The 72,089-nt window shown below is 36.5% G+C and overlaps 4 protein-coding genes across 6 annotated transcripts; 3 read left to right on the top strand and 1 right to left on the bottom strand.

Moving 5' to 3' along the window:
* Positions 1-20,535: 20,535 nt before the first annotated feature.
* LOC145111404 (CDPK-related kinase 7-like) lies at positions 20,536-25,606 on the top strand. Its single transcript, XM_079047686.1, has 12 exons — positions 20,536-20,796; positions 20,903-21,573; positions 22,255-22,385; positions 22,662-22,703; positions 22,833-22,941; positions 23,540-23,618; positions 23,711-24,007; positions 24,097-24,209; positions 24,304-24,411; positions 24,489-24,551; positions 24,659-24,826; positions 25,102-25,606. Exons 2-12 carry the CDS (start codon positions 21,079-21,081, stop codon positions 25,237-25,239), a joined length of 1,743 nt encoding a protein of 580 aa, XP_078903812.1. The 5' UTR covers positions 20,536-20,796; positions 20,903-21,078; the 3' UTR covers positions 25,240-25,606.
* Positions 25,607-36,134: 10,528 nt separating this feature from the next.
* Positions 36,135-38,380, top strand: LOC145111402 (uncharacterized). Its single transcript, XM_079047682.1, has 7 exons — positions 36,135-36,289; positions 36,537-37,036; positions 37,128-37,180; positions 37,298-37,362; positions 37,452-37,530; positions 37,626-37,952; positions 38,041-38,380. The coding sequence occupies exons 2-7, from the start codon at positions 36,603-36,605 to the stop codon at positions 38,193-38,195; spliced, it is 1,113 nt and encodes a 370-aa protein (XP_078903808.1). The 5' UTR covers positions 36,135-36,289; positions 36,537-36,602; the 3' UTR covers positions 38,196-38,380.
* A 1,384-nt stretch (positions 38,381-39,764) lies between these two features.
* On the top strand, positions 39,765-43,955 carry LOC145111403 (Haloacid dehalogenase-like hydrolase (HAD) superfamily protein). Of its 3 annotated transcripts, none has more exons than XM_079047683.1 (8): positions 39,765-39,856; positions 40,088-40,175; positions 40,297-40,362; positions 40,462-40,559; positions 40,734-40,859; positions 42,871-43,113; positions 43,244-43,309; positions 43,526-43,955. In XM_079047683.1, the coding sequence occupies exons 2-8, from the start codon at positions 40,124-40,126 to the stop codon at positions 43,682-43,684; spliced, it is 810 nt and encodes a 269-aa protein (XP_078903809.1). In that variant the 5' UTR covers positions 39,765-39,856; positions 40,088-40,123; the 3' UTR covers positions 43,685-43,955. The 3 variants fall into 3 exon arrangements, with proteins under 3 accessions (XP_078903809.1, XP_078903811.1, XP_078903810.1); XM_079047684.1 differs by having other exon boundaries at positions 39,831-39,895; XM_079047685.1 differs by lacking the exon at positions 40,734-40,859.
* Positions 43,956-68,885: 24,930 nt separating this feature from the next.
* On the bottom strand, positions 68,886-72,039 carry LOC145111397 (F-box protein At2g26850-like). The gene is made up of 5 exons (XM_079047678.1): positions 71,230-72,039; positions 70,854-70,933; positions 70,509-70,681; positions 70,233-70,307; positions 68,886-69,363 (listed from the first exon to the last, which is right to left on the bottom strand). Exons 1-5 carry the CDS (start codon positions 71,866-71,868, stop codon positions 69,176-69,178), a joined length of 1,155 nt encoding a protein of 384 aa, XP_078903804.1. The 5' UTR covers positions 71,869-72,039; the 3' UTR covers positions 68,886-69,175.
* Between the last annotated feature and the right edge of the window lie 50 nt (positions 72,040-72,089).

Here is a 72,089-nt window from a genome sequence, read left to right as displayed (position 1 = left end):
TTGTATATTGGGCTGATTGAAGACGTATGCTAGGCGTAAGCTTGGCGTGGTGAAGGCATTGGTTGTGGGGGGTTGATGCGCGTACGCGCAGCATACCAAGGAGTACGCGCAGCGTGCGCGGGCAGACTCAAAACCCTAATTTTTAGGGTTTAAGCCATATAAATACCACTTTATGTCCCAAACCTTAGCCTCCTTACCAGCCACCTTGACTCAAAAAACCCTAGAACCCTAACCTCCTTCATCTTTGTGTGATTTTGATCTTGTGAAGCTCATTTTGGTTGTTTGAAGCTTGGAAGAAGAAAGAGGAAGTTGGTGAAGAAGAACTTGAGTAACTTGAGCTCAAGGATCTAAGATATCATCAACATTTAGCACTCATTTGAGGTAAAAAGCTCACAACTTGCCTCATGTATGCTTAGATCTATGATAATGGTGTTTTGGACCTTTTTGGTCCCAAGAATGGATTTTTATGGTCCAAATCTGTTTCTAGGCTTAGGTTTGCCACCCTTAGTGCTATATGAGTCCCAAGAACAGAAAAGTTTCCATCTTGAAGGTCTTATTGTGGCCATGCATGAGTTTTAGTCATTTTCATGGAAGTTAGTTGCCATATTTCAAGTTTGGGTCCATTTGGTGGGTTCCAAGCCACCAAGTAATCGACTTTACGGGTTAAGACACTTTATTGGACTCAGATCTGTGTTTGGAGCTTAAGGTCTTAAAGGATTAATCCTTTTTGGAGATTTTAATGTTGGGTATTTATAGGTTTTACAATAAAACTATTTTCAACAAAAAAAAATTGAGTTTTAACTGGTAACCGGTAACCGGTAAAACGTTTTTATAAATATCCATTTATAAACATCTTATGTTATCTTTTAAATATTTTTACTCAAACTCCAAGTGATATTATCTTATGAAAAAATGTTAATTGACATGGAAAAACTATTTTCATACATAAAACATAACATACATTTAACATAAAATAAACATCACAAGCATGCATTATAATGTGTATAAACCAAGCCATGTCTAGTAATAATTTTTTGTGAGCCATCACAAGAATTATTAAGTCTTTCCTAAAGGACTTAAGGGACACTTCAAAAGGTCTTTCCTTCATCTTGTTACATTTAAAAGGAATACAACTAATCTAACTAATTTATTACAACAAATCAACAAGTGAAAAATTACCAATTTATCTATTACATCTTATGAATAAATAAATATCAACCAAACACAACACAAAGGTCCGAATGGCTTGTTTATACACAACAACATATCAAATATTATAATAAACAACTCTTTGTTTTTTCTAAGGCAACTTTTATATAACCAAAATGCATGAAAAATGGTTATATATAAAAATAAACAATTTTAACCAAGAAGTTGCCAAAGAAAACAAATATAGATTTTTCTTAACCATAAGAAATACATGCTTGTTTTCCAAAAACCAAAGATTATCAAACATAAAAAATCATTCTAACATATAAAAGATGGCTCTGATACCACTGTTGGGTTTTGATACGAAATAAAAGTTTGTTTTTCACAAAAACCGGCAACGAAAGACTTTAAAAATACCGAGTTTATTTTTAGTTCATAACAAAACCGAACCATCATGGATCCATTTATAGAGGTTAGGATGAAATAAAACCAACCATAGGATGTTTTAGAGATAACCTTTGAAGCCTTTGAACCCACTTGGTTTTGGGGTATTGATGAAGATAACAAAAGATCAAAGTGTATGATCTTCTCTACAAGTATCCACCATCAAGAGTAAGGCACTTGGAATGCTAGTTCCTTCTTGTATTCTTGAGTGTCTAAAACCTTTAAGTGCTTAACTTAAATAATCACTAAAGGGAACAACTCAAGAGGTCTTCTAAACACCAAAGCAAAGCACCAAACTTCAAAAGAAAAGAGCTTCTTCATGCTCACGGATTTAGAGAGAAAGAAGGGAAGAAAGAAGAGCGTAACTCTTTCTAAAATGCAAGCCTCATGCATCTCTTATATAGCCTATGAAAAGTAAGGCCTACCATTAAAATAATTTAAAGTAATGGTAGCCTTTAGAAGCATGGGAGACAAAAAGTGGAAGGTTGAAAAAGCAACCTCCTACACCATCATTATGCCTTTTAAAAAGTAAGATTCTTTATTTTTATAAACTTAAAGTTTATAAAATATAAACTTTGTCTTTAGGTAAAAGACAAATGAATCGAACTAGTCCAAAATATTGTGCATTACTTATTAATTCATACCATATGAAATAACAACTATTTATATTCTCTTATAATTATTATTTTCATAAAACAATAATTATTCCCTAACTAAAATACAAGAATCGATATTATTTATTAATAATCATATTAATAATAAATATACAAAATGTGCCAACTTGATAAAGGTGTGACCCTATAGGATCATATATTATTAGCAATATCACTCCATAATGATTCTTGGGCATATAGATCCAACAGCTGATGACAGAGAGTGGGTTGGAGATTACCCTAGGGCAAGCCTAAGATGAGATTAGCGTGAAGACCAGTAGTAGTAGAAGGGACTTGGTGGAGTCAAGGAAACTCTTGAGGAAAGTACGGATAGACGTGGAAGGTAGTATGGGCCCGTACTAATGAAAGCAGAGGATTCGTACTCGAATCAAGGAGGGTTGAGATGAATCCAAGGAATTTGTAGTGTGTGTGATCCCTCAAGTTATGATGAGTATTCTGATGTTTGTTATGGCGAATTTTCAGTATGGTGATGCTACGCACTAGACCAGTTGGTAGTTCAGGTGCCAGTGAGGGATCAGGCTCAAGCTCTGGAGCCGGGCAGCTCGATGAGCAGATGAGAGAGTTCATTTCATCTGAGGTCACACGCAGTATATTGGACCAGACTCCTGTGATCTTTGGTACGGTCAAGGAGGGCATCTTGTAGATTATTGACGGGAGGTTGGGAGCATTCCGCACCGAGATGTCGACCATGCTAAGGGCACGCACGATGACATTCAGGGAGTTCTAAGCTTGTGGAGCTCCAGACTATCATGGGGCTCGGGACCCCATTGCTAGCAGCAGATGGTTGGCCGATGTTGCCAACGCCTTCCGTACTAGCCGATGTCCCGAGGGGGACAAGGTCCGACTTGCTTCCTGTCTCCTGAAGGATAGAGAACGTGACTGGTGCGAGGAGGTCAGACATGCTATTGGAGATGATGCCGCTCTTGATGCGATGACCTGGAGTGATTTCTTGGCCAGGTTCAGAGCCGAGTTTGCACCTGTGATTGAGGTGCAACAGCTTGCGAGGGAGTTCCAGGATCTCCAGTAGACTACTGAGACGGTGACTGAGATCACCGCCATGTTCAAGAAAAGGGCCCTCTTGTTCCGCAGTATGTGGCGGACGAGGAGATGAAAAAGGTTCGATACCTTGAGATGCTGTGGAGTGATATCTGCCAATTTGTGATCCGGTCCAGCTGCAAGACACTGAAAGATATGATTGCGAGCACTCGAGATTGGGAGTTGGATTTAGAAATGGAGAGGAAGAGGAAACCAGAGGGGGTTCAGACAGGGAGCTCGGGTAAAAAGCCCAATGTAACAGATCACAGACCGAGGAGCCAGCAGGGCCGCAACCGTTGTGGCAAGTGCAGCAAGTTGCACGATGAAACGTGCATGACGGGTAGTTCGGGCTGCTTTAAGTGCGGCCGATCTGGTCATGTCAGCAGGGATTGTACTGCTACCACAACCACCACGACAGTTCTGATCTGATTTGCTTTCAGTGCAATCAGAGGGGCCACAAGAGGTCCCAGTGCCCGAGTTTAGCAGCAGCAGGACTGGTGGCGGCACCCGCTCCTGCTACGTTGAGGATTACCGACGACCGCCAGGGCCGGACAGAGGCGCCTGCGGCGAAGAGCAGAGCCTTCCAGCTGACAGCAGAGGAGGCACGTGCAGCTCCCGATATTGTGACGGGTATGTATCTTCTCCTTATCTCTTTATTTATATTGATTTATTGCTTATGTTTATGTGTTTCATTATAAGATCGTTCCTTGTGAACGGTATATCTGCTCTGGTATTATTTGATTCGGGGGCTACCCAATCTTTTTTATCGCTCGCGCTCAGCAAGCGATTTGTGGGAGCTCCAGGAGAGCTGGACTGTCCACTTGATGTAAAGATAGAAGATGATAGGACCGTTCGAGTTGCGAGGGTTCATCGGGGATGTACACTATAGTTATTTGATGAGCAGTTTTATGTGGATTTAGTCCCCATTCCCCTGCGAGGGAATAAGGTTATTGTGGGTATGGACTGGTTGAGCCCAACGGGGCAGTGATTGACTGCGAGCAGCAGCTGGTACGAGTTAGGACCCCAAGTGGGGGAGGGTTGGTGATTTAGGGCGAGAGGCCGCAGTATGGACCGACTTTGTGTTCAGCAGCGAGAGCTAGCCGCTACCTTCAGCAGGGTTGCGCAGGTTTTGTCGCCTATGTTATGGATACTTGGGATAAGGGTAAGGCAACCGTGGATGATGTACCGATCGTACGGGAGTACCCGGATGTGTTCCCAGATGATTTTCCTGGGGTACCTCCGGAGAGGCAGGTAGAGTTCAGGATTGACCTATTTCCTGGTGCGGTTCCGATAGCCAAGGCACCATATCGGTTGGCTCCTCCCGAGATGCAGGAGTTGTCTACACAGCTGTAGGAGCTGTTAGACAAGGGATTTATCAGGCCGAGCAGTTTGCCATGGGGAGCCCCGATCCTGTTTGTGAAGAAGAAGGACGGGTCACATCGGATGTGTATGGATTACTGGGATCTGAATAAGGTAACGATGAAGAATCGTTATCCCCTCCCGAGGATTGACGATTTATTTGACCAGCTTCAGGGTGGATCTTGGCTCTCAAAGATTGATCTGCGATCGGGTTATCACCAGATGCGAGTTAGAGACGATGACGTGTCGAAGACAGCCTTTAGGACTTGATATGGTTACTATAAGTTCGTGGTGATGCCATTTGGGCTCACCAATGCTCCTGCCGCGTTCATGGATCTCATGAACTGCGTGTGCAGACCGATGCTGGACCGGTCTGTGATAGTCTTTATCGATGATATCTTGATTTATTCCAAGACTCAGGAGCAGCATGAGGAGAACCTGAGGGAGGTGCTGGAGACACTGAGGAGGGAGAGAATTTTCGCAAAGTTCTCCAAGTGTGAGTTCTAGTTGCGTGAGGTGTAGTTTCTGGGGCACCTTGTCAACCAGAAGGGTATTCTGGTCGATCCGGCTAAGATATAGGCCGTGATGCAATGGGAGGTTCTGAGGTCTCCATCTGAGATTCGAAGTTTTCTTGGTCTGGCGGATTATTATCGGAGATTCATCCAGGATTTCTCCAAGATTGTTGTTCCTTTGACCAGACTAACCAAGAAGTCGGTGACATTCCGCTAGGGGCCTGAGCAGCAGGCAGCCTTCGAGACCCTCAGACAGCGGTTGTGCGAGGCACTGATTCTGACTTAGCCGGAGGGCATCGACGATTTCGTGATTCTGACTTTGTCACCCATAACCAGTCAGTCGTGCTTTAGCTAACAACCAGGGTGCGGGGTCATCAATCCCGTATAGATCTATACACAAGTATCACGCTCTCCAGAAGGAGACTCGGGTTATAAAACAGGACTTGCTGGTATACCTTGGTAGGTACGGCGAAAACATTGACTCGCAAATTTCCAATGAGTTTACGTGTTTTTGACCTGTAAGTGCTAGTGTGTGTAATTGTTACCCTTTTTGTTGTGTTTATAAAATATAAAATAATTGTATTTTTATATAATCGTTTCTTTGCCCTGAAAGGGTAAAATGATGTGAATGTTTCCCAAACTATACCTACTATAGTTTAAAATATATGTTTAGTCGAGAAAGAAAAACTGTTGTGTCTTAACATAGTTTGCATGTAAATATTTATAAAGTTGGTAATAACGTTGTTTCTCATATTTAATAATATTATGTAACATGCTTATAAAGATAAGAAAGCATAGATAATTGTTTGTATATTTTCACAAGTTTCTTTGTGTTTTACTTGTATCCCCCCCTTAAAACATAGAAAAAAGTTATCAAAAGTGTAGGGGTATGAACTCACCTCGAGTGTAATAACGGGGTTGATAACGGAATAGGGAACGATGAACTTTGATTTAGAACACGTAACGATAGCTGTATCCTAATGTTTAAACACATATTAATGTGTGATTAAGATGGTGATAATCATAAAATGGTTTTGAAAACACTAGGATTTTGTATGAACTTACCAAAGATTATTATCACTTGAAGCAAAGTCCACTGGAATTGTTTGAATGAATTTGATAATTTGAGAGAGAATCAGGAAGTGTTTTCATATGCTGGAAGTGTAAATGAATAAATAATCTAATACTCCTCTTATATATGAAGGAAACTTAATGAAGAGGTTGAGTTGACGTTTGCATTGATAAATGGCATTATGACCTAGGGAAAATGAATTAGGATAAGCTAAATAGGATATTTTAGGGATGTTAACTGCCAAGTTGTAAGGGTTTACGCCCCAAAAGAGGGTTTACGCCCCACCATGAAGTGTTCACGGCCAAGAGGATGTATTTTCACCCATCCATGAAGTGTTCACGACCAAGAGGAGGTGTTTTCACCCATCCATGAAGTGTTCACGACCAGGTTCTTCTAGAAAGGAGGGTTCACGGTCAAGGGATCTTCTAGAAGGGGTGTTTTCGTACCTAGTCTTTCAACTTATGTTCATTTATAACACCCTAATTGAGCTTAAGTTTCAATCCATCCTTCTTTGTTAGCTCTATTCACAAGCCCTAAGGCTATAGATGATACAATGCAACAAGGATTGCAATGTAGTATCACTTGTGTTTGGTTAGGGTTTAGGCTTCACTAGGTCTAAAATTTCAAGTTGTGACATCATCCCCCCGTTAGAGGGAATTTCGTCCCGAAATTCGAACTTTAAATGGGACTTCGAGTGTTGGGGAAAAGACGTGGGTATTTCTGTTTTATCTGATCTTCTTGTTCTCTTGTGAACTCAGGTCCTCGTTTGGCATTCCATTGGATTATCACTGTTGATGTGTGGCTTTGTTTCGCTCTCTTGATTCTCATCGTCTATGTTCTCTTACTGGTTCTTTTATGAAGTGTAGACTCCTATTTACCTCAACTTTATCGAATGAAATTTCTAGAGACTCGTTGGCTGGATATTGTTTCAGCTTAGGCGTGGAAGATGGGGTGTATGTTTCTGAGTTCTTATGGTGGTTGCGGTTTGTGTGTTCTTACAATCTCCTTGTGATGCGTTCTTATATGCCTTCTACTCCATCTGTTACTTTGATCGGTAGGAAATGTGTGGATGTGGTTTATCTGTCTAGGATTGCTCGAACGGTAGTGTGTCTATTAGTAGTCCTGGGCAGCTACGTCCTGAAGTTCATGGTAAGACTCATACTTGGTCCATCTATCATCACCTCGTGCATACAAGTCGCATATAATTAAGATTGACTATACGGTCGGATGGGTGACTCTGCCCCAAGTCCACAACCAGACAAGGAACATGAGATAGGGCGGAAACACACAACCTATGTCCGTAGAATCTTAATTATATACCACTCTCGCGTATACACTTAGTAGTGATAGGTTTACCGTATTTTCCCTTAGTCTCTATTCTTGAACTTGACTTGTCATACGAGTGGCATTTCCGAAAGGTTTGCTGGGGATGCTTCGAAAAGGTTACGGAAGGTATGGTACTCCTCGTATGAGTATTTAAGAGTTTTGAAGCGAGAGACGATTCGAAGGTTTGTGTCGGGTTTGTCGTTATAGATTGAAAGAGTTTTGTTAGTCGGCTGCTAAGGCGAAGGGTTTTTTCATATCACATGAAATTGGTATGGTGAGGACCAAGCGAATCCACGTCAAATGACGACGTCAGAACTTCTTATGGTAATAGGTGTTAAGTCGGTTTGGGAAGAGTGTTTGTTAGAATGATAATGCATTTTATGTGTATGTTTTCAGTGCTTTCAGATTTATCCTTGTTATTACTACTGCGAAAATTTTGTACCGCATTTAGCGAGTACTAGCAGTACGAGTTTTCTGATAATTGAAAATGATGAAATTTCATGATATATTCCTACCAGGTCCTTCTATAATCACTTGGTGTATACAAGTCATGTATAATTAAGATTGGAAAGACAGTCGACTGAGTGACTTCGCCCTAAATCCACAACCAGACAAGGAACAGGAATTAAGGCGAAATCACACACTCTAAGCCTACAAATCTTAATTATAAATGACCCTAATGTATACACTAAGCCATCATAGTTCACCTGCAAGGGTCCTTAGTTTTTATATGAATGATGTGTTTTATTTGGATGAGAGAACAATTTATGATTTTTAATTGGTGAAATTTTAGTGAAAATGTGATGCTTAATTATCGTTGTTAGGAGACGTACCAAAAATCATAGTAAGTTTCCTCGTTGCTTCTTTAGGTCTTGTTGTTAAACTCCTGCCTCTCCTCCACCATTCCTCTCCGTTGGACAATCTCTCTTGAAATGTCCCATTTCACCATAGGCATGGCATACTTGACTTATACCGATATTGGTGGTTGAAGTGATGTATTGGGTTGGAGTCCTACAGTGGTCGTCGGTGTGCCCCTTCTTCTTGCACCTATTGCAATACATCTCCCGACAGGCTCCGTAATGGTGGTAGTTGCACTTGCTGCAGTTTGGGAGGTTTCCTAAATATGGTGTTGTCTGTGTTGAGGTAGTAGGGTCAGTAGGGGTAGGGACTGTTATAGCTTGATGCCTTTTGGCGGGTCCTTTAGTCGAGCTGCCCCTTCTCTTGTTCCAGGGCCTTCGCTTCGTGTTCTTATGGGTGTTCTTGCAGATATTCATTCGTGGATGCCTTTGATTGTTACTACGATTAGGATTTTCGACCCTCTTTCCTTATCTGTTTGTGTCGCTAGTGTTGAATTGTGCCATGACGGCTGTTACGGCGGCTATGACTGCGGCTTGAAAAGTGGCGGAATCTATCTGTAGAATTGGTGTTTCGCCAGCTGGCTGGTTATTTCCATGTGAAGGCATGATTCTGTTACAAGGTGTTAAATAAGTTCGTAAGTAACGATGGTCGTTTCTAGTTGTAACACATCTATTTATATGCACGTATAAATTTCGTGTTCTTCTGTATGGTTCTTAATGTTTCGACCAACATCCCTATGATGTTTTTATGGTATAGAGTAGATAATAGGTATTGTACAAATGTTTAAGTTTATCAAAATGGAATGTAGGTGTCAAAACCCTAAGCTGGCTCAGGTTTTACAGGTTTTGAAATGGCGTATCTCACTTGATTTTACTGTTTACTAGATGCGATGAAAGAGGCGATAATCCTAACACATCGTGTGAGTAGTGTAATCACTAACTCGCTGTGTTATATTAGTTTATTAAATATTAGTGTGACACATAAGGTGCTCTGTCACCTTGCACTTCTCGCGAGTGATTTCCTCTATTCTCTGTTCTGCTGTGATTGCCTTAGTTTCAGCTGTAAAGATTTGTTGTCGAATAGTGGCTATCTCTTTCTCTAAAAGGTGTAGGTGATTCGTATTGTTTTCCTGATCTATTTGTAGGCATGGTATCCATATGGTGTTCTTATTTTCCGTATGTATACTGCATCTTCTTTCCATCATGCTTCGGGTGTTAACACTGATTTTCATTACTTCGTGATGGAGAGTCTGAACTTGAATGTTTTTGCGAGGCTCCCTTGTCTGTTCCTGGGAATGTTCATTAAATGAACTTCTCAGTTCCTTTCTCTTCGTATGATTCCTTGCCGGAATCCTCTACATGAACCTCTCCTGGTTTTTCTTCGACTCTCCCGTTGATTGTTACAATGAGGTTGTGGTGTCTGGGTATGTAATTTTTACGAGAATAGGGGTATCTAAAGAATATTAAAAGTTTTTATGGTGATCCTTACCGGGTTCTCCTATAATCACGCAGTGTATGCAAGTCGTATATAATCAAGATCAAATAGACCTTCGAATAAGTGATCCTACTCTAAAACCACAACCAAACAAGGAACATGTAGTAGAGCAAAATCACACATTCTAAGTCTATAAAATCTCAATTATATATAACCTTAACGTACACACTCAATAATTATAGACCTACTAGTAAAGGTCTTTTAGTTTTCACATAAGTTAGTTATAGTACCTAAATTACTCCTATAGTATTTTAATTGCATGTCTGATTCTAGAGTTTCCTCGTATACGAGGTTGATAAGTTTTTAGACTTGTTATTGTATAGAATCATAAAATACTCCTATAGTATTTTAAACTTTATGTTTTGTTCTAGAGATCCTTTGTATACGGAGTTGGTAAGTTTTAGACTTGATTCAACACTACTATCACTCCCAAACACATGCTGGTCGTATCTCAAATAAATATAGTTGACCAGGCTATATTTATCCCAGATATGATTACATAGCTGTCTAGGTTTGACTGCAGTGTTCAACATCTAAATACTTCTGTTTTGTTCTTCTTGTGATACTTGTTCTAGTAGGTATGCATGTTCGTATACTTCTCATAAAAATACTTATAAAAAGTATACTTTTAGTCAGAGCACTTCTACCCCATTGTATTTATAGTTGTATATCTTTTATGGGTTGATATACTTAGTAATGTACGGCGGAAACGTTCAGGGGCGGAGGACGTCATGTACAGTATCACAACAATTGTATAATAGTAATCAAAGCAACGACAACCATTGTATTAATAATAAAGTGTTTACATTGTATTCAAATCACAACTTGATTGACTCCAAAAGTAAATATCAAAACAAAAACTTGAAGCTACTATGCTCTGACTTCACAAAACCTGCGCGTGTACCGGGCTACTGTTTTCCTGAGAATACAAGTGATTTTGAAAGTGTATCAACATTAAAGTTGGTGAGTTCATAAGCATTTTTGTTGTAGAAAGTATATCCTTTGTTCTTTGGAAAATGTTATTGTGTTCCTCCAGAAAATCCTATATTTTCTTATTAGTTGAATGGAATGTAGTCTTAGTACCTAAAGACAAAAATTGTACAACTTTCTTACACTTAAAGAATGATGCTTTGAAATTATATAAGTAAATGTATTTGTTTCCAGAAAATCCTATGTTTTCTTTAGAGATGAGTTGTGGTCTTTAATGTTCCAAGACCGAAAGATGTAAGTATAAATGCCATACTTAGTTTAATAACATGTAGTTTTATTATTAAGTAAAACTAGTTGAAGACGTGTTTTCCCTGTAAAATAATGATGTTTATCCTGGAAAATCCTATATTTTCCATGAGTTGAGTTGTAGTCTAATATGATCCAAGACCGAAAAGTACAATTATTTTCAATACTTAAAATAGTTATATCTAGTTTTATTTATATATAAAACTATTTGAAGAGATGTGTTTTCACGTAAAAATCCACGTATAGTCGTTTATCATGTGAGTTTTCATAACTGTGCTAACGAATGATTGGCATGCCGCGACGTTCTTCAAGCGTCGTTATGTTTGATATTTGTCACCCATAACCAGTCAGTCGTGCTTTAGCTAACAACCAGGGTGCGGGGTCATCAATCCCGTATAGATCTATACACAAGTATCACGCTCTCCAGAAGGAGACTCGGGTTATAAAACAGGACTTGCTGGTATACCTTGGTAGGTACGGCGAAAACATTGACTCGCAAATTTCCAATGAGTTTACGTGTTTTTGACCTGTAAGTGCTAGTGTGTGTAATTGTTACCCTTTTTGTTGTGTTTATAAAATATAAAATAATTGTATTTTTATATAATCGTTTCTTTGCCCTGAAAGGGTAAAATGATGTGAATGTTTCCCAAACTATACCTACTATAGTTTAAAATATATGTTTAGTCGAGAAAGAAAAACTGTTGTGTCTTAACATAGTTTGCATGTAAATATTTATAAAGTTGGTAATAACGTTGTTTCTCATATTTAATAATATTACGTAACATGCTTATAAAGATAAGAAAGCATAGATAATTGTTTGTATATTTTCACAAGTTTCTTTGTGTTTTACTTGTATCCCCCCCCCCCCCTTAAAACATAGAAAAAAGTTATAAAAAGTTTAGGGGTATGAACTCACCTCGAGTGTAATAACGGGGTTGATAACAGAATAGGGAACGATGAACTTTGATTTAGAACACGTAACGATAGCTGTATCCTAATGTTTAAACACATATTAATGTGTGATTAAGATGGTGATAATCATAAAATGGTTTTGAAAACACTAGGATTTTGTATGAACTTACCAAAGATTATTATCACTTGAAGCAAAGTCCACTGGAATTGTTTGAATGAATTTGATAATTTGAGAGAGAATCAGGAAGTGTTTTCATATGCTGGAAGTGTAAATGAATAAATAATCTAATACTCCTCTTATATATGAAGGAAACTTAATGAAGAGGTTGAGTTGACGTTTGCATTGATAAATGACATTATGACCTAGGGAAAATGAATTAGGATAAGCTAAATAGGATATTTTAGGGATGTTAACTGCCAAGTTGTAAGGGTTTACGCCCCAAAAGAGGGTTTACGCCCCACCATGAAGTGTTCACGGCCAAGAGGAGGTGTTTTCACCCATCCATGAAGTGTTCACGGCCAAGCGGAGGTGTTTTCACCCATCCATGAAGTGTTCACGACCAAGAGGAGGTGTTTTCACCCATCCATGAAGTGTACACGGCCAAGTTCTTCTAGAAAGGAGGGTTCACGGTCAAGGGAATGGGGTTCACGGTCAAGGGATCTTCTAGAAGGGGTGTTTTCGTACCTAGGTTAATTCATGGAGGGGTTTTTGGTTCTATGCAAACCGTGAACATCCTTTTGGTGTCATTTACAATCCGTAAACCTCTATGCATTGTTTATATTGAGCGAAAAATCTTATATGTGGTTTATTTATGTTTTAAACCCTTAGTCTTTCAACTTATGTTCATTTATAACACCCTAATTGAGCTTAAGTTTCAATCCATCCTTCTTTGTTAGCTCTATTCACAAGCCCTAAGGCTATAGATGATACAATGCAACAAGGATTGCAATGTAGTATCACTTGTGTTTGGTTAAGGTTTAGGCTTCAATGGGTCTAAAATTTCAAGTTGTGACAATATCGGCTGAGAAGCTAGCCGAGATCTACGTACGCAAGGTAGTGGCACGTCATGGAGTGCCAATATCAGTTGTGTCAGACCGAGACGTTTGTTTCACTTCAGATTTTGGGAGCGGTTTCATGACGAGATGGGTACTCGTCTCCACTTCAGTACCGCTTTTCACCCTCAGACGGACGGGCATAGTGAGAGGACGATTCAGACTCTAGAGGACATGTTGTGTGCGTGCGTATTAGATTTTGGCGGCAGTTGGGATACGTATCTTCCGTTAGCAGAATATTCGTATAACAATAGCTACCACACTAGCATAGATCGGCCTCCCTTCGAGATGCTCTACGGGAGGAAAATTTAGGACCCCAATCTGTTGGGGCAAGGTCAGTCAGAGAGTCATGAGGAGTACCGAGGTGGTACTTAAGACCACTGAGAAGATTCAGCAGGTCCGGAGCAAGCTTCAGACTGCTCAGAGTCGGCAGAAAAGCTATGCCGACAAGCGACGGTCAGACTTGGAGTTTCAGGTGGGCGACATGGTTCTCCTGAAGGCGTCACCTTGGAAAGGTGTTATCCGGTTCAGGAAGCAGGGTAAGCTGGGCCCCAGGTATATCGGTCCGTTTAGGGTTTTGGCTCGGGTGGGTCGGGTTGCTTATCGTTTGGATCTTCCAGCAGAGCTCAGCCAGATCCACAACACTTTTCATGTCTCCCAGCTGCGGAAGTGTTTAGTGGATGACTTCGCAGTTGTGCCTTTAGAGGATATTCAGGTGGATGACAGCCTGAACTACATCGAGAGACCAGTAGCAATTCTCGACAGGAAGACGAAGGAGCTGAGGAACAAGAGGATGGAGCTGGTAAAGGTGCAATGGCTGCATCGAAAGGGGTCCGAGTGGACTTGGGAGCCCGAGGAGGATAAGAGGGAGCACTATCCAGAGTTGTTCAAGGCAACGGACTTCAAGGACAAAGTCTGATTCAAGTGGGGGAGAATTGTAACACTCGTGACTTGAGGTAATGATAATTATTTAATTTCTTATAATTAATTGTTGGACTATGAGATTGAAATTGGATTGTTGAGTTGGGCCTTGGTGAGTGGGTCGTTGTATATTGGGCTGACTGAAGACGTACACTGGGTGTAATCTTGGAGTACGCGGGGGGTAGTGAAGGCATTGGATGCGGGGGGTTGATGTGCGTACGCGAGTAGACTCAAAACCCTAATTTTTAGGGTTTAAGCCATATAAATACCACTTTCTTGACTCACAAACCCTAGAACCCTAACTTCCTTCATCTTTGTGTGATTTTGATCTTGTGAAGCTCATTTTGGTGGTTTGAAGCTTGGAAGAAGAAATATGAAGTTGGTGAAGAAGAACTTGAGTAGCTTGAGCTCAAGGATCTGATATATCATCACCATTTAGCACTCATTTGAGGTAGAAAGCTCACAACTTGCCTCATGTATGCTTAGATCTATGATAATGGTGTTTTGGACCTTTTTGGTCCCAAGAATGGATTTCATGGTCCAAATCCGTCTCTAGGCTTAGGGTTGCCACCCTTAGTGCTATATGAGTCACAAGAACAGAAAAGTTTCCATCTTGAAGGTCTTATTGTGGCCATGCATGAGTTTTAGTCATTTCCATGGAAGTTAGTTGCCATATTTCAAGTTTGGGTCCATTTGGTGGGTTGCAAGCCACCAAGTAATCGACTTTATGGGTTAAGACACTTTATTGGACTCAGATATGTGTTTTGGAGCTTAAGGTCTTAAGGGATTAAACCTTTTTGGAGATTTTGGCTTAACAGGGTTGTACGCTGCACATACAAGCCCAAACGCGCAGCGTACAAGCCATGCAAGCTGTACGCTTATCGTACAGAGGAGTACGCCCTGCGTACTCACTGGATTAGGCTTTCATCATTTGGGCCTCGGTTTGGGCCGATCTTTGGAATTCTTAGCTATTGGGCCTTAGTGGGCCATCTGAAGTTAGTTATTGGGCTAAGGACATGTTTGGGCCTAAGGGAAGGCCCATTTGAGAAGTTGGGCCCAATTTAGAAACTTGGGCCATAAGTGGGCTTGGAAAGGCTATATAGAATTGGACCAGGGATGTTATGGAATTGGGCCTAGGTTATCGTCTAAATTAGATCAGGGGTAAAATGGTTATTTTACCCTAAGAAGGAGTATTGGATTCTGACTAAGTGTTATTTTGGTAATGTTAGCTCGAGGAGTCGTCGGTGTAGCCGTTAGAGATTCCTTACCGTGAGATTCTGCATTCAGCTTTGCGAGGTGAGTTTTCTCCTGTAGGAACGGGTCGAAGGCACCAATGCCGGCCCGTTTATGTATGCTAGTATGTCCGGACTAAGGTCCGATGTCGGGCAATGCCCGATGTAGGTTTATATGATTCCAGATTCTGATCCGATGTTGGGCGGTGCCCGAGGAATGTTTGTATGCTTGATGTCTTCGTGATTCTTGCATGTGTCTGTATTGTATGTTTCCGGATTACGGTCTGATGTCGGGCAATGCCCGAGGAATGTTTGTATGCTTCCGGATTTCGGTCCGATGTCGAGCGGGGCCTGAGGAATGTTTATATGTTTATGTTATGTGATTGTTTATATGTATTTGTTGATATGTTTATATGTATACCGAGCTTTGCTCGATGCCAGATTTCGGTCCGATGCCGGGCGAGGCCCGATGTCGTACATTGTCCGATGTCGGGCGGGGCCCATGATATGTTATTATGTGATTATGTGATTATTTGTATGGTATATGGTAGTTTAGGGAGACTCACTAAGCTTCGTGCCTACAATTTTCAATTTTGGTTTTAGGTACTTTCGGTAGCAAGGGGAAGAGATCGGGATGACTGCAGTGTACACACCATAATTTTGGCCTAGGATGTTTTACTCTGATATATTTGACAAATGTTTATGATGTTTTGAGATACAATGACTTATGATTTTTATGTGATGATTTGATAACTATGGTTTTTATTAATAATTAAAAACGAAATTTTTGGATCGTATTTTTGGGATGTTTCATGCGGGTTCTACAACGACGTAAATGTTCTTGATCAATCACCAATATTTCAGGACCTTTTTTCAGGAAAGGCACCGAATGCTTCTTTCACAGTGAATGGAAATGAATATAAGTTTGGGTATTACCTCACATATGGAATATATCCACCATATTCCACGTTTATGAAGACGTTTTGACACCCGATAGAACCAAGAGACACATTTTTCAAGAGAAGACAAGTAGGAGCACGTAAGGACGTGGAACGTGCTTTCGAAGTTCTAAAAACAAATGACACATAGTTGAACATGCGACACGACCATATCACTTGGACACTCTACGAGATATTATCATAATGCATAACATGGTGATTGAAGATAAAGGACAAAACATTGCAGAGTATTCTCCTACGGAACCTAGACACATTCAATTTCAACCAGGGACAACAAAATACTTACATAGAGTCGTTGATATTCTAGACCAATGAAAACTGTAACGTCCTGAAAATCCAAGGTAAAATTTTCATTTTTAAAACAATAAATCATAGAAACGAGTTGTTCCAAAACCGATCAAAGTGAATATATTATTTAAACATCAGAGTAATATCATTAATTGCCAATGCGGAAAACTCTAGGGGATGCTGTGTAGTCACACCGGACCCTTCCCTTTCGAACTGAAAGTACCTGAAACCATAAATATGAAATCGTAAGCACAAAGCTTAGTGAGTTCCCCAAAATAAGACATACAAAAACATACAAGTGTCATGGGCTACCCCCATGGTCTTTCCTTGCAATGCCGAGGGCCAAATCCCGGTCTTACATACAAGTGCCACGGGCCAGATCTTGGTCTTTCATACAACTGCCAGGGTCCAGATCCTGGTCTTTCATTCAATTGCCAAGGGCTAGATCCTAGTCTTTCATGCAAACATCACATAGACAACTAGCATTCCACATAACAAGTAAGGGGCCGACATTGGTGCCTTCGACCAATGGATATAGTGAGAAAACTCACCTCACAGTCTGAAAAAATAGTTGTACCGACCACTGCTCTAAAAGCTATCTCTACCGGTCACCTATACAATTAACAGGAACCCAAATCTCAAACTATAAATCAGATTACCCAAAATGCCCTTAGGTCAACCTTGGTAAAAAACCTGGTCAAAGTCAAATGTTAATCGAGTCGACCGGGTCAACTCAGTTGAGTACGTTGGGCGTACTACGCCTTGACCAAAAGTCGAGGGGATAACCACGTACACGCAGCGTACCCTTTGGTATGCCCAACGTACGCGACTGCCATCCTCCCAATCCATTAAGAGCTTAATCCTTTAAGCTCTTTCGTCCAAAATCCAGATCTAACCCTCAAATGATATCCTTAACCACAAAGTTTCCAACTTTATTGTCTTGCATGACTATTAAATAGAGTTGCACACAAAAACCGGATCCTCAAAATGAAACCGATCCGATCCGAAAACCGGTTTCGGTCAAAACCGGTTTTGACCAAACCGGTGACTGGATTCAAACCGGTTTGACTTTTCGGACTCGAAATCGGATTTACCCCCGGATCACAAACCGGATTCTACAAAAAACGGTTCTTAAACCGTCGAAAAATCTGGTAAAACCTAAAAAAATCCGGATCAAACCGGTTTCAAATCGGATTCGGATTGTTGACTAGATTCGAACCGGATTTTGAAAGGATCCGGATCGGATTTGGCCGGATCGGATTGTTGACCGGATCGGATTTGGCCGGACCGGATCGGATCGGATCCTGGGTTTGTGCATCTCTACTATTAAATCTTCAACATCTAAAAACCCTAACTTCTTAACCCATTAAGACATCAAGACCATGCGTGGAGGAAAACTAGGGACCAAGGTCACATTTTTATGGTTCCTAATGACTCCATAATGGATAAAGTTTTCAACTTTATCTATTAGAATGGTCCTAACAAATGAGATCTAGTATTTAAGTCTCAAAGGTACCAAAAGTGCATCTTTTTCAACTTAATCCATTAAGTCCAAGTCTCCAACCTTCATATCTATATCAATATGATGTTTAAATGGATAAGTTTCCAACTTTATCCATAACAATGTCACAAACTTTCAAGATCTAAACTTTATGCACTTAAAGTGACCAAAAGCTCATAACACCTAAAACTAGCTAGATCTAACAATTTCATCATCAAGATTCAAACTTTATACTTCAAGAAGAAAGATCAAGGTGAACAATGTCTGGATCTACAAGCTCCAATGCAACCAACGCTTCTTCAATGACTTTATTTTTCTCTAAGGTGCACCAAGAACACTCCAAAGCACTTAAAAACACCTTCTTTTTGCTCACAAAGCTCAAACTAGGGTTAGGGTTTCAAGAGAGGGTGTTGCAGAGGTGGAGGCTGAGAATGAAATGGTTTTGGGGAAGTTAAGGAGCTTAAATAAGGCTCAAACCACGAACATAGGGTTTGGGTACTGATCGCGTACGCCTAACGTACTCATGGTACACCCAGCGTACTAGGGATGCCCTAGTACGCCCAACGTACTCCCCGTACGCGGCTAACCCAAACATCGTCCCAACTTCAAACGGTCATAACTTCTTCGTTTCAACTCCGATTTCGACGATCTTTATATCAACAGAAAGGTATTGAAGAGCTCTACAACCCTATATAATTACTTTTGACTTCAAACACATCGAACTAAATTCCATAATTCATAAAGAAGTCTGAAACACTACTTTTCCTATTTTACTCTTTGACTCCAAAGCACAAACCAAACTCTTGGATCATATAATCTACATTACCCACATCCAAATGGGTCTAAACATCTTTTTTCAAAAGCCCGAAGCCTTATGATACTTGATCTTCGGGTCTATGACCCGAATTATGAAACCATCATCTTTTATTGTTTTTTTAAGTTTTTAAATGTTTTTGTCCTTTGTTGTAAATTTTTTTTGTTATTTTTAATTTAGTATTTATTAAAATTTTATTTTTAATTTATGATTTAATTTATATTGATAATTTTAAATATTATAACATAAATAAGAAAAACAAATGGGAAAAATAGAAATTAAAAACATTAAAATAAAAATAGAAAATAAAAGGTGTTATCATATGTTATCTAGTGTTGCCCATTTCCATATTGGGTGTTATAACACCAAAGTATGAGTATGATGATGACGTGACACCTTTTGGGTGTGATAACATCTACTCTAATAAATAAAAATCTTTTTGCCACATGTCACATTTTTATTTATTTTGCCACATGTAATTTTATGGTTATTTTAAATTAATTTTTATTCCACATGTCATTTTATGATTTTTCTATTTTATTAAATTCCATATATTATTTAAATCTAATAAATTAGTGGACTTTCCTTCTATTTCAAAATTACTAAATTAAAGTTTCATTAATTTCCTTTATTTATTTATCTAAATCATTTGTTTAAATTTAACAGAGAAAAAAAAACACTTTAATTTTTATAATTCAATATTTTTTTTCTTATTTTTTCTTATAAATTCAAACTTCTCAAATATTTTGAATTTTATATTTAAATTTTATTTTAAATAAACTCATGTAATACATGAGTCTCACACCCTAGTGTAATAATATATTTTCTACATCTAAATAGCCTAAGAAACATAATTTTACGTAGATTATCACTTATTTATGTTATTACCAACACAATTATTTCAGTTTGATAGAAATTGCGATAAGTTTTGATGGTATTTGTTGATTTTTTGGAAACCGAAACATGATTAGTACAAATTGAATAATAATAAAAAATTCTTAAAAGTAGATTTAAATTTGGGAAAAGCAAAAACCATTGGTCAAAGCTCAAAGACTAAAATTGTTGGTTAGCAAAATGTTTATAAAAGAGTTTGTCCCTCCCGCTAATAAGGACAGCCTGGAAGCATCCAAAGAACCAACCCCACTCACCACCATTACACTCGAAATAAATACACCCCATAAATAATAGGGTCATCTAATCATCTCCCAACAGTACATCCATTTCTCAATTTTATATTTTTATTAAAATTTTAGCATATTCTTGATAAAAGTTAGACATTAAATCATGTATTTGTATGTATATTATAAACGACTAAAAGAAAAACATAATTTTTTTTGGATTGGGGACTTTTGAGTTTTCGGACTAGATTTGGCATACCGATTAATCATAGCTGCAAACATAAGGTCATGTCTTATGCCTAAAGTCACTGTATGCGAACCTATATAACCACAAAAGATGAGTAGTGTCTGGATTTAAATATAAATCAAATTAATTATAACATCTTCCACATATATTATCCGGTCACCACAATACAAATAGCGAAGAAAAACAAAAGCTAAACCGTTAAAGACTATTCATTTTAAATGTTTATTTAAGTTATATGGTAGATTAAACAATATATATTACAAAAGATAACTAGTAGTATTAAATTTGATGGAAGAGGGTTCAAATGGTTGCTCTTTTTGTTAATTTAAATGAAAAAGGAAGAAAACCAAGCTTGAAAAAGCAAGGCAAAGAAAGAAGGAATGGTTGGTTTCCATTGCGCCTTTCTTTTTCTTGTTTCTCTCTGCTAAGCATCTTTTCTTTCCTTCACTTTTTTGGGTTCTTTTCTTAGTCTCCCAATCTCTCAAACACTTGCCACTTTACCTTGTTGTAAAAAATAAAATCTCTGGGTTCTATACCTCCACCATTTCTTTATAATCTTCAGGTGGAAACACTTGTTCAATTCTGAATTTTAGTAAGTTTTTCTCTTTCTGACATTATTATCCTTATTTTTTTTTTGTATGATCAGAAAGTTTATTTGCTTTTCAAGTCTTGAGCTTTTCATCCCCTCTCTTTTGCAGGAATTCGGTTTTCGAGAAATTTCAAGAAATTGGACCTCCAATTTCCTTGAATTGTGGAAAGATTGCATTTTGTTCAATTATTAAGCTTTTGTTCTTGAGTTTCTTGAAACTCAATACCATAAAGCCTTATTTTTTTAATCTCTTTCTTGTTCTTTCTTTTTTGGTTTTGTGAATCCATGGGACTTTGTCATGGAAAACCCAATCAAACCCTCGAAACCCAACTCGAAAACTCCAATTTCCCGAATGAAATCGAACCAACAACACAAAATTCCCAAACAGGGAAATCATCATTCCCTTACTACAGTCCAAGTCCCTTCCATAACAGTAACGCCTTCAAGAATTCACCTGCAAATTCGAATTCAAGTGTGAGTTCGACACCTCTTCGCATATTCAAACGCCCTTTCCCACCTCCATCACCTGCAAAGCATATTCGATCGTTGCTTGCAAGGCGACATGGGTCTGTTAAGCCTAACGAGGCCTCGATTCCTGAAGGGAATGAATTCGAAGTTGGACTGGATAAAAATTTCGGGTATTCTAAGCAGTTATTAAGCCATTATGAGCTTGGAGAAGAAGTGGGTAGGGGGCATTTTGGGTATACCTGTACTGCTAAAGGAAAGAAAGGGAGTATGAAGGGCCATGATGTTGCCGTTAAAGTTATCCCCAAATCCAAGGTTTGATTTTCATCCACCATTGTTTATACTTTATATATAAAACCTTCATCATCTTCATCACCTAGTTTCCTTATGTCAACATATACCATGATAAAATAGTTGAATTGCTAAAATTACGTGGATGTGGTAAAAGCTTTGAAGGGTCATATCACATATGCAAGAAATAGCAACCTACTTTCTTTTCATTTGTTTATAATAACATTGTCATTCAAATACTAAACAATTTTCATTGCTTTAATTGATCTAATTGGGTAGATTTTTCAAAGTAAATGTCTTAATACATTTTTTTATAGAAAAAGATGAAAGTAAGATGCTATTTCTTGTGTTTAAGTCAATTTTAAACACTTTTGAGTTTTGAGCTCCTCACTAATTTCCGTGGACCCTTCACTACCTTTGAGCTCCTCACTAATCTCTATTTCTAAAAGCACATAGTGTAGTTGACTTATGAGGTCAAAATGATTATGTTTTGACTTTGTAGTTGATTTAAATACTTTAATTGTGGGACAATCACCTTTAACTTTATGAAAAAGCTACTAAAACAATCTTTGGTGTTTAATATGTCAAGAAATTAGGGTTAAAGCATTCAATCTAAAGGTACTAGATTCCAAATAGTGAAAATTTGTGTGTGTGTGTGTTTATTTATTTATTTTTATTCTTATTGAATGATTGATGTTTATGCAGATGACTACAGTAATTGCTATTGAAGATGCAAGGAGAGAAGTGAAAATATTAAAGGCTCTAACAGGGCATGACAATCTAGTTCAATTTTATGATGCTTATGAGGATGAAGACAATGTCTATATAGTTATGGAGTAAGTGTCTATTCTCCCTATTTTATATAAAGCTTTCATTGCATAAATAGTTTTATAAATATCTTCTTCTTCTATTATATATTTGCAAAGAGATTTGAACACACAAAGATGCTTTTGGTGCTCATGATTTCCCGATTTTGTCATTATTAGAGGGTATTTGAGACATTTGATCAATAACAATCACTTCTATTAAAATAAAGATGCATTACATGAATGATGTTTGTTTTGAAGGAGTTATGCTTACTATTATATAAAATGTTTTTCTGTTTTTTGTAGGTTATGTAAAGGAGGTGAACTATTAGACAGGATACTTGCAAGGTATTCATAAAATTCAATCTTATAAACAAGCACAATTTTGGAGAGTTTTTTTTTTTGAAAGAGCTGATTATTTGTAAGCTGATTATTTTGGAGAGTTTGTAAGCTGATTATTTGTAATTGTTTTTTTAGGGGTGGAAAATATTCAGAAGAAGATGCAAAGGCTGTTATGGTCCAGATTTTAAGAGTCACAGCCTATTGTCATCTTCAAGGTGTTGTTCATCGTGACCTCAAGCCTGAGGTAAAAAAAAAAAAAAAAAAAAAATTCATAATCTTTCATTCTTTTGTATGTGTTAACTTTTATAGTCATTTATTTCAATATTTAGCTTCTATTATATTACAATTAATATATACTAAATGATCTTTTTATTTGACTTTTGCGTGTTCAATAAAGTATTCTTTTGCCTTTAAAAAAAGGCAGAACTTTCTAGTTTAGATTGTAATATTTTTTGGAAAGTGTCCAATCCAACTTTACCAAATTGACCTTTAGCAACCATTACAAGATACTTGTGAAGTTGATTATGTTACAAAGGTTTTTACTTAATTTTGTCTTGTCAAAGGCTATTTTAAGTATTTGATTATTAGTCAAAAGACCTTAATTTGACTATGTGTCATATGCATTATATCAATGCAGAATAACACAACATACTTTCACCATTATATCAATTTAGCCACTGAACTATTATTTTTTTACGATTAATTCAACAACAATTTAGTAGCTAAATCGATAAAAGTTAATAGTTCATGAGCTAAATCGATAAAATGGAGAAAGTAAATTCCACTTTTTTTGTACTTTGAATTTATAATTTGTTACTTATATTTCTTTTGTGTCACTTCAGAATTTTCTATTTACATCAAAGGACGAACATTCCCTCCTTAAAGCCATTGACTTTGGACTCTCTGACTACGTAAAGCCAGGTATATTTTCATTATCATTATTATTATCATTATCATTATCATTACATGATTATTATTATTATTATCATATAATAATAATTATTTATGTGCAGATGAGAGGTTGAATGATATTGTTGGAAGTGCATACTATGTAGCACCTGAAGTTCTCCATAGATCATATGGGACTGAAGCTGATATGTGGAGTATTGGTGTTATTGCATATATTCTTCTATGTGGAAGTCGACCCTTCTGGGCCCGCACAGAGTCCGGAATCTTCCGGGCTGTTCTTAAGGCGGACCCCAACTTTGAGGAAGCCCCATGGCCGTCTTTATCATCTGATGCAGTTGACTTTGTCAAAAGGCTTTTAAACAAAGATTATCGCAAGAGACTTACAGCTTCACAAGCCCTAAGTAAGCTTTCACTAAATAAATAAATATATATCTCTCAAATACCCTTTTACTACAACATATATATATAATAAAATGAATCTTGTGATTAGGTCATCCATGGCTTGCGAGTTATCATGATGTGAGAATACCTTTAGACATGATAATCTTCAAGACTGTAAAATCGTATATATGTTCGTCTCCTCTAAGAAGAGCTGCTTTAGGGGTATGTAATATCTTTTCCTTTTTCTTTTTCTTTTTTTAATTAAGTGTTTTCTGGATAAATAATGTTTAAAAATATTTATTATGCCACCTGGCAGGCTGTTGCAAAGATACTGACAATTACCGAGCTAGGTTATCTTCGTGACCAATTTATGTCACTAGGGCCAAACAAAAATGGATTCATATCCATGCAGAATTTCAAATCGGTTAGTTTTTTTTTTTTTTTTGGCAAATGAAAGTTTATATTTTGTGGTGTCGTACTAAACTTTATAACATTCTGAAGGCTTTGATGAAGAATTGCACGGATGCTGTAAAGGACTCTCGTGTGCTAGATTTTGTCCATATGGTACTTTCCTCAAATACCCTTTTAGTGGTTGAGATAAATAATCAAGTAGAAAGAATCCTGATAAAAAGAGCTAAATAGAAATATTATCTTTTGTTTTACTTTTACAGGTGAGTTCTCTTCAATATAAAAAATTTGATTTTGAAGAATTTGGAGCAGCAGCCATTAGCATTCATCAGCTAGAAGCAATGGAAAATTGGGAGCAACTTGCTCGCCGTGCCTATGACCTTTTTGAGAAAGATGGCAACCGCCCTATCATGATTGAAGAACTTGCCTCGGTACGCACCCTACCCCCTACCCCTACCCCACCCTACCTACCCTACTTTTTGCTATTCAAGATTCTGTAAAAAAGTTATTCTTTTAGCAACCCCTGAGCAGATCAGCAGATCAGGTATACATACAGTGGTCTGCTAGGTGGCTGACATAAAAGCGAAGGGCCCACAAGGCGCCCAATCCACTTTTTGTGGGATATATTATATATTATATATTATATATTATATATTAAAGATTAAAGATTATAACATATACATATATTGTTGATATAAAAATGCAGGAACTTGGGCTTAGCCCATCGATACCGGTTCATGTGGTTCTTCAGGATTGGATAAGACATGCGGATGGAAAGCTTAGTTTCTTGGGGTTCATAAGGCTTCTACATGGAGCCTCATCTCGTGCGTTCCAAAAGGCGTGAGTTAATGTCAAAATAACAATACATCATATTATGCCATTACAAAAATGGCTCGAGGATATAAAAGTCTTTCAAGAAATAGAAACAAGGAAACACGTACGTATGTTAAGTTATGCCAAACAAAGTCGCGTATTGTTTGTCAAAATCTAGAGAATTGTACAGAGGTAGGAGGTCTCACTTCTCAGTGTGTTTAGTGTAGAAAACCGTGTAATGGTTGAGTGAGTTTTGTGCCGATTTTATGTCAACTTTTTTTTTTCTTTCTTTTTTCGTTAGGTTGCTTGTGTTTAAGATGGCTTCTTGTTGTGTACTTCTAAACACTTTTATATATGTTATCTTAATAATGGTCGAAATGACTTTGTTTGGTGTATAAGACATCTTCGGGCATGTTTGTTTCCTTGTACATATTTGTTATATGGAGCATGATTGGACAAGCTTTTTATCTTTGGGCATTTACGTCTTTTGCATATACGATAATCAATAGTAATTTTATTCTATTTTTTTGGTTCAATGAAAATTTACATTTTGTCTTATTGATATCAGTTTATATACAAGTTTTTTTTGAAAGAGCAGTTTATATACAAGTTCAATGTATGTTAAATACAGTATTATTACTTGTACTCTCTTGCATAGCAACCATATCTAAGTGATCATGATTTAAGTACAAGCTATTTGGATGTTCTTTTATTTCTTAGTTTAAGTACATATAAATAGACTTGATTGATATTTTCTTAAGTCATTATTGCATAAATATTTCCATTGTTTCTCAGCCCATTCTTTTCGTTTGTAAGGTGAAAAACACTATTACTCTTTACTCGAATCCATACCTGGTCCCACAACATCTCGAGTTGTAGTTTTCAACTCTTTCTTTCTACACATGGGTATGTTATATGCACCCACTCAATAATTATAGAACACTAACTCAACTAAAACATGGGTAAGGACCCCACAAGAAGGTATAATGCAAAGAATTCATTAGGCTTTAGTTGGCAAAAAGAATTAATTTGATTCTAAAAAGTGAACCCCACGTGTCCCCATCATAAGAAAGAACAAATGCCTTCTTATTTTATGATGGAAATATTACTAATTTGATGGTTGCTTAATTAATAAAACTATCCAATTATTGATTAAATGTTCAATAAGAACAAAATACAAATACTAACGGACCAAAAATCACGATTCTGAATTGATTTCGGGTCGGTTGCTAACAAACAAAAAATAAAGAAAAATCATGTATATTATATATTAAAACAAAGAACAAAATACAAATTCAGTTTACTATTTATGCTAAACTTGGTATTCAACTCCAATTAACTATTTTCTTTTCTCAATATATAGTTTAGGTATCTCTGGTACCATGTTTGCAACTTTATTGATGGGATCAATGTTTTAATGAAGAGATATAGGATCAAAAGTGCTAATTATTCGATTATGTTGCCAACCACTTTATAGGAATGGAAGTGAATATCAAAGTCTTGATATTGATGGAAGATAGTATAATCTTGGCCATTTGATTTTGTATTTTATATTTTTTTCAAAATTAACTATATTCTTATTGAGCGGTTTCAACACATTTGACGAATTCCTTTTTAGAAAGACTAACTCAACACATCACATATTATACTCTTAAATCAATACATTTTGTTTCCGATAAGACTAACTTGAATCTTTAACCTTTGACTGATGGACATAGATCCAAACAACACCAGACTTAAACGGTCATCCTTTGACTAGAGACATTGTTTCAACAATACATGGTATTGTTAAGTCAAAATTATTTTTGGTAAGTTGATGTATTACCTGTCGGGAAAAAAATAAGTATGCCACCTAACAACCGATTGATATGAACCAAATAACATCATATAACAAACAACAACAAGAATATATCTACAAGAGCAACAAATATGTTAATAGAAACAACACATCAAATCGAAAACAAAAGAAGATAAGCATATAACGCGGTTTCATTATGGATGGAGTAGTAACAAATGAAGATAAGCATATAACATGGCTTCATTATTGATGTGGTAGTAACACCCACAAGAAGAAATAAATGCCGATATTATTGGTACAAACAAAAATTACAAAGTGTTAGCTTATAACCGATGCTTCAACTCATAAAAATTTATTGAGATAAAACGACTAAATGTACAGAGGAAAACAATTAATAAACTTGATCAAGATGTTGTTTGTTTTTTCACATAAAAAAGATATGCAGGCTGCGGACCATATCTACATACATCTGCAGTAGAAGAGATAGATCAAATATCTACAGTCTGCAAAAGAAGACTGTTTGCTTTTTAAAGATTGCATTATGCTAAAATAAACAAAATGATAAAGTATATATTTTATCTTTGGTCAATATTTTTTCAATAGCGGGTCTAGAACTAAACACCACATGGTTCACTATTTAAGTGAAACCGTTAGAAAATGAAAAAAAAAATATTAGTTGCGGGTCCAGGTCGGATCATATTAACATGATAGAAAATGTAAAAAACAAAAAATGAAAAAGTATTACTTTTGTATGCTCTTTTAATTGCAATCTCTCTAATTCACATGATAAAATTTTATACTTGGTCGTTATGTCAACAAGTAGTGAACATAAACCAACTCTTATATGTTAATGTTGATCATTATCTTCTTCTACTTTTATGTATCATTCATTTAAAAAAAACTTGGAAGTTGAAATGTGAATCAAAGGCTTGAAAATTGGAAGTGAATTCAAATAAAGTTTTAAACAAAGACCAAAAAGATGAAAAATGAATTTTGAAATTGTCAAATACATTAAGAAAATACCCCCTTAAATCAAATAATAAAGCTCTTGGAAGTTGGAACTTGGAAAACAATAAACAATTGTCATTTATCAAATACATTAACAAAATCGTCAACCTCGTTGAATCGGTAAAAAATTCAAATAACAATGAACATTGGAAATGATTAATTGAACGTAATTAAACAAAGTTACAAAGACCTTAAATCAAAGACAAAAGTAATACAATTTTGAAGTGAGAATCGTACAAACATGTTGGAATGTGAGTCTGGTCGGTCGGTGGTGTCGTAGTAAGAAGGCGGGCAGGCGGGCGACGAGAGTCGGCTGGTTGAGGGCACAGAGAGTGTTGAGGGCATCGATCACATTCACAACGACCTTTACAATTGTTTTAATTTCTCATGACTTTTTTTACTTTTCTGTTTAATTACAAATTTTTAATGAGTCATTGTTTTTTTGGCTTACTACACACAGATTGGGTATTTGATTGCGTATTGAAATATAAACTTTAGGCTTCTAAATTTTTTTTGTTCCTTCTAAATACTACCAGATAGTTCACTCAAAATTTGTAAAGTGGGTCATACTTTTTTTGTTATATAAATCTCTATATTATGTAAAAAATTAGGTGGGTCAGGACCCACCTTCATCAAACATAAACTCGTCATGGTATTTTCTATAATAAAATTATTTTTTGAACTTAGAACTTTTATGATTTTATTATAATCGGTTAACAAAACTAAAATGGCTAAAATGACATATTTGGACAATAATAAAACAATTACAATCTTCATAAAAATTACTACCAAACATGTTCTTGGAAATCAAATTATGATTTACAATTTATTAAGGTGACAATATTAAAAGATATATTTAAAAAAACTAAAACAATCGCTTTAAGCTAGGTTTATTTGAAAGACAAATTTATGTTTTAAGTTTGCGTAATCATATACTACTTTGTTTATTGGTAGTTAATGTAATGTTTTTGATTACTACTTTGTTTATTGGTAGTTAATGTAATGTTTTTCCACTTTGTTGGCCAGATTAAAGAAGCATACTAAATAAATTAACGTAGCTATTTGTCAGGGGTGCTTTTTAGGCTAGAAGACTCTGGTCCATATTTGCGTCAATAAGAGGATGTGCAGACATTTTAAGGTCTGCGGTATTCTTAAAGATAAGCAAACTGCAAAGTCTAATGTGTGCGCGTGGTCTACACGACGCAGAGAAAAAAGATCAAGAAGATCTACAGGCAAAAAACAAACGTCACCTAAATCCATTTATGCAATCTTGTTAATGTATGATACTTGTACAAGTCATCCGATCAATCTCTAAATAAATCCAAGTATGTTACTTAGAAGTTGCATACTTGTATGCTACAACTTTTCGTATACATACGTGATATTTGATATATTGGGGCTTCAAGCCCATATTAGACAATTTGTTGTACAAAACTTTGAAGTCGTATAAATATACGTCACATGCTATGTTACTTATTGAGTTTAACCTCTCTAGATTTCCTTATAGACAAACACAAGTAGATATTTATTTTAACATATGATGTGTAATGGATAGTCTATAAAATATACTTGAAAATCATTCTATTTAATAATGGTGCCAAAAGCTTTGATAAGGGCATCGGGTATATACTTGAAATACAAATTTAGTTTTACATTTACAATTCCTAACAAACCAAACTGACTATCTACACCAGTGGACCTGATCAGCAATAACATAACTTAGATAAGTAAGGGCGTCGAACACATAGAGAAAAAAAGTCTACTAATATATTAATATAATCATATTATTCAATCTCAAAAGAAAACATATAATGGGAATTAAATAGTGTCACTAGCATAATCATATAAATTATTAAACAAACAAAACAACCACGTCTAACTATATAGATAACATAATCTGAAGGTACTCATACTTGTATTTAATCCATCTTAGTTCAATTAATTAATATTATTTAAATGATATTGGTAAGTTATCCATTGATTCTTAAATTGATTTGATCAGATGGTCAAGTCACTAATCTTATGATTCTAAGTTGTCTATCAGCAAAGATAACTCCATAGACTCAATCTATTCAATCATATTATGTAATGACTCAATATGTATGATTAGTCCCAGGGTTAGTGGCAACTTATCAGATCTGTTTACGCCTCAACTGATCAAGTTTTGATCTCCCAGTTGTTATAACTAAATAGTTGATTCAAGATACATAATTTGAACCTAATCTTTAGATCTTGCACTCAGTTACATAAACATAACAAAATCAACATTAATACACATGGTTTTTTAATTGAGCATTAACATAATAAATTAAATAACTCTTAATACCAAGTATCAATTAATCATTAAAACTAGGGTTTCACAAAGAGTAAATAATCATAAAGGGTTTAGGGCGTGTTTGACAAAAGTAGCTGTTAGTTGGAAGCGGTTAGCGGGTAGCTGGTAGCGGGTAGCATGTAGCGGGTAGCTGGTAGCGGGAAGCTGTAGCTTTTATTTGTTATATGAGTGTTTGGCAAAAGTAGCTGGAAGCTTTTGAAATATATAAAATTACATAAAAGGACAGTTGATTAAAAATAAATAAATATATAAATATATTTTTAAGGGTAATTATGGCAATTGATTTCAAAAGCTAAGTAGCGTTTTGTTAAACGCTACATAAAGTAGCTTTTAGATTTGAAGCGTTTTGTTTAAACTAAAAGCTAAACGCTCGTACTGCCAAACGAAGCTTTTTGTTTAAATTAGAGCGTTTTGTCAAAAGCTAAAAGCTAGAAGCTCCCAAAAGCTCCGTGCCAAACACACCCTTAATCTGAAATCTTAAAAATAACATGCAAGCAATCAATAAGCTAACTAATAATAGATAGAAAAGTAAACAAACTAATAACCTTATGATTCTTCCTTCGATCTTCAGATTTTTGCTTCCATATCATCCACTCGACTGTTATAGCCCTTAGACCCTAAAAATGGCCTTCTCTGGACGTTTCCTTCAGAATTCTTCTTATTTTATGACGTGTTTATGCTTTGGACGAATTTGAGACTATATTTATAGTTTCTTAGAATCGACTTAAATCGCGGCGAGAAATAATAAATTCGAAAAATATATTCAGAATCTTCTGAATTCCTTCCATGCTTAACTCCAACTGACTTCCTTGTTCAATACTTAACAAAATTATGTCCAAAATGACCATTTTCAGCTACTAAATCACCAACATGTCATTTTCAGCTACAAAATATAAATATAAAACAATTAAACGCCTTATGTTCGTAAAAATACCAAAAATGACAATTTTCAGCTACTAAATCACCAACATCAAAATATCTCACACTTGGATTTTGTTTGTCCTTAAGCAAACTATATATAACTCAAGTCAAATTTAAAACTTTCATTACATAAGATAACCCTATTCTAAACCCACCAATTTTATTAAGTTTCAATGCGCATATTTGTGTCTAAATCTTAATAACTTTTCCAACTTTAAATTCTCACAATCTTCATAAATGTTCCCCACTTAGTACGAATAATACGGACTTTTGCATCCCTTCAAATATACCCTTATTAAAAACTACTTAACCTCAAGGTATTTTTTTTTCAAGTTCCCATATTTTAGATATTATCTCGTAGTAATGTTTCTATATAGGATACCACTTTCCACATTTCTTTGATACATAACTCTCTCCTTGATATAACTTTATTGCATATAGTACCAAATTTACTAACTTTAGCTTGTGACTTCCTATGAGAGATTTTTGGGTACATGTTATTGCTCCTCCCAAAAGGCACTAAAAGAAGTTCATGACTTTCGATACAATCCATGTAATGATAATTTTACCCGATGGTCCTTTACCAAATGGCTCATGGTCACTAGACATTAAATTTCCTTAAGGGTTTACTATCTCAAATTGTAAAGGCCACAGACTAACATCTCCCTTTGAGCTCAACTAGAAAACTTGACATCAACCTTTATTGGTTAAAATATATATTTGAATTGTAAAGGCCACATATTTCATATTTGGAACTTTATTTCCTTCATTTTTATCCTAATTGTGAAACTTGACATCAACCTTTATTGGTTAAAATATATTTTTAGGTAGGGGTATATTTCAGCAAACAATGCACAAATATAGTACCCTCATACAACACAAGTTCACATTTTTGTTTCATGATTTCACTAAATCTATAAAGTCACATATATACTATAACATATCCATTAAAAGATACATGTGAGTGCCCTCAATGTTTAAAAAAAAGGTTCTCTAATGCCCTTAATGAAGATAAATCATGACGCCACTACATACCACCACTACAACATGAAATTTGTTTGAATTTGAGTCATAAACGTTATGTATGCTTGTCACATATTGAGTATTCCATACATATCTCATGCCTCTGTGATGTCCCTAGGAACCCTACATAACCCTTATACCAACCTTCCCACATATACATGCTAATTGGTTTCATCATGCCATAGGCTCATCATGGAAGAAAAAATAGTTTCAGATTAATTGTATCGAGCTTGTAGTTACCTTCATTATCAAGCCATATGTAACGTACCATTTTCACAACAAAAAATTATCATTTTTATTTAAGTAAACCTTCCCAATTATAAATCCGTTATGGAGAAAACCATTTATTTCAAATACAATTATAAAAATCAGGATAATATTAAAGCGTGAAATCTTCATTGTTATTGATGAATGTGTACAGTCACGCCTTCGCCTTCCCATGACGACTGATGATACCTGAAACAATAAGCAACTGGGTAAGCACAAAGCTTAGTGAGTTTCCCCCAAAATACCCCATACGATAAACATACAAGCATGCATAACTGCTGCTCTTCGGCCTTCGGGCTGTCTGGACCGCCTCGCAGGCCTTCAGTCTATCTGGGTCGGAATATCAAGGTTTTTTGGCCTACCGCCTCAACCTAACCGCTCCTCCCGACCCTCCGTGCATTCTGCTTACAGCCAGCCTGCACCGAGTATCTTGGCCTACAACACAAAGCATGACCGCCTCAACGCACTACCACCATATGTCAACATGTAAACAATCAGGATCAAGTAGGCACATAATTCAGGCAAACATCAATCCTACAGCTCACTACTGCCTACTATACCTCTCACAACATCCTGTCCCTCTACCAACTAACCTCCATGAAATGTGTAAATCAATGATCCTACTCTAGAGCCGCAACCAAACAAGGAACAGGCAAGAAAGCCTAAATCAATAGTTCTTAGGCTATCCTACATGACAACATACAATCCGTAGGGCACTCCACTAGATAATAACCAACAAGTACAAATAACATACAGATCCAACAATGCATTCTAGCATAGCAACATCCTATATACCATGATACCGATCTAACATATCACTACAACATAACAACATCCTATATAACAGGATACCAATCTAACAGATCACTATAACATAGTAACATACTAACTATCAAAAATCCAAAGAATGCATGACCGTATATATTCAGAGGTGAGATAGCCACCCGGACAGGTGGTCCTACTCTAGAACCACAACCAAATAAGGAACAGGTAAGTGAGCCTAGACCAAGAGTCCTCAGTCTATCCTACATGAATATATACAGTCCCTAAGGCATCCCTCTACTAATAGGTAACCAAAACTAGTGGGCCATCATTGATACCTTCGATCCACGGTACAATGAGGAGAAACTCACTTGAATCAAAGAACTCTGGACACTGCGATACAATTCTTTTTTCAGCGTTGCTCGATCCCGCGAATCCACTAACACCAAAACCAAATAGAATCTCAATCAACAGCCCAAAATCCACAAGTTGGACTCAAAGTCAAACTTGTTAAAAAATTCAACGGTCAACGAAAGTCAACGAAAGTCAACAGTCAGCAGATCCGCACGACGTGACCATATATGGCTCACGTCGTGAGCCACTACAGGACAAAATAATCGAGTCTCACGACCCTCACAACGTGAGATGCATCTCCTCACGTCGTGAGATCAGTCTGGAAGACATTTTGATCCAAAAACTTGTGAATCCATTAAGCAACTAATCCATCTTTTCTAGGAGGCTTCCTAACACTCCAAGCATCATAAAAATCGATGCTTTAAGGTCTTGTATGTCCAATACAAGACTTGGGCTCAAACTAGGTCATTCATGGAGAAAAAGAAGATAAATTCTCATGCATGAACTCCAACATCATTCAAACTCCAGATCTATAACATATAAGCACTAAGGGACCCTAAGGACCCATAAAGTTGCCAACTTTATGGAGTCACAACACCTCGACTCTTAAGATATTGGATAAATATGCATAAAACCTTTGATCTAGCAACAAGGAAACATAAAGCTTGGATCTTGGTTACTCACATTGGTCCAGAAGTGTAGCTAAATGTTGCAAATGAAGCTTCCAAGCTGCAACTATACGTTCATGATGATCTCTTCCTCTTCAAGGCACCAAAACTCAACAAAAAGTTCAGGAATAACAATGAGAGGCTAGGGTTTGGGTTTTACTAAGTTTAGGGACGAAGGAGGCTGTTTAGAAACCCCAAAATGAGCTTTATGGTGTTTAAATACGAAGGAAAACCCTAAAGATCATGGGCGTGGGCTGCAGCGTATCTCACGTCGTGAATCTTTTTGCTCACGTCGTGAGCCCAGTCTAAATCAGAATCTTCATTTAACCACTCCTCACGTCGTGACCCTTCTATGGCTCACGTCGTGAGCCTTGGTTTTACCCCAAAACCTTGCCTTGACTCTTTGAAACCCTAAATTGATTTGATACGGAGAACCGGGTGTTACACCATACCTTTAATTTAACTAGACTACAACGTCTAAGGAAAAACACATTATCACCAATACAACTCCTTTATCCCAGTGGACAATAAGCTAACCAACTGGCATGATATTTATTTCCTTGATCATGATGGTCACAACATTTATAGGTCATGACATACTCCTCCCCAACTTGCAAGAAGTCCTTATATTGATGAGTAGAACTTCAAATTCTTCAAAGGATCAACATACTGTGTAGCCACATACTACACTCCAAAGTCTCAAAACATACCAATATGCGAGAATCCATTGTGCCTACTCCGAGTCTACCCAATATCCTACCCAATAAAGGTGGATCAATCCTCGACATATTGTCTCCCCCTAAGGGAAACACACTCGTAAGCCCTTCCTTGAAGGACTCCACATAATGCACACATATATCGTGAGTATGTTCCGCTCTAATACCACTAGCCACATATTGAGAGTTTGATGCCTACTTCCTACTTGTGGGACGTCTTGACCTCATATGAAAACAAGACCAATCTTCCTACATACACATGCCAACGGGTTTACCATACCTTGAACTCATCATGGAAGCCACAATATCTCCCTACCAGTTATGTAGAAGTCAATATGGTTCTTTTCGCCACTAAGCCCCCTTAACTTAGCCATAATCCATTGTCTATACACAACGTATTATCACTAATGTGACCCTTTCGATCCAAATTGGCAATGAACCTAAAATGTACAATCTTCATCTTCACGGTCCATAAGATCACACCATTTACAGTCTATAAGATCACACCATTTCACAGTCTTAATGGTATGCTATTTATAATGTGTCTTAATTGTTTTTTATTGTTACTTCTTACATATGTTTTTCGAATCGGCACAATGAGCATTTGGTTCAATGTAAAACAACCAATTTATTTTGATATTGGATATTTGACCAAATAAATTTGCAACATTAACCATCATATATATTTGAACCTATGAAGCTCTATTTTAGAGGGTGTTTAGCTAAACTTATTTAAACTCCTTTTTAGTTTATTACGGTTCCACACCAGTATAAACTAAAAAGAGTGTTTGAATAGAAATAGTTTATCAAAATATCGTACCGAAAATAAGTTAATAAGTTAAAATCTATAAGTAAGTTCCCTAACTTATTACTTACAAGTTATAAGCTATATATTGAAATTGACAAGTACTTATACCAAACACCCCTTGAGAGACATTGACCCAATGTTCGTAAGCAAAATGCGGATGATCATGATATTGTCACCTTTCAAAAAAAATCGAAATTACTTTTTCAATTTCTACTGTATATTGATAAAAATAATACACGATTTTGTATTTATTTTTGGATAAAAAGTATAAACTTTCGTATCCGTCGGTAATTAACTAGTCGATGATGATAAGCACGCTTTCCTAGCCACCACAAAGACGAAGTAAACTGAAGAAGAAAAAAAAAACGCACAGCTTCGTCCGACCACAGTCGCCGGAAAACTTGATTCTTACTCAGCTCCGGTACTTTTATCTTGCTTTTATGATTTCAATCTTAAAATCAGCTTTTATATCTGTATTTGCGTGCATCTGTTTCTGATTGTTAATCCATTTGCTAGAATGATTTTTGGTTCCCCGTTTCATGCTTTCAATCAGCAAACAATCTGATAAATTACTTTTCAATTAGTAATCAAAATGTTTTACTTCGAACTGATTAAAGTTTGTTCATAAGTATCGGGTTTCCATTTATTTTGTGTGATTCTACGAACAGGGGAAGGAGGAACTATTCTAGGGCTTGGTTGATAAAAAAAAAAAAAGAACTGCGCTTTTGTATGATATGTTGTACTTGGTGCGTGAGAACCTCTTCATCGGCAACATCAATGCAGCTGCAGAAGTACTTTTGAATGGCAGTGAAGGAATCACCCATATCTTATCAGTTCTGAGCTCGGCTTCTATCAGCTTTTTCTCAGAATGGAAATCCAGTTTCTCAGTTCCTACCAAAGAGATTCGCACTGTGTACATGGGGGATTCAGATTCAAATGAAAATTCAGAGGGTGATGTATCAGATAAAACCGCATTATCCTCCAAGAAGATTCTTTATGTACTCGAGAATGCAGGAAAGGATTTGAATCTGGTGAGGATGGCTGTGCCATTGAGAGACATGGAGAGCGAGAATTTGCTTGATTCTTTAGAAGTTTGTTTGGATTTCATTGATGAAAGTAGGAAAAAGGGTTCAGTTTTGGTTCATTGCTTTGCAGGTGTATCCAGAAGGTAAATCAAAATCTTACATACTAAATACTAATTTCTCATTTTATCTATTACTTTCATGTTTATACACCTATATATATTGTGTTCATTGCAGTGCAGCCATCATCACAGCATACCTGATGAGAACTGAAAGAATTTCTCTAGAAGGTTTGAAAACAGCTAATTTTTCAGTATTTATCGTCTTATTTATTAATCATTTTACATTTTCTTTCATTGGATATGAAATGTCTCTTTCCATTTTTGTCCACCTAAATATCCCTGCAGATGCACTTGAATCGTTACGCCAAAGCAATGAATCTGTTTGCCCTAATGATGGATTTTTAGAACAGGTAAAGACAAAATTAAATACAAAATTACAAATAATAATAATAATAAACAATACGAGTGTCTGGTTTTATATTTCTTTTTCTGCTTGTAGTTGAGCATGTTTGAAGATATGGGTTTCAAGGTTGACCATTCAACCACTATATATAAACGCTTCCATTTGAAGGTTTTAGGTGCGTGTTTGACTGTTTTCTTACCCAAATTCTTTAATTTGTAAATATATTTTGTAATTCTCAACATTTGACGTTTATGCCCTTGTGGTATTTAGGCGACTCATACAACCGAGGAGAGAAAATCGACACCACAAAGTTTGCTGCTGACCCTGGCTTGGCCAAGAAAGAAGTCACTATCGGGACCGGAACGGCATCACAGAAAGAAGTGATTCCGACTCCGATTCCGACTCCGGCGTCTGCATTCCGGTGTAAAAAATGTAGGAGAGTTGTTGCATTGGAGGAGAATGTTGTGAGTCATGTTCCAGGGGAAGGGGAGAGTTCATTTGAGTGGCATAGAAGGAGAAGTGACAACTATTTTAACAAATATGATGAGCTTGAATGCACCTCCATTTTTGTTGAGCCTCTTCGTTGGATGAAAACAGGTTTGACTGACTTTGACCCCTCTACTATTTGTGCATTATATTAAAAGCATCGTATTTAAATTTTTAAGAAATGTGAAATATGATCCAGTGGAAGAAGGTGCATTGGAAGGAAAGCTGTGGTGCAGTCACTGTGAAGGGAGGTTGGGTTACTTTAATTGGTCAGGAATTCAGTGTAGCTGTGGGAGCTGGATCACTCCAGCCTTTCAGCTCCATAGAAGCCGAGTTGATATCAGCACTCTTTAAAAAATAAAAATAAATAAAAACTTTTATGCTCTCTTTCTTCAATAATATTATACAAAAATCACACTCATCATTTCATTGTTTGTTATTTCTAAATCATACAATTCCATTTCAAACGGATATTTTATCTGTATGATCCAGGATTCAAACTCATGTGTGCCTAATGCTATCTGACATATTTTTTTCTATATATGAGTGTAGACAATCATTCATGAATTATTATTGATCATTTTTTTTATTGGACAAATATATCGTTATCAACTTCATGAAAAAAGTTATTGTATAATATTTTAATATATCTTTATCGACTTCATTCAAAAAGTTGGTATAATATATTTTTTTAGTATATGCCTCTTTAATTTCCTTATGAGTATGAAAAAGCATCGTAATGTGTTTGAAGATATGATCTTGAAGGCATATGTTGCAAGTGGAGTATATATCCAGATTCGGAAGATAGGTTAAGTTTGGAAAAAAAACTATTTTGGTACCCTTTCCGACTATGCTTTCTTATGTGAAAATAACAATATAAAATCTATTTATTAATTATGTGCAAAAAGCACCATTTTTCGTAAAATAATATGTAATAACTAGTTATCATGTAATAAATGCTCAAATGGTGAAACCATACCGTTTTTCGTCATGTTAGTGGTTAATCCAAAATAAAAATATGCAAACATCGATTTGTGTTTGTGTGAGTATTGTCATTATTAATGATAATACGAAATAAAAGAATCATAAGAGCGTATTGTTTATAAGATATATTTTATGGTAACTTCTACGGATTATATAGAAAACCTTAATTTTAGAACACCATCCCCCTCTAGGAATGGATGTGAGAAGAGAAACTTTGTTGACATACCTTCTAACCTAATAAAAGAAAAATCCATGATTCTTTTAGTGTTAGGTTTACCTCATGTGTTGTTCATTTTGACTCTTTTGTTTTGCTTTATTGAACAACAAATCAAAAATATACTTAAGATATGCTTTTTAGATACACTTTTCTTCCCATCCACATAATTGATAATCCCACCATTGGAAATTAACAATGAACATTGGAAGCAAATAATTAATGGAAGTGCTGATCATACGTTGGATATCAACAAATAATTAATGGAAGTGCGGAACATACGTTGGATATCACATCCACACGCATCTCATTTTCTTATTGGTTTCAAGGTTTTGGTTGTACACTGTATCTTTTACATTAGAAGTAAGAGTATTTATGAAATCAACTTAGCATTTTTTACATGGTATCATTGAAGTCAAAGTGATTAAGTAGAGTTAACATAGCTTAGGTATTAATTATAATAGAAAATTATACTCCATATCAAGATAATATAAATGCAACTACAAACATATTTGGTTTTGCAACTAATAAAAACCATGTTTTACTACACAAACAGAATTAGAATAAAATATTATATGACAATTTGTTCAATTCAGAAAATGGAATAAAGAGTTAAAGCAGGGATAACAAAGAAATATACTTAATGCAACGTATATACCAATAAACCATGGGTGGGATTCCAACGCTAAACTTCCAATAACATGGCAGTGTCACCATCATTATAAGATCTATATATAATAAGCTTAGTTTGTGAATACCAATATCCCCGGAGATTTTGTTTATTTAAGAGTCCTTATATTCAAGACGATAAGAAAAGGTACTACACATGCTCAATAAGACATTAGTTGTTTGCTAGGTAACTATACATTTAACTGTTAATGAAGATGACTTTATTGTTCATGTCTTCATGACAATTAAGTTTGTAGTATCTTAATTACACTTACCATTGTTGTATGCTTCTTTTCATCATTAATTAAGTTCGAATTCAGTTTGCACAACTTCAATATTATGTTTTAATTTTCGCACCATTGATTCTAATGCCTTACAGAATTTCACAACCATAAAGTTTTTGGTGTTGATAATTATGGAAAGAGTTGGACCATCCACAACAGTCAAGTACGAGTGTTTGCTTTTTGGTATGTTGAAAGTGAATTAATTTTTCCTTGTTTTTTGTTTTTTTTCTGCATTTTGTCATGTAGTCCAAACTAGTTAAAAGAGATTATGCTTAACATGGTTTAATTTGTTCATCATTCTTAGATATGGATGATACACTATACCCCATGAGCTTAGGTCTTAATTCTGCTTGTCGCAAGAACATTGAAGGTACCCAAGAACCCATTATATATACCTATCTAACGGCATAAGATGTGATTATAAAATTTTGATTGTAAATGGATATAACATATGAAATTTTTGATCCAGAATTCATGTTGACACACTTGAACATAGATGAATGTGAAGTCCCGAGTATGTGCTTAGACTTGTACAGAGAACACGGGACAACCATGGCTGGTCTCAAGGTAATTACACTACAGCTTCGCATTTCATTAATGAAACCTCTAAAGATATTTTCAAGTAAAAAGATAGTAGAATGTTGAATTATATAGATAAATGCTACCTTTTTTGAGTACTAGATACGCATTTATGATTATGTCTAATGTGAATATCATATACATGTGGTTTTCTTGGCACAGGCTCTTGGTTACAAGTTTGATGATGATGAATTTCATGCATTAGTTCATGGAACCTTACCTTACCACGCTCTCAAACCCGATCTTGTGCTAAGGAACATTTTGCTATCGATGCCACAACGAAAAATTGTATGCCTTAGAAGCTACCACATGATCTTTTTTTATACCTTATACTAAAAAGAAGTCCAAGTACAACTTTAAAGATAAAAATATAACATGTTATATATCTCAACTTTTAAAAAATCATTATATTTTTGCAATCAGAAGGAAACAATTTATTCATTTTGGATCTGGAAAAAGATACTCATTTGACTATGAAAAGTCATATATATATATATATATATATATATATATATATATATATATATATATATATATATATATATATATATATATATATATATATATATATATATATAGGGAAATGATCAAATGAGAACACCTAAAAGGTTGAGAACGCGAGAACAGTTCTAAACCAATCAATATATAAAGGCATATAAGTAATTGTATATTTTAATTAAATTAAAATAAAACAAAATTCAATTAAATTCCCTTAAATTTAGGATCAGTTACCAAAAATAAAGAAATATTCAACTTTTTATTTTTCTTATTAATGGAATATAAAAAACATTTTTACCAAAATTTATTTAAAAAATGAAAAAAAATCAAAATTTTCTCCTATTTCACGTTTTTTTTTCTTCAAAAAAAAAAATGAATAGAAATCCAACCCCAAATCAATACATTTATATTCACAAATGATTTTTTTTTTCCAAAAACCTGAAACTATTCCAATCACAAATGAATACATATCAATTTACAAGTAATCCAATTCCTTTTTTTAATCAACAGAAAATAAAAAGAATACCTCTAATCATAAATAAATACACTTATTAACACATGATTACACTGCTATTAACAAATGAGTACCCTACTATTCACAAATGAATAAATGAATACCTCTAATCATAAATAAATACATTCATTCACACATGAATGCATTGCTATTCATAGATGAATACAATGTTATTCATAAATAAATACACATTCTAAATGTATTCACAAAGAGAGATCACGAGACTTAAAGATAAGAAAGATGTAGTAGACTGCAGAAGCTAGGGTTCACACTTTCGCACCCATCATCTCTGTCCAATAATCCACACCAGCTTCACCGATCGAATTCGATCCTCCAAAGCCCTAATCTAGGACTTGGGGAACGACTACAAGTAAGAGAATGGACTTCGATGAGTATGAGTACTTGGAGAAGACAGTCGACGAATCCGACACCAAGAACGGTTCGTCTTCGAAGACCAAAGACGGTCTGTCTCTCTCGACGTCACTCTCTCCATCCCTACACTACTTCTGTGACACTCCGATCGGGAAGACCTTTCCTCACGGCTACGACTACAGCCATGGTCACGTTCTCTGTCTAAGTCCCTCCTACTCCCGTCGTTCTCTTTGTCCCCTTTGTGTTTCTTGCTCCTTCTCCGTTCTTCTTCAATGCGGTCATCTTCAACATCTTCGCCATCATCTTCTCTTCCCTTCCGCTTCTGTTTCATCTGATTCAAGGATGCAGGTATAGAATCTCCAATGAGTACCGATGAAATAAAATCGAGTTGTAGGAGAACGATCGGAGATCGAGTTGTAGGAGGCCGATTTGGCGTTGAAGCCTTGGAGGGTTTTGGTGATGGCGAGGTCTGATGATGATCGAGTTGAAGGAGGCCGCTTCTGTTTCATCGATTGAATGCTCTATGAGATTAGGTCAAGAAATAGAGAGGCAGAGAGTAATTATAGGAGTTTACAAAATTAGGGTAATGCTTATTTACCTTAATAGCCTTTATAATTTTCTTTAATTTAAAAATTAAAATTTAAATGTATTAATAATTAGAAAAATAACAATTAATTATAGCCACACATCTTAAAAATTAGATGGTCTAGATCTGTTCTCGCGTTCTCAACCTTTTAGGTGTTCTCATTTGATCTATATATATATATATATATATATATATATATATATATATATATATATATATATATATATATATATATATATATATATATATATGGACACCTTTCTTGAATGAAGCTAGTGTTCTATTGTTAGATTTTACTAAGTTGTTTTAAGTTTGTGTTTTGGTTTCAGATTTTCACAAATGCGGACAAAGCACATGCAGCTCAAGTCCTGAGTAGGATGTGCTTAGAAGATTGCTTTGAAGGAGTCATATGCTTTGAAACGCTTAATACTAATCCAGTAGAAGAACCACAATCAATGAAATATTGTAGCATTAATGAAACTAACGACATTAATACTCGAATCATATGCAAACCAGCTCTTGAATCATTCCAAGCCGCTGCTATCATTGCCAATATTGACCCTAACAAAACCGTAAGCTAAACTCGTTCTTTAAGTTTAATCCTTCAAATGAAGTAGTATAATGTAGAAAATGGGAACTATATATTTCTTGATTGCATAATTAAGAAGGTTAATATTGTTTAGTTTATCTGTCTTCCCTCAGATTTTCTTTGATGATAGTATCCGGAACATTGCCACTGGAAAGGCCGCTGGATTTCATACTGTCATCGTAAGTTGTAAACATTTTTTTGCACTACACATTCATCCATTAATGTTAAACATGTATGCTTCCACTTTTATGGTCATGGGTTTATATCTGAATTGAAACTCGAAGAATGGAAGACACCAATTGTCTTTATATGGAAAATTTAACATAACTATACCTAAAAAAGTAAGTAATTCTATGTTATGACCAAGAAAGCACAATGATATATAAGTTGTACAGGTGGGAAGGTCAAGTCTTGTGGCAGGGGCAGATCATGCCTTACGAAGCATCCACAATATGAGAGAAGCATTGCCTGAATTATGGGAGTGTGAAGGAGAAGAATATACAGAACAAATGATGATACATTCTGCTGCTGTGGAAACCGTTGTCAAAGCTTAGGATGTAACTTTACATCGATCTTTGTGCACAATACTTCATATGTATGTTTAAGTTTTTACTTGAACTTTGTATGCTTAATATTAAATATGCTCAGAAAACTGTCGAAATAAAGGTGTTGCAACATGCAAGCCGTCGAAGCCTTACTTGTTTCCCAAACTGTTTTTGTTATTTGGGTTATCTATATATTTCTAAGTTTTAGAGTTGTATTAGCCATTAGGAGTCTTATTTAGTCTCCTATATATATAGGGCAATTATATAATTGTTTTAATTATCTATTTTCTTCCTGTTTACACCAGATTTCCACTTTATATCGTAGATTCGTAGTGTTCTTTATGGTTAGTTGTGTTTATTTATTTTATAATCAGTGGTATCAAAACGTTTAAAGATGAAAACACATACATGTCTGCCGTTCCTTCTTAAACTACCTTGTCGTCGTTACAGGTTGATCGATCTTCTTGATCGATCTCTTCATTCCACATAATCGATCGTTTTTTAAGCCAAAATACCTTCTACTTGATGGATTCTACAAAAAACTTCCTTATCGTTTTTTAAGACGACAATGCCTTAGAAAGTTAGAATCGTTTTTTTTTGTCCTCTATATGAGCCCATTAATAGATTGTTTCACGCTTCAGCCATTAAACCAATTAAACAACCCCACATTATTGGTTCTCTTAAGCCCATATATATCAATTCCATTATACACAGTTGTTTCATACTAAAACCTTTAAATAGCCTCTTATTCGATATTTTGTATATCATTATAACAATTTTTTTCTTATCAATTCTCAATCCCAAACAACAAGCAACTAAGCCCTTTAAATATCTTATAAATTGTAGCAGCGAGAAGTTCTATGTGTGTCATGCTATTGATTATTTCACCTGTATCCTTTATTAATTTTATCTTAAAGATCAATCTGAAAAAACAACTCAACTTTATGAAACAGTAGTTTATCAATGAATTAGACTCCAATAATAGTTCTAAACCAAACAAACGACATGGAATTAACCAAACATTAATGACCTGTTTTGTTTATTCATTCTAATACGATCTATTCTTTAAATATTTAAATATTTTCTAATTAAGATGGTTATAAGATATAACATTATATATATAGTTGTAGAATATTACTAAAAAAATAAGAGTGTTAGTGTTCACTTGGCAGTAAATTATCCTCAACTATCAATCATTTTTATGTAAACTTCACTGCACATAAATAAAATTTTATAGTTAAAATATAAACAAACTTATGTTATTGAAAAAATATGATTAAAATTATAAATTACTTTACATTTTTTGATTTCTTTCTATTTAAATTTAGCATTTTTTTTTGTTTTTTCACAACAAACGGGTATTCACCTAATGTAATGTTAAAGCAATCAAGTCACGGAAAAAAAATCTACATTAACTTGCAACAAGAAATGTTTTGGGGACATTCTTTTTGGTTGTAATGCGATAATCAAAACTATTATCAACAAAATGGTCGTTAATAGTTGTTACCTGGGTTAAAAGTTGATTGAGTTAAAAGTTTTGACTAAGTTAACTTCTGACTGAAATTTGCTGTTTGATTTTGCATCCGACTGACCGTGCAAAATGAATATATTACCCTTACACAACATTTTTTTTATAATAATTCTTTTATGATTTACCATTTAATTTATAACATAACATTTTTATAGCAACTTACATTATGTTTAAGTAGCCCTTGGACTAGAACTTTAGGACCAGACTCCTATCACTCCTATCAGTGTATAAAAATTGCAATTTCATTCATGTTTTTCTAAGGTTTTAATTTCAAAAGAATTTTGACTTTAAATGTATATAAAATCTAAAGGATTTGGACTTTCATTCATTTTTTCTAAGGTTTCAATTTCAAACTCTAGGAATTAATTGAGCAATAGTAATTGAAATAAACAAAATTCAATCACCTATTAACAAAATAAACAAGTGATTATGATGTAACTGGGCGAACATCTGCGTATTGCGTAAAATAAAAATATATAGTATTTTTTTGCATATACCGCTTGATAATAATAAGATATTAAGTATAACTCTTATATTAAGTTGATATATAAATTTGTAATTATTTTGAACCATATTGTAGAATATACATCTAGCAAGAATAATATCATTCGATAGCATCTACCCGTAGTTTGCGTTTAAATAAAATTAAACATAGTTTTCGATTATTAATTTAAAATTAATTATCTATTGATTTATTTTAATTTCGATGATGATGGTTAACTGAAATATTAACCACTATTTATAAGTTAATGCAATGTAATTATTATTGTTAATTAATTAAAAACCGTTTATTTGAAAAAAAATGAATTATAATAAAAAATAATTTTTTGATTTTGTTTATTTAATTTGACTTTTTTGTTCTATGTTTACAATATTTAAATATTTTTAATTATTTTGATAAATAGTATTTGAATCTATATATTTTTAAGTTTATGTAAAGTTTGATTTATGTTTTAGATTTAACATAATATTTAAATAAAAAAATAAGTGTATTATAATAATCATTTTAAAAGTCTACCAATAATAATATAATATTTTGCATTTAATAACATTTTCTATATTAAAAGATTAATTATATTAAATTGTAAAAGCAAAAGTTATTGTAACGTCCTGTTCTGAATCATTTCCTATTTTGGGATGGTGATCAAGAATTGGGTATTAGCAGACTTAGGACCCTTGAAGAATTGAGATCTAAACTCATTTGGAGGTGAATGATGTAACTTGGATGATCCGGGTGTTCGGTTTGTTTTTGGAGCCAAATGGTATTTTGGTAATATGTCAGCTCGAGCTTTTATGGAAATTCGATGTTTGTTCGGGAAATTGTAAGGCAGGTATGAGTTGATTAAATCATAGAGCTTCTTGTTACATTTTCATGGATATAAGGATCGTCGGAATCAGATTTATAACGAAGAAGTTATGGCCTTCGGAGTGCTTTAGGGTTTAAAAGGAAACCCTAGTACGTGGGTGTCACACCCCCAGCCATCGGCGAAAACACCGGGTAGTGTAACGTCATTCTTCGTATCACAGTTCTATAACATACATTGAACAGTACTAAGAAAATACGTACCTTTATTGATAATTGAAAGTTACATAACTGTTTTTCTAAAACCTATTACATAATATCCAACTATGACATTCTTCTTAATGAACAGAAAGGTAATAGTAAAACTTCTTCTGTTCAAATACATACCTGCTTTTCAAGTTTCTGAAAACACATGCATTTTAAAATACGTCAACATAAAGTTGGTGAGTCCACAAGTTTTGACTCCATAAAATAATACATTTTCCACGTTCAAAAGTATAGTTTTGAAAGTATCATTTTGACTCTCCAACATTTAGTATGTATATTAGATATAATAATTTACTTATCAATTAAGTGTTATACCTAAACATTCCTTAAACCTAAGGTATAAGTAGGGGGAAACTTATACTTAACATTAATACTTGTATACGACAAAGTATAATGTTTCTAACAATTTTCTACCATGAGTCTGTAACCGCTGCTATGACATAATACCTCTGATAAAACCCACTCATGATTTCCATGAGGAAAACCCACTCATGATTTACATGAGGACAACCCACTCATGATTTACATGAGGAAAACCCACTCATGATTTCCATGAGGAACACCGCACGCTTCATCGACGCCGGAACAATAACAAGTAAAAGGATAGTTCGTCACTTGCTTAAGGTTGACTATAGCTAACAGTCACAAGTGGGGTGGTCAACCCGTATACTAATTATACACGACTTCCTCGCTCACACGGGATTAACGGTTACAGTTCAGAGGATTTCCGCTAAGATCCCCAATCTTAGTTGATGAATACAATTACTCATGTAGACTTCGATGGCTTCCTATAGCTCTAACAACAAAAGCATCTTCATGTCTAAAACCCTAAGTTACTAGACTATGCTTTTAAACATTACTCCTAACTTCATAACATTTAGGCAGTATAACAGCTATATCTTGAAGTAAAACCAGGTTTTATCTTGACCTAAAACCAATAATAACAACATATAGCTTCCTAGTTTTATCTTGACATAAAACTATCAATAACAATATATAACATACTAAGTTTTATCTTGACATAAAACTAACAATAACAACATATAACAAGTTTTATCTTGACATAAAACCAATAATAGCCACATACTTTATAACTTAACATATAGAACTTCCGAATATAACTTCGGAATTATATCGCACACAACATATATATAGAATCCTAAGTATAACTCAAGATCTACATTAGTAAAATAACATGCCGACAGGTTGATAATAGTTGTATATATTCAAAATATTATGTTTAGAACAACTATACCTGGCTAATATAACTATATACTATCATATAAACATAATAATAATGTATATATAATATTTAGCATGCGTTTTCCCCCGAAATATTAGAAAGTGGGGCCGTGAAACTCCCCCTAGTAGCGTGATTTTATGTAATCTAAGCAGAAACGGTCATCGTACAAGGTCGTCGGGGCTCGGGATGCAAAATGGCTTCAGCAAAGGAGAGAGGAGAAAGAAGTTTAGGTGTAAGAATGGCTGAAGTCGGACCTGCTATTTATAGTAGGGATTTTGGACCCCCACGTCGTGGGTTTTATAAGGCCCACGTCGTGACTTAAGATCTTATCCCCGTAGACTTGCCATTTGCGTCCCTAGCTTTGGAAGGTGGCCATGTGACTCATCACGTCGTGGGATATCTTTGCTCACGTCGTGAGTTTGGATCTTATCCCCTTGTAGCCTCGTCACACACCTTCTAGATTCCGAGATTGGATAAATGACTCCTCACGTCGTGAGTTTTGTGCTCACGTCGTGAACTCAGTCATATTAGGGTTTCTGACAGCTGAATCTTCGGAAGGTCGTAACTTTCACATACGAACTCCGTTTTTGACGTTCTTTATATGCACGCGTAGGTATTTACAAGTACTACAACTCTCTTTTAGACTCCAATAGCTAATTCTAAGTCTATTTTAAATTACTCTTATTATAGATATTTATAGTGTTCGGTTCATCATAACTTCTTCATGCGAAGTCAGATTCAGACATTCTCTATATTTTTTGGAATCGTATGGACGTATATTTTGAGTTGTATCATAAAGAAAGTTCATATTTGTATTAGAATTTATCATGAACTACATAGCACTCTTATCACATTACTAGTTTAACAGAATCACATTACATGATTGGTATAATCACATGTGATTGTCTATTGACCTATTTTGACTAGTGTTACAGTGGGGCGTACCTAGGGAGTACGCGGGTCGTACTGGTGCGAACGGCAATACACGAGGTGTAATGTGGCGTACACTTAGCGTACTGCGAAGGAAAGATTGTGTGCATCTTGGTGTGTTTTGGTTCATATTTAAGAAGATGTTGTACTCTATATAAGCCCCCAAAACCCTAGAAATCATATTTAAGAGGTGTAATCGGGCAATACACGAGGTGTAAGTGAAAACCCTAATTTAAGATGTTGTACTCTATATAAGCACTTTAAGTCTTTAGGGCTGGCCTCTTTACCAGCTTCCAAGCCCCCAAAACCCTAGAAATCATCCCTTAGCCTCCATGGTGGTGTTTTTGAGCTCATTGTGTGCATCTTGGTGTGTTTTGGTTCATATTTAAGAAGATGGAGTTTGGTTAAAGGTTGTGGATCAAGGAAGAGCTTGTGGATCCTGATTCTCTACTTCATTTCTAGCTTGTTTGAGGTAAAAAGCTATGACCTTGCTCATTAGAAGCTTAGATCTAGTCTATTTGAATTTTGGACCCTTTTTGGCCCTTCGAATGAGATTTAGTGGTTGGACACCACTCCAGGAGCTATGAGCTGCCACTCTTGGTGTTTCTAAGGTTCAAAGTCTATAAAGTTGGCACCTTTAAAGTTTAGAATCACCCATGCATGAGATTGTGTCCGTTTAATGAAAGTGAAGTGCTATATCTTGAAGTTGGGTTCTTTTGGGGCATCCAAAGTCACCAAGTCCGTGACTTTATGGTTATAGACGTTTATTAAGAAGTAGATATGTGGTTTGGACTTCTAGTCTTAAGAATTAAGCGCTTAACGAAGCTTTTGGATTTTGGGTGAGTACGTTGGACGTACAAGTGTGTACGCACGGCGTACAAGCCATGTAGCATGTATGCTTATCGTACAACTGAGTACGCCCTGCGTACTTAGCAGGATTGGATTTCGATGTTGGGCTTCGGTTTGGGCCATCTTTTGGGCTTAGTTGTCTTGGGCCCTGTTGGGCCATTAGGTTTTGGACTGATAATTATTTGTGAAGGCCTACAATGGGATTTGGTCCCAATTTGGAAAATCGGGCCATGATTTGGGCATTGGACGGCTAATTTGGTATTTGGGCCTTTTGGATTATTAGGTTGGGCTTAAGTCTTGGTCCAAACTAGGTAAGGGGTAAATTGGTCATTTACCCTAGTAATGGGCTGATGGTTTGGATGGGAGTCCAATTGTTAACTGAATGTTATTTGTTATTGATAGTTCGGGGATCTGTTAGCCAACAACCAGGGATTATTTGTGTGATTTGGCAGTGCGAGGTGAGTTTCCTCACTGGATTTAGTGGGTCAAAGGTACCAATGACGGCCCATGGTTTATATGTTAGGATGCTAGATGTCTTCATGACTCTTATTGTGTTGTGTGATGGTATGCTTACCAGGCAAGGCCCGATGCCAGGCGGGGCCTGATGAGTAGATTGTATGCTAGTTATTAGTATTTGATTTTATGCTTACCAGGTGAGGCCCGATACCGGGCGGGGCTTGATGATTGTAGGGTATGCTATAGTCTTTGTGATTATTGCATGTGCTAGTAAGGTTATATGTTTATACGATTATATGGTTATATGACTTGTGTGTGTACCGGGCGGGGCCCAATGTTAGGCGGGTCCTGGTGATTGACAGATCTGTGATCCGAGCGGGGCTCGATGTCGGGCGGGGCCTGAGGCCGAGTGGGACTCGAGACCGGGCGAGGCCCGATGTAGGGCGGGGGCCAAGTATATGATTTGTGTATGTGTGGTATGTGGTATCTTGGGGAACTCACTAAGCTTTGTGCTTACGGTTTTCAGTTTATGTTTCAGGTATTCGGTCTTCATTTGGAAGAGCTCGGGATGATTGCAGAGCACACACCACATGTTTCCGCATTCTGTGATTTACTCTGATTTGATGATGTTTTGATAAATCTTGATTACCTTGGTTTTATGGAAATGATATGTATTAACGATTTATTAATCTAAAAACGAAAATTTTATGTCATTATTTGTGCAACGTTACAGTTATCGAGGTTCAAATCCATGTGGTACTAAAAAAATATCTATTTTATAATATATTATGATATGATGATTTATGATTATGAAATTGTCTAACGACATGTGAATAACGACATGTGAAACTAAATTGTAAGAATGTCCCTTCATAGTTAACTGCCAACAAGAAGACAAGGAGACCCTGAAACAACGATGATATAGAATGAACAAGCTTAGAAAGATGACTACTGAAAATTACAAAGGTTTGTAAGCAGGGAAACGACAAGTCAACGAGGAAGGAAGGGAGAAGATGTTGTGGTTCTCCTTTGCCTTACGTATCGACGATGTTCTCTTTTTTTATTTTCTAGACATAATAACGAGAATTTATGGCTCAATTACCTGAATAGGCCGCTTTGTACTCGCTCTCAAAATCGATTTAATGGCTCGATTTCGAATAAATCGATTGAAGATGAAGAGGACCAGTGGTGGTGGAAGGAAAAGTTGTGTGTGGATTGAAGGAGAAGGAGAAGTCACGCCCAGGGGCAAGGAGAGGAGAAGGGCAAATACGTGGTGAAAAGGACCCAGTTGGTAGCTTTTCGGTAGCTTTTCTTTGAGCACTGAATCAGAGGATGTGGACCGAATCTGACGTTCAAACAACCTTAATCAAACAAGCTAACCCAACTGACTCGGACCGAGTCAGAAAACAGTTCTGGACCGAATAAGTTGTGCATCAAATAAGCCTAAAGAGTGATGCATATTTAGGATTCTTAGACACAAAATATGCACCTCAAAACTTTGACCCACTCACGAACACACCTCATCGTAAAATTCAATCCATGTTAATTGAATATTTCGACTTTAAAACACATGTCAACTAATCTTTAAGACACACCAACCAATTTGGGTCCCAAATACCAATTTACCAACACTTTTTGACATTTGGCAACCACTTTTTAATGCATCGTATCTTAATTTATTCTCTTGAAAAGTTAAAAAAGAGTGGAGACAAGTTCAAATGTGGATGTCGATGAGACACTTAACCCAAGACATATTTATCTCAAACTTCTTTTAATTTATATGTGTCAAAATGCAAAGGCATGACAGGTTTAAAGAATGGTCTTTGAATATATGAATATGCTTTCCACAACAACAACAGGATAAAGTGGACTATTTATAATCATATACATGTTCCTTAGTTGGCTGTGTTAAAGTGAACCAGGTGTCACACCATTTTTTGTCACAAAGTGCTCATTAATTACCATTCACCGGCAAAAAAACAACTGCATAAAAATTTAGAAATTGTGAACAACTTTGCAATTGTCTAGAAAACTTCACAATAGAACAATTCCACAACTACTATAATTGCAAACTAGGCCTTTCTTCAAAATAATAATAATAATAATAATAATAATAATAATAATAATAATAAAATAATAAAAAATAAAAAAATAAAAAAATTTAAGTGTGTAATGAGACCATCGAGAAAGCAATTTCACAATATCTGACTAGTTTATTTAGACTGGAGGAAGTCGTGTTGCTCCTGCTGAGCTTTACCTCAGTCGTAGGAAGGAAGATAGGGGGAAGAAGTGAGAAAGAAGAAAAAAGGGTGTTGGCTACCGAGTGGGGGAGAAGAAAGAGGAAAGATGAGAGGAAGAAGAAGAGAGCTCCGCGTGCCATTGCCGAGTTGCCCTTTCAAGCTCGACTTGTTGAATTCATGGGTCGGTGTTCGCCGAGTCCATGTCACCATTACCGAGTCCACTCCCTTCAGCCTTACAAAAGGATGTGGTTGTATATATACACCCTAATATACTATTTTAGTCTAAACGTCTAATCATTTTTAATAATAAATAAACAATGTTTTTGAAAAAGTACTCTCTCTCTCTCTCTCTGTGTGCATGAATGCACCAATAGGAATTTAGAAAAAAATAAATAATTAAATAAATCATTTATGTAACGCCCCATTCCTGGTACAAAAGTAATTCTCTAAATGTTCATTTTATAAGAGCTACTCGACGAGTTGGTAGCCCTAACTCGTCGAGTAGATGCGAGCTGGACCGCGGGGTTTAAGTGGACTACTCAACGAGTCAGAAATGGACTCGGCGAGTAGGTCCATCAGGAGGAAACCCTAATCCTTAGGGTTTGCATCCTATTTAAGCAACATTATGAGTCTTCACCCCAGCCTCCATCACCTCCACAGTCCATTCTCGAAACCCTAGCAACCATTGAGTGTCTTAAAGCCTTTCTTGCCATTTTTGTGTGATTTGAAGTTAGGAGAAGGAAGAGATCTATTGGTGATTCAAGAAGAGGCAGGAGATCCAGAGTTTTGTTGCATTTCAGAGCTCTTGAAGGTATAAAATTTATACCTTGGCTTATTTTCACTTAGATCTTCATGAAAGCTTGTTTGTTGCCAGTTTTGGGACCTTTCCAAGCTAATTTCGGGGAGAGAGCTTTTGGGACTGTAAGGACTTTAGATCTAGGCACTCTTGAGCTCCAGAAGCTCAAAGTTGCCACCTTTATTCAGCCAAGATCCCATTCTATGCCCTAGACTCTCATTTCTAGCTTGTTTTGGGTGATTTAGCTTCATAGCATCATGCATGCACGTAAAGTTAGCAACTTTACGTGTTATTCTATCCTAAGGAGTCCAGATCTATGAATTAGAGGCAGTAGAATCACCTAGGATCAACTGTATAATCTGAGCATGCAATGGACTCGCCGAGTTGTTCTTGGGACTCGACGAGTCGGATCGGTGTCCCCAAACCCTTCTTTGATTATGAGTGAAACCATTGAGTTAAGGAGATGACTCAGTGAGTTAGAAATGAGTGAGACTCGGAAACAAAAGAACTCGACGAGTCCAAGGAGAGACTCGACGAGTAGAATCGAGATGTCCCGATGTTATGACCGTTTGAACTCGACGAGTCGGTAGAAGGACTCGGCGAGTTGGGTTGACTGAGAGTTGACTTTGGCCTTGGCGTTGACTTTGACCAAGAGGGTAAAATGATCATTTTACCCTAAGAGGGATTATCAGTTTTTGATTAAGTGTTGTTATGGAATTATAGCCGGAGAGTCGTCGGAGCAGCATATAGGGATCCCTCACCCAGTTTTTCAGCAGTCAGCCATACGAGGTGAGTTTCCTTCCAGTAGGAACGGGTCTATGGCCACAATGCCGACCCGTTTAGATGATAGTAGTTCCGGACTTTGGTCCGATGCCGGGGTGGTCCCGAGAAGTAGTTATGTATGCTTGATGTCTTCGTGATTCATGCATGTTTACGTTATGTGTATATGTTCTGGACTCCGGTCCGATGTCGGGCAAGCCCGATGCAATATATGTGATTATGTTATATGTTCATGCTTATGTTATGTTCAGTTTATTCCAGACTTCGGTCCGATGCCGGGCGTGGCCCGATGCAGTGGGCGGGGACAAGTTATTCCGGACTTTGGTCCGATGCCGGACGGGGCCCGATGCAGTGGGCGGGGCCCAATTTGTGCCGGACTCCGGTCCGATGTCGGGCGGGGCCCGATGCAGTGGGCAAGGCCCAGTATTTGTTATATGTGTTATTGTATGGTATGAGGTAGTTTGGGGGGGCTCACTAAGCTTCTTGCTTACAGTTTCAGTTTTGGTTTCAGGTACTTCAGCTAGCAAGGGAAAGGGCTCGGGATGATGGCATGGCACACACCACAGTTTTCTTAGCATGGGAGTTTACTCTGATGTTTTATATGAGATTGTGTTATGATAACAGACTTTATGAGATTTTGAGATACATGTTTTTTGATCTTATACCATGGTGATGATATTCATGTTTGTTAAATGATTTTGAAAACAAAACTTTTGGGTTGTATTTTCGGGATGTTTCAAGTTGGTATCAGAGCCTTGGTTTGAGGGATTCGGGCGTACTTTCGGGTGTGTCTGAACTCAAACTAAGGAATTGGTAGAGAAATTTTCAAAATGGAAAATCAGTTTTTGTAAAAGAAAAAAGTTTTAGAAAAAGCAAAAAGAGAATTTTTGAGAAGAGAATTTTGAAAAGAGAAAGGGGTGTGGTGCATGCAATCAACCGAGCTCAAGTAAGTACTCCCAAATTACCCATACAAGTTTATGCTATGTTATGATTATCAACTTGATTAGAACAGCATGCTAGATTAGGACTAAGGATCTAGGAATGATGCCTTATGTGCCTGTTATATGTGTTCAGCTTTATGGGAACTGCATGCTAGTACAGATTAGTCAGTATGATAGCCAGAGTAGTAGATGCTTGATTATGTGTACTCGATGCTCGGATGCTGCTTTCTTTGTGATTTTAGGAGTCTTAGTTATCTTTTACTAAGTAGTAAACGAATATGTTACGTTGCATATTGCAAGGACTAAATAATTTCAGAAGGTTAAGTCTAGCTCTATTTCGCAGCTCTTGTCTGAGTCCAACCATTGTAGAGTAGGATCTCTCATTCGAAGAATTATCTAGTCTGAGTAATATGTAATAGTATTCGCGAGATAGTTAGAAAAATAAAGCAGGGACTTCTTATGCAGCTGATGGCGGAGAGTGGGTTGGTGATTACCCTAGGGCAAGCCTAGGAAGAGTTTAGTATGAGATCAACATTAGTAGTAGTAGAGGGGACTTGGTGGAGTCGACGCAGTTCTTGAGGAAAGCACGAATAGATGTGGAAGGTAGTATGGGCCCGTACTACTGAAAGCAGAGGATCCGTACTCGAATCAAGGAAGGCTGAGATGAGACCAGGGAACTTGTAGTGTATGTGATCCCCCAGTTATGTTAGTATTCTGACGCCTATTGTGATGTGTTTTCAGAATGGTGGTTTTACGCTCTAGACCAGTAGTGGGTAGCTCAGGTGCAGGAGAGGGATCAGGCTCAGGCTCTGGAGCCGGGCAATTAGATGAGCAGACTAGGGAGTTCATCTCCTCGGAGGTCACACGCAGCATACTAGACCAGACTCCTGTGATTTTTGGATCGGTCAAGGAGGGTATCTTAGAGCTTCTGGATGAGAAGCTGAGCGCATTCCGTACTGAGATAGCGGCCATGATGGGATCGCGCACATTGACTTTCAGGGAGTTCAGAGCTTGTGGAGCTCCCGACTACCATGGGGCCCGGGACCCCATTGCGAGTACCAGATGGTTGGCAGATGTCGCCAACGCGTTCCACACCAGCAGATGTCCCGAGGGGGACAAGGTCAGATTAGCATCCTGTCTTTTGAAGGACAGGGCACGAGATTGGTGGGAGGAGGTCGGGAGAGCCATTGGAGATGACACTGTGTTGGATGCGATGACCTGGAATGATTTCATGACCAGGTTCAGGGCCGAGTTTGCACCTGTCATTGAGGTGCAGCAGCTTGCTAGGGAGTTTCAGGACCTCCAGCAGACGATAGAGACTGTAGCAGAGATTACCGCTAAGTTTAGAGAGAGGGCCCTTCTCGTTCCGCAGTATGTGGCGGACGAGGAGATGAAGAAGGCCCGATATCATGAGATGTTGCGGAGTGATATCCGCCAGTTTGTGAGCCGCTCCAGCTGCAAGACGCTGGAGGACATGATTGCGAGGGCTCGTGAGAGGGAGATTGCTTTTGAGATGGAGAGGAAGAGGAAGCCAGAGGTGGCGTCTGGCGCAGCGGGTTCGGGAAAGAAGCCCAAGGTGTCTGATCACAGGCCTAGGGGACAGCAAAGCCACATTCGGTGTGGCAAGTGTGGCAGGTTGCACGATGGGGTGTGCAAGGCGGGGAGTTCCGGCTGCTTCAAGTGCGGTCGGACTGGGCATATGAGTAGGGATTGTACAGCTACTACCACTACCACCACATCAGCATCTGATCTGATTTGCTTCCATTGCAATCAGAGGGGACACAAGAAGTCCCAGTGTCCGAGTTTAGCATCAGCGGGACAGGTGGTGGCACCCGCCCCTACCACACTGAGGATTACAGACGGCCGGCAGGGTCGTGCTGAGGCACCGGTGGCGAAGAGCAGAGCCTTCCAGTTGACAGCAGAGGAGGCACGAGCGACTCCTGATGTGGTTGTTGGTATGTATTTCTCCATCTTCTCTTTATTACTTCTGACTATTACTCATGTTTATGTGTTGTTTTTAGGGTCGTTCCTAGTGAACGACATCTTAGCTATGGTATTGTTTGATGTCGTTTGGGCTCACCAATGCTCCAGCCGCGTTCATGGATCTCATGAACCGCGTGTGCAGACCTATGCTGGATCGGTCTGTAATAGTATTCATTGATGATATCTTGGTTTATTCCAAGACTGAGGAGCAGCACGAGGAACACCTGAGGGAAGTGCTTGAGACCTTGAGGAGGGAGAGACTTTTCGCAAAGTTCTCCAAGTGCGAGTTCTGGTTGCGCGAGGTGCAGTTTCTGGGGCACCTTGTCAACCAGAAGGGTATATTAGTAGATCCAGCCAAGATCGAGGCCGTGATGCGGTGGGAGGTCCCGAGGTCTCCATCCGAGATTCGAAGCATCCTGGGTTTGGCAGGGTACTACCGTAGGTTTATCCAGGATTTCTCCAAGATAGCAGTTCCGCTGACCCGACTGACCAAGAAGTCGATGGTGTTTCGTTGGGGTCCTGAGCAGCAGACAGCCTTTGAGACGCTCAGGCAGCGACTGTGCGAGGCGCCGATTCTTACCCTACCAGAGGGAGTAGATGACTTTGTAGTCTACTGTGACGCTTCGATCACAGGTATGGGAGCAGTGTTGATGCAACGGGGGCATGTGATAGCTTATTCCTCGAGACAGTTGAAGCCTCACGAGGCTAACTACTCGACACATGATTTGGCGTTAGGGGCGGTGGTGTTCGCCCTCAAGATTTGGCAGCATTACCTCTATGGGGTCCGGTGTACTATCTACACGGACCATAAGAGTTTGAGGTACCTCATGGACCAGCCGAATCTGAACATGAGGCAGCGTCGGTGGTTAGACGTGGTAAAGGATTATGACTTTGAGATCCTTTATCACCCGGGCAAGGCCAACGTAGTGGCCGACGCCCTGAGCCGCAAGGCGGTGGCGGCTCCGATCCGAGATATCTGTTCACTCCACTGCTGGAGCAGATTAGGGAGGCGCAGGTTGAGGGCCTGAAGGAGGAGCGTCAGAAGTGCGAGAGGATAGTGGGCCAAGTAGCTTCGTTTGATTACGATAGCCGAGGATTATTGACCCTGCATGGGAGGATCTGTGTGACATCCCCATTTTCACGGCCAGAAAAGACCGATTTTGTTATGCTTTATAAAAATCAGAGTACCTCTTTTAATAAAAATGTTGCGGAATTTGTTCCCAGAAAAACATGATAAATACGTTATCAAAGCATTTCCGAAGAAATGTATTTTTATCCATTTTAAAACATTTGGGATGTCATCGTCAATACAGAAACATAAGCATAAACATAACTTACATTCATTTACACTAGTGATCTACATCTCTTTTAAATCCCTCAGTGTAAAGTAGCTTCATATCGACACATGTGATACAAATAAGCTTGAGTGGGTCAGGTTGGGAAACCTGGTGAGTACATAGGGTTTTCAACCCATAATAATTTAATTATTATGTTTAAACATCAAACAATCAACCCAATTACCCATCCCCATTATCTTCCTTACTCTTAAGGATCTACCCTAATAATCATTTATCGTACATTCGTTCATTTCGAAGCCCATTGCTTCCAGGGTTTATATGATAGGCACTAAGTCCATAGCTGCCAATGCTTGTTCGTAAAGCACTAATTCTATAGCTGCTAAAGTTCATTCATCGGGTATTAAATCCATAGCTACCGGTGTTCAGCTAATAGGTACTAAATCCATAGCTACCAACGTTTATTTAACAGGTACTAAGTCCATAGCTACCAATGTTTATTCTATAGGCACTAAGTCCATAGTTGCCGATGTTATTTGTTAGGCACTAAGTCTATAGCTGCCAATGTTCACTCATATCATCTTTCATCTCTCATCATTCATCTACCCATGTTTTACCCAACATATTCGTAGATATAAAATACATATACATTTTAAATTATTTAAAACATGTATAAAATCGTTCATCCAGCATAGAAAGCAAGTATTCAAATAATATGCACACATACCACGTAATTTATATAAAATACTTCATATCTATGTGTAAGATGAAAGTAACTATGCACTCACCTGAAAAGGTGGTGATTCCGAACTCAGACAGCGCTTCGCTTCTTAAAAATTATTTCCTTCGACGAAACCTAGTATTATTACGACTAGAGTTTAGTCTATTATTCGCCGAGACTAATTAATAGTCTAGCTATTATTACTATTATATAAGCGTTAAACAATACTTATATAACCCATAATAATAGCCCAAGTACTTATTATAAGTTCCTAATAACGTTACTATAATTAAATAAAAGCTATATTAAAAATAGCGTAGGCGTAGGTCACTTACAACGGGTTCTATAGAAAAACGGGCTTTGCTTGGAGCAGCGTTCCCGAGCCGAAAAGCTCTTCTTCTCGGAGCCGTCGAGCACTCCGGGGCTTCCGCCTCGTGCTAGGGAGGTTCCCTAGGCTTTTCGGGGGGTTTCGGGGCTAGAGAGAGGTTGTAGAGAGAGAGTAAAGAGAAGAAAGAATGGGAAATGTGTGAAGAAAATGAGGGTGGGAGAGGTTCTATTTATAGGGTGAAAAATGGCTGAACTTGGTGCCATATGTCACCATCTAGTGGCAAGACTTGGGGAGAAAGCAATGGCCAAGATTGTGCTACATCACCCATTTTCGCACAGCACACTTCCGACTTCTAAAATCTGTAACTTTCACATACGACCTCCGTTTTTGACGTTCTTTATATCCACGCGTAGGTAAAAATAAGATCTACAACTTTCATTTTGACTCCGTCGGCTAATTCTCGACCGATGTTAAATTTAACAGTACGAGGAGATTATACTGTTAAATGTCCGCGTAAAATTCATAACCTCTACATACGGACTCTGTTTTCGTCTGTTTTACCGTTGAGTTCCTATGAATGAGATCTTCAATTCTCATTTAGGTCGCGTAGGCCAAAAACCTCTCGATCTAAAATTCGAGTTTCGGGTTATGCACTGTTAAACCAAATCTTAGAAAATTCATAACTTCCTCATACGAAGTCAGATTTGGGCGTTCGTTTTTTGTATGTTCTCGGTTTAACGTATACTACAACTTTTGTTTAGATTTCTAAGGCTAAAAAGTCCTCCATCGTAAATTCACTATTTACGTCTCCCGGTGTCGTGCCAGTTTTGCCGTAAAACTTCGACGGACCATAACTTCTTCGTTATAACTCGGATTTCAACGTTCTTTATATGTACGGAACCCTTGAGACGTATTCTACAACTTGGTTAAGATTATTTATTCTAAATAATATTTTGTCAAAAAGTCGTTTTTGACCCCTATTATCTCTAAATTGACTAACCCGGATCTACGGGCGTTACAGTCTGGGTACCGTATTGGGGCGGAGTACGACAGGTGTTGATGGATGAGGCTCACAGGTCTCGGTTCTCCATCCATCCAAGGGCGATGAAGATGTACAAAGATCTTCGACCCGATTACTGGTGGCGCTGTATAAAGCGGGACGTAGCTTGGTATGTGGAGAGATGCCTGACCTGCAGGAAGGTCAAGGCAGAGCACCAGAGGCCCTACAGCAAGATGCAGCCGTTAGACATTCCTGTCTGGAAATGGGAGGATATCACTATGGACTTCATTACTAAGCTTCCCAGGACCGCACGTGGGGTTGATTTGATATGGGTCTTCGTGGATCGGTTGACCAAGAGCGCCCATTTTATACCGATCCAGGAGAGCATCTCGGCCGAGAAGTTGGCCGAGATTTATGTGCGAGAGGTAGTGGCACGTCATGGAGTGCCTGTCTCTATGGTGTCAGACCGATATGTCCGGTTTACTTCCAGATTTTGGAAGCGGTTTCACGATGAGATGGGTACTTGTCTCCATTTCAGCACCGCTTTCCACTCTCAAACAGACGGACAGAGCGAGAGGACGATTCAGACTCTCGAGGACATGCTTCGAGCATGTGTGCTAGACTTCGGTGGTAGTTGGGATACGTATCTTCCGTTAGCGAAATTTTCGTATAAGAACAGCTATCACTCCAGTATATAGACCGACCTCCCTTCGAGATGCTCTACGGGAGGAAGTGCAGGACCCCAATATGTTAGGGTGAGGTAGGTCAGAGAGTCATGGGGAGTACGGAGGTAGTACTCAAGACCACGGAGCGAATTCAGCAGGTCCGGAGCAGGCTCCAGACTGCTCAGAGTCGGCAAAAGAGTTACGCCGACAAGCGGCGTTCGGACTTGGAGTTTCAGGTGGGCGATATGGTCCTCCTGAAAGTGTCACCCTGGAAGGGTGTTATCAGATTTCGGAAGCGGGGCAAGCTGGGCCCCAGGTTCCTTGGTACGTTTAGGGTTTTGGCCTGGGTGGGTCGGGTTGCTTATCGGTTAGATCTTCCAGCAGAGCTCAGCCAGATCCACAGCACGTTCCATGTTTCTCAGTTGCGGAAGTTCTTAATGGATGATTCAGCAGTGGTACCCCTGGAGGACATTCAGGTTGACGATAGCCTGAACTATATCGAGAGACCAGTGGCGATTTTAGATCTCAAGGTGAAAGAGTTGAGGAACAAGAGAATAGAGTTAGTGAAGGTGCAGTGCCAGCACCGGAACGATTCAGAGTGGACATGGGAGCCCGAGGAGGAGATGAGGGAGCATTACCCGGAGTTGTTTCCAGATTCAGCAGACTTCGAGGACGAAGTCTAAGACAAGTGGGGGAGAATTGTAACGCCCCATTCCTAGTATGAAAGTAATTCTCTAAATGTTCATTTTATAAGAGCTACTCGACGAATTGGTAGCCCTAACTCGTCGAGTAGATGCGAGCTGGACCGCGGGGTTTAAGTGCACTACTCGACGAGTCAGAAATGGACTTAGCGAGTAGGTCCATCAGGAGGAAACCCTAATCCTTGGGGTTTGCACCCTATTTAAGCAACATTATGAGTCTTCACCCCAACCTCCATCACCTCCACAGTCCATTCTCGAAACCCTAGCAACCATTGAGTGTCTTAAAGCCTTTCTTGCCATTTTTGTGTGATTTGAAGTTAGGAGAAGGAAGAGATCTATTGGTGATTCAAGAAGAGGCAGGAGATCCAGAGTTTTGTTGTATTTCAGAGCTCTTGAAGGTATAAAGTTTATACCTTGGCTTATTTTCACTTAGATCTTCATGAAAGCTTGTTTGTTGCCAGTTTTGGGACCTTTCCACGCTAATTTCGGGAAGAGAGCTTTTGGGACTGTAAGGACTTTAGATCTAGGCACTCTTGAGCTCCAGAAGCTCAAAGTTGCCACTTTTTTTCAGCCAAGATCCCATTCTATGCCCTAGACTCTCATTTCTAGCTTGTTTTGGGTGATTTAGCTTCATAGCATCATGCATGCACGTAAAGTTAGCAACTTTACGTGTTATTCTATCCTAAGGAGTCCAGATCTATGAATTAGAGGCAGTAGAATCACCTAGGATCAACTGTACAATCTGAGCATGCAATGGACTCGCCGAGTTGTTCTTGGGACTCGACGAGTCGGATCGATGTCCCCAAACCCTTCTTTGATTATGAGTGAAACCATTGAGTTAAGGAGATGACTCAGTGAGTTAGAAATGAGTGAGACTCAGAAACAAAAGAACTCGACGAGTCCAAGGAGAGACTCGACGAGTAGAATCGAGATGTCCCGATGTTATGACCGTTTGAACTCGACGAGTCGGTAGAGGGACTCGGCGAGTTGGGTTGACTGAGAGTTGACTTTGGCCTTGGCGTTGACTTTGACCAGGAGGGTAAAATGGTCATTTTACCCTAAGAGGGATTATCAGTTTTTGATTAAGTGTTGTTATGGAATTATAGCCGGAGAGTCGCCGGAGCAGCAGATAGGGATCTCTCACCCAGTTTTTCAGCAGTCAGCCATACGAGGTGAGTTTCCTTCCAATAGGAACGGGTCTACGGCCACAATGCCGGCCCGTTTAGATGATAGTAGTTCCGGACTTCGGTCCGATGCCGGGGTGGTCCCGAGAAGTAGTTATGTATGCTTGATGTCTTCGTGATTCATGCATGTTTACGTTATGTGTATATGTTCTGGACTGCGGTCCGATGCCGGGCAAGCCCGATGCAGTATATGTGATTATGTTATATGTTCATGCTTATGTTATGTTCAGTTTATTCCGGACTTCGGTCCGATGCCGGGCGGGGCCCGATGCAGTGGGCAGGGACAAGTTATTCCGGACTTTGGTCCGATGCCGGACGGGGCCCGATGCAGTGGGCGGGGCCCAATTTATGCCGGACTCCGGTCTGATGCCGGGCGGGGCCCGATGCAGTGGGCAAGGCCCAGTATTTGTTATATGTGTTATTGTATGGTATGAGGTAGTTTGGGGGAGCTCACTAAGCTTCGTGCTTACAGTTTTAGTTTTGGTTTCAGGTACTTCAGCTAGCAAGGGAAAGGGCTCGGGATGATGGCATGGCACACACCACAGTTTTCTTATCCTGGGAGTTTACTCTGATGTTTTATATGAGATTGTGTTATGATGACAGACTTTATGAGATTTTGAGATACATGTTATATGATCTTATACCATGGCGATGATATTCATGTTTGTTAAATGATTTTGAAAACGAAACTTTTGGGTTGTATTTTCGGGATGTTTCAATTTAAGGGTATTATAGTAATATTTGCATAGTTAAAAATGGTAGATAATTAATATTCCTGATATCACGCAAGAAGTAAAGATAAATTTAGAACATTAGCCCTAAATCGAACTCACCATCGTTTCTGATCCACCGCTTCTGCTTCTTCTTCTACAATCGATCATCAAGATTCAAAACTCATTACCGGGTAATTATCCTTCTCCAATCAATTATTAAGATTTTCTTTCTTTTAATAAACTCATTTTTTTCTTTAATCGATCAATCAATCGCCAACTCCACGTTCTCTTCTCATGTTTCAAGTTAATCGATTACCCTCTTGTCAATCACTATTTTTGTCTGGTGGTTACGTAAACTACATATTCTTCTTCAGTCATCAGTAAACGTACTTCCCTCTTTTTTGATTTCATACTATCAAACAGTTTGTACGTGCAAGGTTAGTCTGTGCAAGGGAATTGTAATTTATACATATGTTTATGCTTTAATTAGTATTCAGTTTTTTTCCTTTGTGTCTTTGCGTTGGATATTGACCTATTTAATCTTATTGTTTGGTGGTACAGTGTAGAATTGGTAAAAGTTTTCAAATTCTTATTTGACAGGGTAATTTTTTTTTTCATATTTTTGATTGCTACAATATAACTATAAATCTTATCTATTTGTTTCTATTTCATCCTTCTTTGACTTCATATATTCTATCTCTAGTTCCTGTCAGATCTGTCGGATATGATACTGTCATGACCTCCATGTGTTCGATAAAATGCCTCAATATGATACTGTCATGACCTCCATGTTTTCGATAAAATGCCTCAATGAAAAAATAGTTAATAATCTTTAATGTTTTTACTTCTTTTTATTCCTTATTTTTTTTCAGAACTATATAACTTAATTTAGATTGGGTTGGATGCCCTTTTCATAACAATAGGTTGATGCTAGTTGATTTGGATTAAGTTTGGAATTGCATTCGGTTTCTTCAATCCCATTTCACGCTCTTTTATTATTGGTATTAAACTAGATTAGATAGATTTTGCATTTCTTGTTCCTACATGATTCAGTATTGTTTGATTGAGTTTTGGCAAAGTGGATTTTGCTTGCAAATTGCAATGGATTTTGCATATGTGTGTTGTTTACTATTTTACTGGAATAAGAAAATAGTGGTATGTATTCTATGTATTATGTTAGAATGTATTCTATGTATTCTACCAGAATGTATTCTATGTATTCTATCATATTCTATGTATTCTTCCATAATATATTAAGTGATATGAATTGCAAGTAACATGCTTTTACCATTCTTAGTTTTTGTTTTATTTGTGAGTTACGATTCTTTACATGGATTTTCCATTTGATTTATTCACTGATTTTCGATTCTTTGATTTCCGATTATCCTTCCTGTTGATTTCCGATTTCACTAGTATACCCACTGTGCTCTCATTCTTCTTTAATTATAAATATCCATCATTCAAGTTGATTTTGTAATTTAGAAGCTGACTTAAATAATGATAGATAGTTCTTGATTTTCCATTTGTTCTTGATACTTGATTGTTCTAAATTTGTCTTTGATGAAAAGGGTTAAGCTGACATTCTGTCAGAAGTTGCATGAAAACGGTTAAGCTGGGAATTTTTTTTAATATCAGAATGCAAACACATGTTCATTCTATGAGAATATAAATATTACATAAAACATGTGTTGCTAGTAATTTTGACAAAATACATTTATACATGCTTTAGAATGTTTATGCATATAGAAGAAAAGACTATGATTTAAATGCATTCTGTAATGTATTGTGTTAGAATTTATTTATATAAATGCATTCTGTTAGAATGTCTTTGAGAATATTTGTTAACAACAAGTATATTTGTTTAACTCGTAATACTAACGAGTAATGTATCTTATTCTTTTAGAATTGCATAGAGAAGGAATTCAATATTGATCATACAAGAGAAATATTTGGAAGCGAGTTCAACAACAAGTATATATGTGAAGATCAAGTTGATTATATGGACCATTGAAGAGGATCAAGTGTATTTGTTTAATAATTGTATATTCAAGAATGCTATTTTTTAAGAATTTTATTCATTTTTGATGATATTCTGTTAAAATATGTATAACTATATTAAAATGTAGACGGATATTAGTCTGTAAGAATATGTATGAATTTGTATTTAATTTCGGATGTATATTAAAAATAAAATCATAGACCCAAGTAGGATGTATATGAATAATATCTTATTCTTAAATCAGGTCAATTATCAAATATAACTGCATTGGAAATGTATTTTGCAAGAATAAAATCGAAAATATATTTACTAGTTTATGGTTGGAATTTTGTCATTCTGACAGAATAAAATCAGATTTTTAAATTTGAATTAATTTAAAATATTCAGGTTTTTATAAATAAAGGAATTAATTATCCCTTAAAATCCGAAAATTTCATTTTTTTAATATAGGTAAGTTGACCAAAATACCCTTATGCTGAAAATTGTGTAATTATATGGTGCATGTAACCCTATTGTAATATCATAGACTCTCAGATCATGATCTTTGATTCTATTCCATCCGGTGGTCCAGATCTGTGCATTCTGGCACACAATAGTTAGTAAAAACAAAATAACCTAACCATATATATATATATATATATATATATATATATATTGGGAAGGGTTATATGGAAAATAAATTTTTGAAAACAAATATTTAAAAAAAACCCTAAAAATCATAAAAATGCATAAAAAATACTTAGAGATTACAAATCTTTTTTTTGACATTATATAAACAAAATCGCAAGTTTTTTAATAAATTCGTTGAATTTTTTTTTTGAAAAAAAACCAAAAAAAAAAGAATTCGATTTTTTTATTTTTTTTAGCGAAATTATTAAAAAACTTGCGATTTTTGTATATATAAAGTCTAAAAAAAAGAACAAATTACTGAAATCGTCCCTATGGTTTGGTTAAATTTGCGTGTTTGGTCCCTAACTTTTGTTTTGCACTCGGACCGTCCCTATTGTTTTATTTGGTTGCGTTTTTCGTCCCTCACAGACATGAAAAGACTATATTCATCCCTCCCCCAAGATGAAAAGACTATATTACCCTTTCTATTCTTCTTTTTCATTTTTTTGTTATTTTATTTATTATTTATTAATTAAAGAAAATAATTACTGAAATCGTCCCTCCCACTTGCACCACAACCACCATAAGCCACCGACAACCACCATAGGCCACTGAAAACCACCACCAACCACTGAAAGCCACCATCCACCACCAGTAACCACCACCAAACGATTCCAACATCACTAGCATCCACCAATTTTAGCTCTAATACAGACTACATAATCGATTTCATTAATTCACACCCCAACATCAAATCCTGAAAATCAAACTTGAACATAGAAATCAAAACCTGAACATAGAAATCAAAACCATAACAAAATCAAATTCTGAAATCAAAAACCTAAACAAAGTCAAATACCAATATCCCAAAATCAAAACCTAAACTGAAATGAAATCCAAATATGGAATCAAACCCAAAAAGCAAAACCGAATCTGAAAATGACGATGAAAGAAAAAACTGATGAAATCCTTGAAATCAAATACGGTTTTCCAGAAGAATGGGGTTAAATGGGAATAACACTCAGTGAAGGAGATGGTGGTGGTTGGAGGATTTTGGCAGATTTTGGCGGATTTTGGCGGACATGATGCTCCATCTATTCAGGTAGATGGCGAAGAAGGAAGAGCGAGGATAGAGTAGATGGGGGCAGAAAGATGAAGAGAAGAGATTGATGATGAAAATCGGTGGTTTCCTAGTGTCTTTCGATGACGTTTCTTGGTGGTTTCCCAGTGATGCTTCGTTGGTGGTTGTGGCTTCCGGTGAGAAATGAGAGGACGAGAATGGATGAGGGAGATGAGTGATGACGAGGGAGGGGAAAGAGATAATGAGGTGAGGGACCCATATTTATTATTTTTAATAATAATCTTTAAAAGGTTAATATTAAAAAATTCGAAAATAAATCAAAAAAGAAATGACCAAGGGTAATATAGTATTTTCATGTCTGTGAGGGACGAAAAACGCAACCAAATAAAACAATAGGGACGGTCCGAGTGCAAAACAAAAGTTAGGGACCAAACACGCAAATTTAACCAAACCATAGGGACGATTTCAGTAATTTGTTAAAAAAAAACTGTAATCTCTAAGTATTTTTTTATGCATTTTTATGATTTTTAGGGTTTATTTGTTTTCCATATAACCCTTCCCATATATATATATATATATATATATATATATATATATATATATATATATATATATATATATATATATATATATATATATATATATATATATATATATAACCATTAAACTTAACGGTCATATGTTTAAAAATATATATGTATATAAATGATTAAATGTATATAATATTAAGGATAATTTCATATATAACCTTATTAAACATCAAAATATCATATTTGTCAAACTTAATTTTTAAAAATATCTCACTTACTATTCATTAAAATTATAAAATATCGTATATGCCTTCTTAAATATCAAAATATCATATATATGCATTTCTTAAATTTCAAAATATTATATGACATTTTTAAACATCAAAATATCAATAATAATATTAATATCTAAATTAATATCTAAAATATCTTCTATCTATAACATTACAATATTCAACAACAATAAAAACTAAACAATCAATGCATACATTCCATGGAGAGGGTTGGCGATGAAACGTTTTGTTTGTCAAGAGAACGATATTCCAACAATTTAGAAGTAGATGTTGTATTATTATAGGCGTATGGATAATATGGTTAAATTTTTTAATTATTATAATAATTCTAAGATATAAAAAATTAAAAACATTGTAAAAAAAGATTTGGATAAATATGATATTTCGAAGGTTTTAAAGAATAAATATGATATTAAAAATTTAAGTTGGAAAAATATAATATTTGAGTAAATTACACGAATGGTCCTTATGGTTTGGGGTAATTTGCACGTTTGGTCCTTAACTTATTTTTTTAATTCGGAAGGTCCCTACAGTTTGTTTTTGTTGCGCGTTTGGTCCCTGTCTTACCTAAAAATACTATTTTGCCATTGATTTTTTAAATTTATTTATATAAAGTGAGTTAGGTAATATGGTGAGGTGGAAGTGGGGTTGGGGTGTGTTTATTTAAATAAATTAAAAAATCAAGGGCAAAATTAAAAAAAAACATATATGAAATTCTTCCTAAAAAAATTTAATGGTTAAAAGAAAAAAAAACTTAAGTCGACTAAATATGTAAACAGTATAAAATTTATTATTCTTATATATCGTTAAACCTAAATGAACATGAACTGTAAACTTGAGAACTAAAGCTAACTAACATGATTCTTATACACCTATATATCCTTTAGCCCTAACCTTTTTGTACAATGGCACTTTATCTCATACATATATATGTGCATCAACTAACAAAAACTGATCCCAAATTCATCTCTTACATTACAATTTTACAACCTACTAATTCTAGAATCTCTTCCTAAACATGATTCTATTTACAATAAGTTCTTAACAGTTAACTCAAGTTATTCATTCCAATGGCTTAGTGGGCCAAAGGGCTTTCCAGACCAAGATCTCATGATCGTTGTAAAGTTTTCTGATTCCTGCATAAAATCCATCTTCTTCATTGCCTACTTCACGATGATCCTTTCTATCTATCACCACTTCCCTCCATCTTGATCCCAAGCCATACTGCTTGAACTCCAACATAACTGTGTCTGTAGGAATTGAATTGAATTTCCATATAAATATATTTTATGTTATAATAAGTAAATACAACATAGAAGAAATCATCTCGTTGTGATTTAGGTGAAACTGTTTTTTTTCTGTTGTTGACTCCGTCTTTTTTCATTTTTTTATTTATTTCGTGACATTAGAATCTACCTATACTGGTCACCTAAAACTTACCAGCAGATCAAACTTGAAGCTCAATCTTTTTGAATTCAAATGAATTCGGTCAACTTTCAAAGACACTTGTTCCATTATTTAGTACAACAATATCATGATAGTTTTTAACTTTTCATTGTGTTGTAACTAAAGGAACATAACTGCGTTTATTGGACAATTTTAACGATAAAAAGGTGGCCGAAATAGGATAAAAGTGTACCCTTTAATCATAAACAATTAAATACACTCCTAGTCTAATGGCTTGTCTATGTTAAAGCAAGAATCTAATGTGCATATAATTGTTGGTGACAAAAAAAAAGGAGCACCACATTCATACTATAATAATATAATATTTATCCTTAATTATAAATTTCTTGAAAAGCAAATCATATCTTTGGACCACCACCAATGCGTGACGTATCCTAAAAAGACCTAGAAGCTAGTTGCAATAAACCCTTTCCAATTTTATAGTTAATAACTGTATACCATGGTTCACCGGTTCCCTCAGTCTAGGCCCTATCCCTATACCTATGAACCGTGGTGCGTGAAAACTATAACCTAGGTGATTTTTTTTTTTACCATGAGGTAAATACTATGAATCAAATTATATGAACAAGAATTTATATTTTTTATTAACTTAATTTAATAAATATAAATTAAGAAAAATTGTGACCACAAGCCACAAGGTGGGAAGACTCACCACTACGATGACATTGGCAATAAAGCTTGTTTCCGTCACATGATTCTAAGTGGCCAACAACACCATACCACCAACCTACAATACATAATCAAAGTACACGTGGTTAAGCACATGGTACAAGCATCTATAGCAAACATACGTATGTTTCTTTATTTTCCTCCCATTAAGTGCTGAATGGATAGATCATGTATGTCTTATAGGAAGTGATGTCAAATAGAAAATGAAAGTTTATTCAAAAAGTATTTTAAATATAAAGTAATTGAAATTATAACGAACCATAAGGGAACTCTTTAGATTTCCTCCATTGAATCTCAAAGTGATCTCCTGGATGTAAATCAGTCAAACAAGAAGAGACATGAAGATCATATGGTGATGCATCAACTACTGGCGATCTTAGCCTTTCCCATTTGATATTTTCCTCGGTTGTTGGCCTACCGTGTGCCAAGTATCTACACAACCCCACAATCCATTAACTTCACGAATATCAAGAAATTTTAAATAAAGAAGATCGTTTTATTGGATATCATCACTTTCTTTGCAAATTAGAAATAAAGAAAATCATAATCTGAGTTGGGTTTTGTAGAACATGGTCGTAATCGAACAAAAGATTGAAGCTTTTACCTCGCCTTGAAACTATCGGAGTTGGAATCGTAGCTAACTTTTGCATCATAACAAGACAATAAAAACCCAACATTTCCATTCTGCAATTCAAACATCATACACATATATCAGAAAAACCTTCGATGAACAATTGGATCAAAGAAACTTTATAGAGTTGACATGGTCAACTACTTAGTTTTTAAAATTCAAAATTGATGTAAAGTTTCTACCTTTTTGAGAAATGTAAAATGGTAAATGAAAGTTTGTAGTAAGTGATTGTGGTATAATAAGAATGTTGTGGAAATTTGGAACGAAATCCAAGTCAATTTTCCGTTTTAGATGTACTATGTTTGACATGAAAAAGTCAAAGTGCTTAATTTTGGGCTGAATTAATTACCTCTCTGTTGTAAACTTGAGCAGGGAAAGAAAAGTTTCCGGTTTCAAGTGAGAGATACCAAGCCATGATCGAATCGACAGGCAAACAAATACTGGTGTTGTTCAATTTCACATTTTTCTTCCACCAGAAACCAGTAGTGAAAACCCGAAAATACCCTTTTCCATTTGATGAAGACAAGAGGGTTTGCTTCTTTTTGGTGTCAATGTAGGCTTGCCATTCTTTATATACAGAATCACCCATCAAAATCTTACCCCATTTCTGGTTCAAGTGTCTCTCCCAGAGATGATCTTGTGTGCACATAGCCCGAAAAGACCTGGATACCCCTGACATACTTGTTAATCCGGCAGGAGAAAGCTTCTCAAGAATGCATTCCAAGGGCAAATCTGGCAGATCAGATAAGCAAACATCATCTTTCTTCTTATTCTTTTCTAAAGCCTCTGTTTTCGAACTGATGACACTATTTTTCATTCGATCAAGAGGACAGAGACTGAGGGAAATCATGATTGTTCTTAACAGGTGCTTAAAAAAAAATTGAAATGAATAAGAACCCACTTCGAAGTTCCAAGATGGGAATGTTTTGAGGAAGGAAAACCTTGATAGAATAATTAAACAGAAACAAGAAACCAGAAAGAAAAACATTTTGAAAACAAGAGAAAGAGAGAGAAAGAGAGAAAGGGGAATTGAGTGGAGAAAACAGAGAGTGCAAATGAATTTGGGTGAGAATGAGATTGCAGACGCAATTTATATACCACTCTGGAGTCTGGATTGTCACATGACACCACAGCAGAAGGCAGATCATTATTTATCTTACGACATACAACGAAGGGACACATCATTTCCTTTTATTTACTTCTTTACAT

This window comes from Lactuca virosa, chromosome 5 (genome assembly GCF_052849685.1).
Source record: "Lactuca virosa cultivar CGN04683 chromosome 5, Lactuca_virosa_CGN04683_v6, whole genome shotgun sequence".
In the NCBI taxonomy this organism is placed as follows: domain Eukaryota; kingdom Viridiplantae; phylum Streptophyta; class Magnoliopsida; order Asterales; family Asteraceae; genus Lactuca; species Lactuca virosa.
The sequence above is the reverse complement of the archived record's forward strand: the minus strand, read 5'-3'. Positions and strand labels throughout refer to the sequence as shown.

Coding starts and splice junctions, on each gene's coding strand:
- LOC145111404 (XM_079047686.1), top strand. CDS start 21,079: ATGGGACTTTGTCATGGAAAACCCAATCAAACCCTCGAAACCCAACTC. Junction 23,619..23,710: donor CTCTGACTACGTAAAGCCAG/GTATATTTTCAT, acceptor ATTTATGTGCAG/ATGAGAGGTTGAATGATATT. Junction 24,008..24,096: donor TACAGCTTCACAAGCCCTAA/GTAAGCTTTCAC, acceptor TCTTGTGATTAG/GTCATCCATGGCTTGCGAGT.
- LOC145111402 (XM_079047682.1), top strand. CDS start 36,603: ATGTTGTACTTGGTGCGTGAGAACCTCTTCATCGGCAACATCAATGCA. Junction 37,037..37,127: donor TTTGCAGGTGTATCCAGAAG/GTAAATCAAAAT, acceptor TGTTCATTGCAG/TGCAGCCATCATCACAGCAT. Junction 37,181..37,297: donor TGAAAGAATTTCTCTAGAAG/GTTTGAAAACAG, acceptor ATATCCCTGCAG/ATGCACTTGAATCGTTACGC.
- LOC145111403 (XM_079047683.1), top strand. CDS start 40,124: ATGGAAAGAGTTGGACCATCCACAACAGTCAAGTACGAGTGTTTGCTT. Junction 40,560..40,733: donor CAACCATGGCTGGTCTCAAG/GTAATTACACTA, acceptor TTCTTGGCACAG/GCTCTTGGTTACAAGTTTGA. Junction 43,310..43,525: donor CTGGATTTCATACTGTCATC/GTAAGTTGTAAA, acceptor TAAGTTGTACAG/GTGGGAAGGTCAAGTCTTGT.
- LOC145111397 (XM_079047678.1), bottom strand. CDS start 71,868: ATGTTTTTCTTTCTGGTTTCTTGTTTCTGTTTAATTATTCTATCAAGG. Junction 70,682..70,853: donor TCCGATAGTTTCAAGGCGAG/GTAAAAGCTTCA, acceptor GGGGTTGTGTAG/ATACTTGGCACACGGTAGGC. Junction 70,308..70,508: donor ATCTAAAGAGTTCCCTTATG/GTTCGTTATAAT, acceptor TATGTATTGTAG/GTTGGTGGTATGGTGTTGTT.